The sequence below is a fragment of the Oryza brachyantha genome, chromosome 12, assembly GCF_000231095.2.
Source record: "Oryza brachyantha chromosome 12, ObraRS2, whole genome shotgun sequence".
Lineage (NCBI taxonomy): Eukaryota > Viridiplantae > Streptophyta > Magnoliopsida > Poales > Poaceae > Oryza > Oryza brachyantha.
In genome coordinates, this window is record NC_023174.2 from 8,145,008 (window position 1) to 8,217,096 (window position 72,089).

A 72,089-nucleotide genomic window follows, 5' to 3' on the forward strand; every position below is an offset into this window, starting at 1 on the left:
TCATGGGGAACTTATATTTTAGATACAAATAACAATATTGTGGTGCTAAAGAGGCAAAAGGGTGGCAATTTGTTGATAGGCTAACTCTCTAGGTGCAGAGATTTTGGCATCAAGGCCAACGCCAAAGTATGGGTCTGACATCGCTTTGCACTTTACACTACAGATATTTACCTCCTGGAAACTTAGATAATGTTTTTGCTTGTATGCACTGCTGTTTATGTTGTACTGTTTGCCTGTGCTTTGGACAACTAATTCCTCACATTACTTGATTGAAATCAAACAATGATTATGATTTGCAGTGAGTCTAAATCACTTCCTTTGCAGAATACCGAGAACGATCGGTGTAGCCATTCCAATGATGTCATGCCCGGAGTTTATCCCAAGCCTAATTCGTAAAAGAAATCCGTAAATAATAATTGACTTAATTAACTCAGGAAAAATCCCTCTAAAGAATTAATTTAATTAAATCGTGGTTCCAAATCGATTAACAGGATTTAAACTTAAAGTACAAAGTATAAAACTTTGCCCAAAAATTAATCTAAAACTCGGTAAAAGTGGGGCTTTTCTTTTTCCCTCCTTTTTCTTTCTTTTTCCCCTCCTTCCCAAATTGGGCCGGAGTCTAATTTTCCTCCTCTCTTTTTCCTTTTCTTCTTCCCACCTCCCTCTCCCGGCCCGGTCCGGCCAAGCCGGCCCGCTCCCTCCTCTCCTCCCACGCGCCTCCCCTTCCTCCCTCCTGGGCCGGCCCCAGCCGTGGCTCGGTCCAGCTCCCCGCCGCCCCGCGCGCGCCTCCCCTCCCCCTCCACCTGGGCCCGCTGACCGCCCGGCCCAGCTTGCCCGCGCTGCGCGATTCCGCACCGCCTCCCCGCCGCGTCCGAGCCGAGCTCCGCGCTGCCGCCGAGACCGCGTCGTGGCCGAGTCGGTCTCCAACGGCTATACCCACCCTAGCCGCGCCACCCACGCTATAAATCCCGCTTCCTCGCGCGCCGCCTTTTCTTCACCCACCCGAGCCGCCGCCGCGCCCGAGCCACCGCCGCCACCAATTGATCTCGTGCACCGCCGCCGCTCCCGCTCGCCGCCGGCCGTCACGCCGTGTTCCGCGACATCGCGACCCGCCGGACCCGTTCCTGGCGCCGGTAGGCCGTCGCCGTCCCTCCTCTCCCTCCTTTTCCTCACCGCGGGCCGTCACCGAGGCCGTCGTCGCCGCCGTGCACGTGCGCGCCGTGGACGTCGCCGTCACCCCTCCGCCCGCCATCTACGTCGCCTCGCCGTCGCCGTGGTGGCCCCGCCGCCGAGCCCGGCACGTCGTCGCCGCCTCCTCCCCGAGCCGGCGCCGACCTCCGTTGCCCTCCTCTTGGGGCGGTTGCCGTCTTCGTCGTCACCGCCGGTCGCACCGTTGCCGCCGTGCTCGCTCACGTCGTCGCCGCCGCCGAGCCGCGACGTCGCTGTCGCCCCGCCGCCCGCTCGTCGTCGGCGCCGTCTTTCCGCGGCTGAGGTCGCCTCCCCCTCCTCTCTCCTGGGCCGCCGACAGGCGGGCCCCATCTATCGGCCGCTCCTTTCCCCCTCTCCCTCTGCCATGCGGGCCCCAGCCATCAGCCGGCGTCGACCTCCTCTCCTCTCTCCTCCCCTCGGGCCCCACGCATCAGTCCCTCCTCCCCTCTCTCCCTCACCGACAGGTGGACACCACCTGTCGGTGCCACCTCACCCCTCTGCTGACGTCAGCAGCCCTATTAATTGCGCAATAATTGATTTAGGACTTTTCTGTTTAGTTAAAAAACCTAGAAAACTTCTAAAATTCATATCTAATTCATGTAGTCTCCGTTAAGGTCCATTCAAATTTCATTAAATTCATAAAATTGTCAAGAATCCATTAAAAATAGTTTCTTTTACTGTTTCAGTAGAGTTTGTGCCTGTTTTATTTATTTTTGTGCTTTGTCGCTTAGATTGGGACCCTACCGAAGAGCCTGTTTATTTCGAGATCGTCGCTGAAGTTCCCCAGGGGCCAGGGCAAGTCAAGTGGCACTCATCTTTGATCATATTGAACCTATTATTGTAAATTCCCCGCTTTATTTTTTCAAATATGCATTGTTTTGATTAAAGTATTTATTGTATTTATTTTTGGGTAACCCTTATTATTATGCCGTTGTTTACCCAACTTTATTCATGCTGTACCAGGGGTAACTTGATTAGAGTTAGGCCTAGGTTAATGCTTAGGCATGCTTAGAACAAGCAGCTCATGGGATCACACTTAATCATTACTAGTTCTGAATAGCTGTTAATTATGATTCATTACCCGGTTCAAGTTAATGTCAACTAAAATATTGCTAATGGTGGGCTGTGGGTGCATGGTTTTGAGAGTCGCACCCATGGCAATTAAGGACCGGTTCATGGGAAACCCTAGAAGTAAGTTAGTGCTAACCACATGCAGAATGGGTAAGATGGGAAACCTTGGAAGTAAGTTAGTGCTAACCACATGCGGAATGGGTAAGGTGGGATCTAGAGCATGGCTTTGAACTATTTGACGTACCAAGGCATGGGTAGGCGTGATGGAGTATGGACGGGCAATCGTGGTGTAACGAAAGCCTCTGCTGCTTCCTGATCTACCAAGGCATAAGAGGGGACTGCCCGACTTGGTGTAAAGGAGGGGGTGAAACCTGAAGTGCGGTGCGATTAAATAGGGAGGGTTATGTGACGGGTCCTATCACGGTCTTCTTTCCGGTATGCCATGGTGGTATATCAGCGCACGTTCAAGTATAGTGGAATCGTGCCTTGTTGTTTGATCAGTTGAAGGGAGCCAAAGTCTTCTCCAAGATCAATTTGAGATCAGGGTATCATCAGTTGAGAATTCAGGAAGAAGATATTCCCAAGACGGCATTCACTACTCGCTACGGCTTGTATGAATGTACAGTGATGTCGTTTGGACTCACTGATGCCCCGGCATTCTTCATGAATCTCATGAATAAGGTGTTCATGGAATACTTGGATAAGTTTGTGGTTGTCTTCATTGATGACATTCTGATCTACTCCAAGTCAGAAGAAGAGCATGAGCAACATTTGCGGATCGTGCTAGAGAAGCTAAGAGAGCACCAGTTGTATGTCAAGTTCAGCAAGTGTGATTTCTGGCTTCGTGAAGTGAAGTTCTTAGGTCATGTGATCAATGCTCAAGGAGTAGCAGTGGATCCCAGTAATGTGGAGTCTGACGAAGTGGACCCCGTCTAAGATGGTCTCCCAGATCAGAAGTTTTTTAGGATTTGCGGGTTATTACCGGTTCATTGAGAATTTCTCAAAGATAGCCAAGCCAATAACACAGTTGTTGAAAAAGGAAGAGAAATTCAGATGGTCTATCGAGTGCGACAAGAGTTTTGAAGAGCTCAAGCAAAGATTGGTGTCAGCACCCGTGTTGATTTTGCCAGATCAGGCAAAAGACTTCCAAGTTTACTGTGATGCCTCCAGATCAGGGCTTGGATGTGTGCTGATGCAAGAAGGAAAGGTGGTTGCTTATGCCTCTCGTTAGTTGAGACCGCATGAGGGTAACTACCCGACTCGTGATTTGGAATTAGCAGCCGTAGTGCATGCCCTAAAAATATGGCGACACTACTTAATTGGTAACAAGTGTGAAGTGTATACGGATCATAAGAGTTTAAAGTATATCTTTACACAGCCGGATTTGAACCGCCACCAGCTAAGATGGTTGGAATTGATCAAGGATTATGATCTAAGTATTCATTATCATCCAGGCAAAGCAAATGTAGTTGCAGATGCTTTGAGCCGAAAGAATTACTGCAATGCCTCAGTAGCAACGGGAAGTTTGCGAGCAGTTGCAGCAGGAGTTTGAATGACTAAATTTGGGTATAGTCGAACAAAGTTTTGTGGCAACCCTAGAGGCGCAACCAACTTTGGTGGATCAAGTTCATCAGGCCCAAGCAATTGATCCAGAAATGGCAGAACTAAAGAGGAATATGCGACATGGGAAAGCTCGAGATTTTTCAGAAGATGAACATGGAACAATCTGGATGGGAAACAGGTTGTGTGTACCGGATAACAAGGAACTAAAGGAGTTGATACTTCAAGAGGCTCATCAAACCCAGTACTCTATCCACCCCGGGAGTACAAAAATGTATCAATATCTGAAAGAAAAGTTTTGGTGGGTTAGTATGAATAGAGAAATTGCAGAATATGTCGCCTTGTACGATGTATGTCAATGAGTCAAAGCAGAACACCAAAGGCTAGCAGGACTGTTGCAGCCTCTTCAGATTCCAGAATGGAAATGGGAAGAAATCGAGATGGATTTCATCACTGGTTTACCGAGGACCACTGCCGATGACGACTCGATTTGGGTAATCGTGGATCGATTGACGAAGGTCGCCCATTTCGTACCAGTTCACACCACCGATTCAGGGAAGAGATTAGCCGATATTTACTTGGCTAGGATCATGCGTCTGTAGACGGATGGTCAGACGGAAAGGGTAAATCAAATTCTTGAAGACATGCTCAGAGCTTGTGCCCTCGACCTTAGTGGAACATGGGATAAGAATTTGCTGTACACACAGTTCACATACAACAACAGCTATCAAGCCAGTTTGCAGATGACACCTTTTGAGGCTTTGTATGGCCGTAAGTGTCGTACACCCCTTTTCTAGGATCAAACAGGAGAACGTCAAGTTTTCAGAACTGAAGTTTTGAGTCAGGCGGAAGAAAAAGTCAGAATAATCCATGAAAGGTTGAAAACATCTCAAACCAGGCAGAAGAGTTATGCAGATAACCGCCGAAGGGACTTGGTTGTCACGCCCAGAAATTCCTCACACGAATTTCTGAACTTAATTGTGTATTAAATACCTGTCCAGGACCAGCCAGGGTACACAAAAAGACAATGTTGATTACATAACCATCGTTCTTAGAAACAACTGAAAATAACACTTATTCTAGTGGAAATGCAGCGAAAAGAAAAAGGTAGACTAACTCTAGCGGGTACGGCTCCAGTCCACAGGCAAAGCTTCGACGGTAGATCAGCTCACTCCTGAGAGACACCTCCATCGGACTCAACTTCTAGCTCTAAAGGGGGAAAAAGTTGGGCAAGGCTGAGTACAAACCACCGTACTCAACAAGTGACACGGACAAGGGGGTAATAAATGATGCATAAGGGATTAACAAGGGCAGGCTAGGGTTAGTTGCAATAAAGCAGCAGTTAAACAAGTACAGAGATTAAAAAGAATAAAGGTAATTGAATACAGTAAAGGATAAGTAAATAACAGTTGTAAAATACCACAACACTGTCCAACGTTACACCACGTTGCAACAGGTCCAACCACTACTCAACGTTACACCACGTTGCAGCAGTCCCGAGTGAAAGACCAGTTTACTCAAGTTATTAGAGGTTCACTAATCACAGAGAAGCTGGGAGTTCGCCCATAACCGTGGGCACGACTATTCGAATAGATTATACTCTGATCAGAGGTGTACTACTGTACCTACAAGACACGACTCCACTACACTTGAACGTGCGCCGACATACCACCATGGTATACCGGAAAGGAGACCGTGATAGGACCCGTCACATAACCCTCCCTATTTAATCGTACCACACTTCAGGTTTCACCCCCTCCTTTACACCAAGTCGGGCAGTCTCCTCTTGTGCCTTGGTAGATCCGAAAGCAGCAGAGGCTTTCGTTACACCACGATTGCCCGTCCATACTCCATCACGTCTACCCTTGCCTCGGTATGTCAAATAGTTCGAAGTCATGCTTCAAATCCCACCTTACCCATTTCGGCGTGTGGTTAGCACTTAATTACTTCCAGGGTTTCCCGTGAACCGGTCCTTAATTGCCATGGGTGCGACTCTCAAAACCATGCACCCATAGCCCACCATTATCAATATTTTAGTTGACATTAACCCGAACCGGGTAATGAATCAATATTACAGCTATTCAGAACTAAGCATGATTTAAATATGATCCCATGAGCTACTTGTTCTAAGCACGGCTAAGCATTAACCTAGGCCTAACACTAATCAAGTTACCCCTGGTCTAGCCATGAATAAAGTTGGATAAACAATGGTATAATAATAAGGTTTACCCGAAAAATAAATACAGTAAATACTTTAATTGAAACGATGCATATTTGAATAAAGAAAGCAGGGAATTTGCAATAATGGGTTCAATATGATCAAAGATGAGTGCCACTTGCCTTGCTCTGGCCCCTGGGGAACTTCGGCAACGATCTCGAAGTAAACCGGCTCTTCGGCGGGGTCCGAATCTAAGCGACAAAGCACAAAAATAAATAAAACAGGTACAAACTCTACTGAAACAGCAAAAGAAAGTATTTTTAATGGATTCTTGACAATTTTATGGATTTAATGAAATTTGAATGGACCTAAACGGATACTAGATGAATTACTTATGAATTTTAGAAGTTTTCTGGGTTTTTTAACTAAACAGAAAAATCCTAAATCAATTATTGCGCAATTAATGGTGCTGCTGACGTCAGCGAGGAGAGAGGAGGCGCTGACGGGTGGGGGCCACCTGTCAGTGGGAGAGAGGGGAGAGGAGAGGCTGATAGGTGGGTCTCACGGGAGGAGAGAGGGAGGAGGGGCGCGGCGGCGGCTGACGGGTGGGACCCGTCGGTCAGAGGAAGAGAGAGCAAGGGAGCGGGGAGAGGTGGCTCGGCCGACGGCGGCAGCCGGCGGCGGCGGCAGCGGCGGCGCTCGGCGACAGCGCGCGGCACGGCCGCAACGGCGCGACGGCGACGACCGGCGTCCAGCGACGGCGCGCGGCGCACGACCAAGGCGACGGCACACGCGGCGCAGCCGGGCAAAGCGGTGGCGACGGACTGGCGTGGCGACGACGACCGGGCGACGAGCGTGGCGGCGGCGCGGCGCGGCTCGGATGGCGACGGCTGACGACGGCGTCGCGAAGGCGACAACAACAGCAGCGTGCGGCGGCGACGACGAGCTCCGCACACGTCCGGCGACGGCGTGCGGCTCGGTGGCGGTCGGCCGGGAAGGAAAAGAGAGAGGGGAGGAGGAAGGAGACGCTCACCAGCGGCGGCGACCGTGCGGGTGAGTCGGCGAGATCGAGGCGGAGGTGGTGACGCAGACGAGCGGCGCCTTGCGACGTGCGGTGACGAGATTGGCAGACCATCTAGAATATCGTCCTTGAATGAAATATGGAAATTCTTAGGATTGAAGTGTTATAGCAATCTTGAGATCAATTTTGACACAATTAATAATAGTAAATTTGGAAGAGGGAGGTCAATCTGTTGCGGCTGAGCAATTCAAAGCCATGGTCGTCACACCATCTAGTCAATCTCTTGACTAACGAAATGAAGCTGAACAGGATGTCCTGAAGAGAACAGCCGTACGAGAAAAAAAGGGGCGTGGCTGGGAACCACGGCCTCTAAAATCGTGGATTAACAAAGCAGAAATAGGTGCCCGTTCTGGAAACACATAATAAGATCAAAGCCCTTGAAACAACAGTCACACTTGATTCCAAATCCTCTTCCTTTCAAACTTCCCCTTCCTTCTCTGTCCACCTACGAACCTATAAACTAGTTCTACTGAGCAAGGGAGTGATATGGCCATAGATCAGGTTACTCTTAAAAATAACGGCGGCGAGGCGACGAGGCGCGGCGGTGGAGAGGATGAAGGGGCGGCGAAGGGCGCGGGCTGCCCTCCGGCGACGACGGGAGCCGGAGGAGGGTTGGTGACGCTGAGGCGGAGGCGACGGCGCGGCTGGACGGCGACGACGGTGGCAGAGGGCGCGATCGCACGTCGGCGGCGAACGGCGGGGCACAGCGGCGGCTCGGTGACGGAGGGGAAAACAGCGGCGGCGCGGCGGCGAGGAGGGGATTTATAGTGCGGGGAGGCCGGCTAGGGCGGGGCGGAGGTTGGAGACCGAGTCGGGCACGGCGAGGACTCGGCGGCGGCCATTGCGGCGGCGGCGGTTGCGGCGCGGCGACGGACTCGGACTCGGCCGGCGCGGGCTAGCGAGGGCGCGGTCACTGACAGGTGGGCCCCACCTGTCAGTGGCGCAAAGGCGGAGGGAGGCGGCACGGACTTTGCGGGCGAGTGCGGGTGAGCGAGCTGGGCCGAGGCGGCCCGGCCGGGAGGAGGCGCGCGCGCGGGAGAGGAGCGGGAGGCCGGCTCGGCTGGGCCGGCCGAGCGGGGAGAGGTGGGCCGGCTCGGCTGGGCCGGCCCGGGAAGGAGGAGAGGAAAAAGAAAAAAAAAAGAAAAAGAAAAGAAGGGAGGAAAATTAGACTTCGGCCCAATTTGAGAAGGAAGGGAAAAAAGAAAGGAAACAGGAGGGAAAAAGGAAAGCCCCACTTTTACCGAGTTTTAAATTAATTTGTTTGGCCAAATTTTATACTTCTGCAATTTGAATTTAAATCCAGTTTAGTCGATTTGCAAGCCTCGATTTAATTAAATTAATTTCTTTTAGAGAGATTTTTCCTGAGTTAATTAAGCCAATTGTTATTTACAGATTTCTTTTTACGATTTTAGGCTTAGGACAAAACTCCGGGTGTGACATTGGCCTTCGAAGCAGGAGACTACGTGTACCTCCGCGTCACACCTTTACGAGGAGTACACCGGTTTCAGACCAAAGGAAAGTTGGCACCACGGTTCGTGGGACCATACCGAATAGTGGAACGCAGGGGAGAAGTTGCATATCAGTTAGAACTCCCTGCTAACATGGCTGGAATCCATGACGTGTTCCATGTGTCGCAACTCAAAAAGTGTCTACGTGTGCCTGAAGAGCAAACCAACTCCGAGCACATCGATCTGCAAGAAGACTTGATTTATGTGGAGAAGCTAGCACGGATTCTGGAAACCAGTGAAAGGAAGACGCAGAACCGTGTGATCGGATTCTGCAGAGTTCAGTGGAGTCACCACTTAGAAGAAGAAGCGACTTGGGAAAGAGAAGATGAGCTCAAGGCCGCCCATCCGCACCTCTTCGCCAGCACCTCCGAATCTCGGGGTCGAGATTCCGTTTAAGGGGGTAGGTTTGTCACACCCGGAGTTTATCCCAAGCCTAATTCGTAAAAGAAATCCGTAAATAATAATTGGAAAACATATATACACAATTCTTAATGCATAGCTCTATTTAATTTTCATCATTACCTCCACATATTATTTTGTTTTTGTGTGAAGTGGAAAATGTAGGAATAGCATAATACCTGGTCAACTCGAACCTCACCAGAATTTCTCATTTCACATTCACCATATGCATGTGAAGTTTGTAACGAGATCATCTCATGCAATTATAATGAGATTGTCAAGCATGTCATCAACAAGATTGTCAAGTTTATAACGAGACCATTTCATGCAATTATTGAACACCCATAAATTAAAATTGTACTTAAAATAGTAAAAAGAATACCATATGTTTTAAAAGTTTTAAAATTGAAATATATGACTATCAACTGTAGTTAAAGTGAGTGTCTATATCCTTCCGAAGGTCACAGTTAGTCTACCGTACATGTATTAGTTGAGCGTAAGTATACAAACAGTGATTTCGTCCAAGTGCCGAATGGTTGCTAGTAAAGTCAAGCAATTCCATTGATGTTAAGGCAGATATCACTAAGATCAGGGTTCACGTTAGCGTGGTTACCGTTGTGGCAACCACGGTCTCTGCCAAGGGACGACTTCAGTATACCACGCTAGGGCCGTTTAAATTTTAGGAGAATTTAAAAAAATTGAGAAAAATTGGTAGAAAAATATATGTGTTAGAGATTAATTTGTAGTGAAGTTTGGTGCAAGAAATAGATGAAAAGAATAAATTTACGAATGATTAAAAATTCATTAGTGAAAAAAGGAGGGGAAAAAGAAAATTTATAATAGTTTATTAGGTAAAAATTATTTGTAGGTAAATGCTTATATGAAAAATTAGACATGAGGACGGTATTTTCGTTGAGATTGATTTGTAGACATGTATGGACATGTTTGTACGATGTCCGGTTAGGTTATTATAGAAAATGCACCTAAGCTAATTTTCCTAGTATACGAAGTCTTCACGCTCTATAGCAAACAATTCTTTATATAACTTTCAGTAACTAGTTATGTATATAAGAAAAGTATGCGTGTCAAAAGAACAATATTCATTATGAACAATTTCGTGAGGAAATGGTACCCATGACACTTGGCATCCTTGTAGACACCGAGAAAAAACAGCCAATACATCATGCAGAAACATCCACAGTTCTTTGCTGGTCTTGGTTGCTTTAATAGCTGCAAATTTACAAGATGAATAGTATAAGTACATTACTGTCTGTTATTTTAGAACTTAAGAACATTTGAAGGTTGGATGTGGATGCCACTAAAAATAAGCCAATTTCTAGCTCAAAACGGTTATGAAATTGTGTTGATATTTAGCAGCAAAGTAGTAATAATAATTGAAAGCAGAAAATAAAATGATCTTCTACGCAATTTTCAGGACCAACTCATCCATCAACCTCAATCCAAGGGTACATATGGAGTATGAGCAGGAAATGAGGATGTAACGTCTCGTCATCAAGCAATAGAGTAATACGGAGTAATTTCCTCAAAATAGATTAACTGTATGTAATACAAATTTCTAAGTTGCTAAGAGACCAGAGAAATTGTAAAGATATGCAATAAAAGTGTATTGAGAGCATAAAGGCCGAAAGAGTGCCTTTGTAGTTCACAACCTACAAAAATATCGGTTGATTCGTAGTTCAAAGAGTGGGATCGAACTAAGTATACAACATACAAAGAACTGATATTTAGTACATTAGTAGTCGTGCACGTGCAAGGAACGTTACGACCCATATGAATTGAGTGCATGCATAAAATTCTTCCGAGGTAACTGTACATTTTTTAATATATGTATGTATGTATGTATATATATATATATATATATATATATATATATATATATATATATATATATATATATATATATATATATATATATATATATCACCAAAAATGGGAGGTCCATAACTTTTCACAAAATGAATGCAACTTCATACCTTCTTCATAATCCCGATACTCGTTATCAAAACAAAAGAAGGATCTTCCGGTGGAATCAATTAATAATGCAATTACTGAAAGTAGCATAGTATCATATAACGAACATATAAGAAAGAAAAAACATTCACTCACAGGACTTATCGAGTCCTATGGTTATTTAGGATCCTGGCTCCTTCCATAAAAAGGTAAGCAAAAATTCAAAAAACAGTATAATTTGCCAAGACACCTCATCAAAGATGCTATAATCTGCTATATTCAAATTTTGTATAAACTAATTGGTGAAGCCAGTTAATTTCAAGAGAACTTAGCTAGGTTATGTTAGAATAAGGATGATGACTTTATTCTTAAGTAGCACCGATCTTTACTGTTCTTTCCCACCATCGAGCGTCCATATGAAACCATCATCAGTGCATGGACTTAACACAACAATCAAATTAGAGTTCAAGCATTCAACTACTATATAGAAAAAAATCATTTAAGAAACTCATTGTCAACCATCATCAAAACATAAGTTTGCAAAAAACATGAGGGTCTGGAGTAGCCCTTGCACCCTAGTGGAGAGATTTTGCTGGAGATTTGGGCCGTAAGACCAAAACACGATTATTGTGATTTACTAAAATAATGGTATGGCATAATAAGATGTCTAACTTGGATGTAGTGTGATAAAAACTAGCTAAGCTACCCGAGATGCATAATCAAGTCGAACCTAATTTGCTAATAGACATATTAACAATGTGATTTTTAAGTCAAATCCTACGAGCTTGAGGCTAGGGAAATCAAAAGGGTGTAGAACAAAAACCGCGTTTTAGTTGTTACTCCATGGGTTAATAGGTATACATGCATATCCCATTTTCCCCCTTTTTAAAGAAAGTTTAAGGTTTCTTTGCATTTAAGAGAGAATATAGATGTAGCTTTCTTATTTATGCATGCACCACTCTGATCATAAATACAAAGCATGGGCAACATGTTACCTCATTGACATGTCATCCTCTGATGCTATTATTTGACACCTTCTCCTTTAATCCCTATTTCATCAGCATTCAATACCATCATTATCTAGAAAAAGGAAGTAATAAAGCTACTATTCAAAACTTAATCAAAATTGAATTAGACTAAATTGAGAAAGAATTGTGTTTCTTTGTATATAAAGACCAGGTGAACCAAGGTATCAGAGATGAAAGTGAGAAAAAAAATGCTTTTGTTATTAGAGCCAAGACATATCAGTCTTTCATCAACTATGTTATTGATTTAAACACAATGAGTTTCAGATTTATTGATCCAAAGAATAGGATGCCTTTGTCTTTTAGTTGGTTGATTAGTAGAAATTACTTTGATTACCTGCAAAGAGCACATTACCTCCAACCTTAGGTGTGGCCCATTAGTGTGTTCTGTTTGACTTCAACACAAGAGCTTAAAATAGGCAGAACCAAAAAGTTTAGAAATGATGCAAAGGAAAACAAATTGAAGCGAAGGGATCAGGGAAAGGAAGTGGATAGTAACAACACATATTTTCAACCTTACTCTTAAGAGGACCTACCACCAATGGCTCTATGGCTGTCTTTGGCAACAGCATCACCGCCTAATATCTGTGGCTGCATAATCTGATTTCATTTAATTTTCAGCTAGCATGAACTGGCAGCTAAAATATTAAGAAACCTTAACTTTCTGCAAGCTCCAAAGATATTGGACAATTTTTCCATTCATAATAAAGTTACTCATCAAAACCAATCTCTGCTTACACTGAAACTTTTAAGTTCCGATGGTTCTACCATGTGCGTTCTCCTTAAAAATTATGAATTCAAGCTTTGAGAGAGCATTTTCCGTTGATCCTGCATAATCAATAATTAAATCAAGAATAACAGCCTAGTAGGACTTTAAAAAAATACATCCAATTAATATTGAAGTTAAGCAAATGACATCCAGCAAATCAGAATTAAGTCATACACCCTGCAGCACCACACCATCAAGCTATGTAGCTTGAGCAAAAATTTAACCTGCATAGAGTGGTTACATGTTCTTGACTATTAAAGAAATTTAAACCTGCACAGAGCACTTAAACATGTATACTTCTTGGTACTTTTGATATTAGTGTAGATGAAATCGTTGCGATGGCTAGGGCCAACTCTCTACTCTTTCCAAGTGAGACACATTTGTAATCATAATTTTGAACTGCTCCCATTCTATACAAAGGATGTTGTATTACACTGATCAGTTGCAACCTACATTTAAGAACAGTATGAATGAACAATAATTAGGTTGACACAGAGTCACAAATTATCAGTTCCTTTTCAATAGATATCATAGAAAGGGGTACTTACCTGCCTACCAATTTCTTTCACCATTTGTGATGCCTTTTTAATGGATAAATGGATGGAATCCAGCTCATTAACAATTCTACTCATTTGCTCTGTCTGGTTAATAAGAAATAAGCAAAGTTAAATATGCTAAATCCAGATTAGCAGCACAATATATATAATTGGCCGATTTGAGAAGAACAAAGAAATCATGTCTGTGTTTTGAGTTCAGCTGCAGTTTCTGTAGCTACATTGATTGTCTCTTGGATAGTCTCCAGAAGTTGGACTCTATACTTGCATTTTCATCCTGCTTTAGAATCAAAATACTTGTCAGAGGTTGTGCACAAGAACAGACAAAATCATACAAGTACACCAAGTCTTAATTTAAATGGTTTGCCAGATAAGTAGGCACGTTTATCCAAAATTTGCCTCTTTCTTTAATTTTACCAATCTGGTGGTTATTGTATCGCACATAATTTTTATAATAATGGGATGTCGAGGCCGGTTAAAAAAAAACAGTAGGATCAGAACTGGCAACTACATGCATTAATTCATGAGATGAAATAAAAGTCTCACTGAGTTTTTACATAGTTGGTGCTTGCACCTTCATTCAGATCTCTCCTGGACCCAACGAAATGCTGGTAGCGGTCATGTGTACCTTCCATGCTGAAAATGTAAACATGTCAGACAAGAATTTAGTTGAAATTTTCTCCAGATAGTTATATGATTTTCAACATTAAGGCTTTGGCAATAATACCAAAAGTAACTGTAAACAATGGGGACAACAAAAAAGCTTAGTTCATACCATCTTCTTCTGCAATTTACTAAGAGTTGCATTTAGGATCAAAATGCAATCTTTACAAAGATCAATCTTTTTGCATCCCTGGTTTTAACTGCATGCTTGTCCCAAAACGAAAGGCTTAAATAATGATAGTATGCATTAAATTCTATAATTGTCCACTTGTTTGGTGCCAAAGATCAAAAATCATGATATGCACTTTAAAAGGGCTCTAAACTTGTTACCTTTTTTTCGCGGGACCCTAAACTTGCTACTTGATGCTAACAGGACATTTGCTTCACCAAATCCGTCTTCAACGCTAGGGCAATTCCACATCAACTAATTTTTGTGAAAGATGAATACCTACTATTTGCACAAGTACATTGTTAATTGCTTTCAGAATTCAGAGGGTAAAATTCGAAATATTAAAATGTACAATAATTTTCTGAAGTTTGCCTTTTTCAAAGGAAAAATGCTGCAATGCTAGCAAATCATCCATCAAGTGTTCATATCTTGTGGTTGCAAAGTACGTTCGGACTATTGTTTCTATGCTTTCTGTAATGGCTACCTTAGCCTCCTGGTTAGGCGTTCTTTCCAGTCTACCACACAAATAGAACATGATGTAAAAGCATGCCCTCTTTGTAATAGTCCATTTCTAGCTTTAGTTTAAAGGAACTTTTGAATCAATTCACATTAACAAAAACAGAACAAGAGAATTTTCCATTGGCATAGCAGTCCAAGATGCTCTAAAAACATGTAAATTACTTGTGCAATCCAATCCAGCTCTTGAGCTATTCTCTTTATAGGTCCAATGAAGTCATCTTTTTTAGTACAAAAGAAATCTCTGTCTTAATTACTATGTAGTTAAACCAGAAAGGAGCAAAGGAAAGCAACAAAACAAATACCAAATACTATTTAATTCTACCATACAATGATACAAACAAGGATTGAAAGATTAAATAGCAGTTGCAGCAAATGTCAAAGAAGCTCAGGTGACAAAAGCCTATTATAGAAATAATCAATTGTCCAACCTAAAGACACGGATACTATTTGATCTTCTAAAATTCAGAGCACGTCAATCTTTATATATACTAATGGAGGCTCTCCTTTTTGCCCCCACGTTATTCCTAGAAATCAAAGCAGCTAGAAATTCGCATATTAATCAGTCAAACAGAAACGATCTCGATCATTTATTTCTACTTTGTATGTATATAAAGACCTAGGATTAATAGTAGCAATATAATAAAACAGTTTGAATCTGACCCATACATGTATGTTGATCCTTGCATCAGATCCGGATTGTGAATTTCAACAGTCCAATTCCATTGCTACTAGAATTCAACGTATATCCTAAAGGTGAACATCATACTTGCATGGTTGCATATACTATGCATGCATGCAACACAAAATTAAGGCAAATAATGGTAACCATAATTTCTACTATTATAAAAATCTTTATATATCCCAAAATAAGTGCACCCTTATAGTTAAATGCACAATTTGAACTAGAATGTTGTATTTATTTTGGAACAGGGAGAGTAGTAAATAGAAGCCCTCCAAAAGACTAAAATAGCTAGATGTACTCACATCAATCTAAAATCCATAAATTCCAACGTTAATTAAAGAAGAAGAAAAGATCCCATCCATCCTATAATTAATGGTATAGATTTATACTAAATGGGAAAGAATGATTTATATTGGACAGTTCTTACCAATTCGAATAGGATTGAAACAAACAAAAGATACACAGATAAACATGCAGACGGTCATGGTTGATTTTAACCTTCGTACGCAAATCAATTACACGTATATTTCATACAGGAGCCTGATTCAAATCATGGTTGCAGCTAGATATTTTTTATTCAATTAATATAATTTATCAGCAAGTATGCAAATCTTCATCAAAATTCAAACAATGACACCAGACCAGCAGCACCGTTATACATGTCTCCAATTAAATAATAAAAATGATTATTAGGTGGCAACAAAATGATTATTAGGCAGTGACAAGAAAGATATAAATAAGACATGCCAAATATAAATATATAGAGGCCACACATATTGAAAAACCATAAGAGATATGAATGGATGAGCGCAACCACAATGCTGAACAACCTAAAACGGTCATTAGTAAGCGGGTAGACAAGCTTTCCTACAAACTAATGATGGACATTATGCTTTCCTAAAATTAAAAAATAATAACAATACAAACAAGTAATCTTACTTTTATGATTCCCACAAGTAATAAAAGTGAAAAAAAAATATAACATTAACTAGTGAATCAAATGAAGAAAACAAATTATCACGATGGCCTTATGGGTTCAATTATGCCCTTTGCAATAAATTGTAGTATTAGTTGGGTAGAGAAAAACCAAAAACATTAGATAAATTAACTTGCAAGAGGAAAAGCAGACTAGATAGAATCCCTGTGATATTTGGTCTGTACAACCCAAATTCAAAAGAATGGCACAATTGTTGTATACATCCAAAAGACCATCCAATATTTCGCAATAACATTCGCCATCCTGAATATCCCAAATCCAATGATGACCCATTAGTGTCTTTAAAAAAGAGCGTTGGTTGGCTCCTCATTCACAAACCTCAGCAAATAAACCCAACACAACATCTGCACTTCACTGGCCATGTGACCATCAGTTCTTCCAGAATAACTTGTAAGTGCCACCTCCAATTACATTCTCAACTAGGATGCAGAAGAAAGTTGAAATACATTTATGAACCACTGCCTCCATATACATTCACAAAGTGGTATCTCTTGGCACTTGCAAGGAAAATCAAGCAACACACAAGGTAGTTGTTCTTGAATAAGAGAGACCATTGTTTCCATATGTTGTCTGGGGAAGATGATGCACGTTGTTATTAACCCCCAAAGCTTCACTAAAAAAATGTAGGGTGTCAAGCAAAAATATAGTTTCATAAGTTTTTGGCTAGAGAAATATCACCACAATGTCTGAATAGAAACACAACTAATACTGAATTGTTCTAGCGAAGGGACTACAGTAGGCCTTCCTCGGAGGCTTACAATTATATAGCTAAGAATGTCCACCAAGGATAGGATATCACCCTATTATAACCCTCACTAGTGCTTGATAACCTTGTCAAGAATCCAATTTAACATAATTTGGATCAACTAAGAAGACAATCCAAGAAACCCATGTAACCCTCAATCACACCAAACAGTGTCGAAAGCCAGTTTTCACAATAACACGATAAGAAAGTGCCATGTGACCAAGTTAAAAGCATTAGAAATATCCAATTTGAGAAGTAACCAAGGCTGATCTTATTGATGAAAATATCGGAATTAGTTGCACCAACATGATGGTATCTTGAATGGCCAGCCTTTAATAAAAAGCATTTTGATTGGAAGAAACCATCCGCTGAAGGCGATCGGCCATCAACTTGGTAATAAACTTAGCATAGCTGTGCACAGGACTCAGGCCAAAAATCGTTGACATGCCATAATTCATCCTTTTATGGTAGAAGGGCAATGCATGCCGAATTGACTAGCCAACTCCCAAATTTTTTTACTCCAATCGGCTAAAACAACCATCATAATTCCCACCGGATAATCACATCAATATCAATAGAGTTGTCTTCACTCGAACCAAGGAGATTATTACTCTTACGGTGACAAGCATCATAATTCCCACTGGATAATCACATCCTTATTCCTCTTATGGTGACAAGCATGGATATGAAATAACAATGAAAAAAGGAGAGCAGAATTATCCAAAAAACAAATAAATGTAGACATCAAAGAAAATAGGAAATAAGAAAAAGTACACATCAAAATAGAATGAGATCTACTAGAAGAACATAGAGACATTGAAATAGCTATAAGCATCATGGGATCCGACAATTGTGAACCTACACAATTTGAATTACCAAGTGTAGATCAATTTGCAAATAATAAAAGGTGAGTTATCTATACTCCATTAAAAAAAGGCAATGGTGGTGATAGTGAATCCACCACCCCACTACCCATGTTGATTTTTTTACCCCTACTACATATTACTAATATATTATTTCATCTCTAAGAATTTATATTTACCACACAAAGTTATATGTAGGGATGAAACTGTTTGAAAAATCTCACTTTCCAAACAATGCTAGTCAACTAAAAATATGAATGCTACAAAAATGACATTATAATACCCACTATTATTCCGCTATGCCAAAAGAGGATTATAATTAGGCATACCATATGAAAATAAAAAGAAAATAAAAGAATACTAAATATAGATGAACCCGATCATGATTCATTGTGAGAATGAAAAAGAATATTTGAACAGAATAACACATGCACCTAATAACCACAATGATGATAGTCAATCAATTGGCAAGTAAAAAATATTACCTTATGCTAAAGCCTACGTAGCACATTGTAGTGGCACAAACGTAAATGTATTGGTTAATGGAGTGAAAGGAACAATGTTACATTTGGGGAAAAAAGGACCAATTAACTTTGTCAAAACATTGTATTAAAGTCTGATGTTTTTGAAGTTGCAAATTAAATCTACTGTTATACAAATTATATGCAGAGAGGAACAATGGAGTACAGCTTCTAGCAATCTCATGACTCAACCCAATCAAACTAGATGATAAACAAAGTAGTCATACATGTTTCATAGCTGAATGTACATCATCCATCTGGTGTCCACTTTTTACCATAATCCCTAATAGATTGGACTAATTCACATATTCACAACATTATTTAAACAAGTAGTGTACTAACCTATCTTCCACGGAAGAATGTGCCAGAGAGGATTTGGTCCATGGGTACCTTGAAATCAATCCTAAGTGGGTGAGGACGGTTGAGGCTTGTCGCCATGGCTGTACACACATAACTTTTTGTTGCTACATAGGCCATTGGTGGATGGCAGCGTTGTTTGCGCTTGTGATCACCACACAATCTTAAGGCTATCATGACACAACAAAACTTGTATGGCACATCAAAGATGCTTTATCAAAACAATTTATGAACTTCTTGACATTTAAGAACTATGTGCAAGTCCAGTAGAAAACTGATAAAGTAAACAAAGGTGGGAATAAACCTAAGTTTAACTTTTCAAAGAATAAAGGTCACACTCCACCAGTCCACCTTGAATGAGGTGCATAAATATCAGATTACCCAAATGAAGTGGAAGTATTATCTGGGCACGTAGAGAAGCATACTGCATGGAACAACACATAACAGACTGCAAAATAAGGTATGTAAAAAAGCATTTGGAGAGCTTGTGGTCATATAGAGCAATGTATGGCAACAATTATTTTGAGATGGGAGCTACCATAAAAAATGGTCAAGTGCATATAGAGCAAAAATACTTAATAGGGTAGAGTAAAATGCAAGGTCTCGAATACATAGCACCCTTTATCACCACCTTGCTTACCTTACCTTGAGATCTGTTTGGTATCTGCTGACCGAAGTTCAGACTATAAAGCGATGTATGCATGAGTACCCACCTTTATCACCACCTTGCTTACCTTACCTTGTGTTTCTATTTGGTATCTACTGACCGAAGTTCAAACTATAAAGCGATGTATGCATGAGTACCCAACTTTATCACCACCTTGCTTACCTTACCTTGAGTTCTGTATTAAACCACCAACTATAAAGTGATATAGTTCAGATTAAGCAGCAGTAGCAGAAGGCAGTTCAGATTAAGCAGCAGTAGAAGAAGGCAAAGGCCTAAATATAAATAAGTACAAGGAAAGCCAAAAAGGCATAGAGAAGCCAAAAAACCTAACTATCTACCCCCCCAAACTCAGCGTGGATCAACAACACTGAGCAAACATTTGGATCAGTAAACATAACAACATACTTCACAAAAGGTGTGCATTCTGACCGGCAACCATACGACATTAGCGAAGGCAATGCACCTGAGTTGGTTTTCCTAGTATATGACCCTCGCAGCAAGAGGCCCTGAACGAAGTCTCCAGACTCTGTAGCAAACAATTGTACATATAATGTTCAGTAATTAGTTCTATACATAAGAAAAGGATGTGTGACAAAAGAATAATATTCATTATGAACAATTTCGTGAGGAAAAGGTATCCCATGAACTTGGCATCCTGATTAGAAATTTAGATAGGGAATGAACTTCAATAACTAAAATTCAGATATAAAATTTTCCACAGATAATGAATTTATTAATTATTTCCATTGACAAACTATAAATGAGTAGAACATTTGAAGGTACACGTAGAATTGATAATGTCACTAATGTTAGTGAATTAGAAAATTATTACCAGCAAGTCATAGTGGTGAAACAAGATATATCATATAAAATAATTATTGATGGTACAGAAATATGCAAAGAGTATGCGCCACCAGATATATTTATAATGTTTGCATCTAATCCAAAATGAAATGATATTACTAAATCAGTACAACAAAGAGAGAATGAAACTAATAGAGCACATATAATTGTATGAGTGTATAAAATGAAACTAAATGATTTACTACAGGATTTAAAAATAGCTGAAATATTTAAACCAAAAATAGCTCTATCGCATAAAATAGAATTCCACAAATAATAAGACTTACCAAATGCGCACATAATAAGGTGGTTATAAAAGGATGAGAACATATTTTTCGGTGCAGCGTTACAAGATTCAACATAGGACATATTTGAATATAACAAACAACTACTGAGAATATAACAAGCATGCACTAAAACTGTAATATATGTACAAAGTGTTTATTCTAATATGTCAAAAAGGGCCAAATACTTCTTTAGTCAATATTATTGGAAAAAAGATGAAGTAAAATAATATTTGGAGTCAGCACATCTGTGATAAACATGTGGGCCAATCGCACAACAAAAGATGGGAGTTGATTTATTTTGGGGAATATTGTTGAACTCTAGAAGTTGTTTTATTTCATTAAATAGATTTTAGATACTAGAGATGGACAAATAACAGCTTTCAAAAACAAAAATAAATTAGAAGTACCATGGATAGAGATTCTAGAAAATATAAGAAGAAAAGAAATACAAGCATTTTATACAAAGAAAAGTATCCAGATTTCAACTTAATTATTATGATAGATTATATAAAGGACAGATCTATACTATCACCAACATGTTCAGATCTTTTTACGCTCAGCTTAAAATGATAGTATTGATTTTTCCCTTGTATCCCCAGAAATGTCATTAGGAAAATAGTATAAAAAAGTAGTGTATGGGAAATTGAGGTTGTTGAGCACTAAATATAAAAGAAGCCCCTATACGAAATGGCACAAAGTATCCTTATTAGATGGAGTAATAGGACTCGACATATTTTAATACATTAAGTTAAAGGTAGAGAATATAAGAACTATGAGTAAACTCTTGGATTTCTTAGTAGACAAATTATGAAATGTCCTATCGTAATTAATCGTAAACCTTGTGAAAACAAGGGAACATTAACGCGAGATATTATTCAATTTAAAATTTATAATTCTACTATCATACAACATGTCCAAACAAATTACATGCAGCAAGGAACAGTGGAGTGCAGCTTCTAGCAAACTCAAGAGAAGAGAATAAAAGTATATTATAAACTATTAGTGATACCTTTTTCAAATTTGAATGTAGAGCATCTACCCTTCTCTCTGTATCATAATTCCCTTGAGGTGAGTTGCCAAAAATAACAAGGTAAGATTCATCAAACTCTCAAGAAAAATAGTACAGGTTGAATAACAAGACTGACTTTACTGATTCACAAAGTAACAAACATAGTAAATAGCTCATTTGCTTCTTCCTACATCAACCCATGATCTGTCACTTACATGCATGCCAAGCTACAACAAATATTTTGAGCAGAGCATGAGTATGGCATGGATTGTGTAGTTTTTGGAATTAAGAATTCTCATTGTTCTAGAATGCAATAATGTCAGATAGTTTTTTATTCATCTTGCTCCCACATTAACCCTGTAAAAGAGGAACACTAACATCATCTTTAATAATCATTTCAATTGGATCTTCATAGCATTTATTCAAAGTTTGTATACAGCAGGGTAAAAAGATTGATAAATCTTGATTCTAAGAAACTATGATCAAAATGTAGGAGTAATTAACTCCGACCTAGACAAAGTGAATTTGCATTTGGATCAGAAAACACAACTACATACTTCATAAAAGGTGTGCATTTTGACCAGCAAACATAAGACATTAGTGAAGGAAATGCACCTGAGCTGGTTTTCCTGGTATATGAACCTCGTAGCAAGAGGCCCTGGATGAAGTCTTCAGACTCTATAGCAAACAATTCTACAAATAATTTCCAGTAATTAGTTCTATACATAAGAAAAGTATCTGTGCCAAAAGAATAATATTCAATATGAACAATTTCAGGAGGAAATGGTATCCCATCACACTTGGCATCCTTGAAGACACCCAGAAAAAAACGGCCAATTCGTCATGCAAAAACATCCACGGTTCTTTGGCTGGTCTTGGTTGCTTTAATAGTTGCAAATTTACAAGACGAAAAGTATAAGTACATTAACATCCGTTATTTAAGAACTTAAGAACGTTTGAAGGTTGGATGTGGATGCCACTAAAAAAACCATGCCTTCTGCATATCCTGGAACGCCGAAACAACAGAACCAAATTAGCACATCAATAAATTAGCACCAAATACAGCAAAAGAAATGCATCATTCAAAACAAGGATTTACCTCATCAATAAATTCCCATTTTTCTTTCTTAAGCTGTAATCATTCAATGTCACCATCATCATACACAACCTGTGTGTATAAAAAATGTAGGTAGACAGATAAAACTGAGCCTCACAAAACAAACTCTACAACAGGTACTGTTTGAACGGCAAAAAGGCACATGTCAGAGTTCATTCCGAATACGCAACTTGTGCTTTTTTGAAGAAACATCAAATGATTTGACAACACCTTTATAGAACCTAAAGAGAAAGAAGCAGATTTAGAACAGACAAACAGCACACTACCAACAAACCACATGTTATAGCAAAAAAAAGTGGGAGACCAGGATAGATAAATATAGGTGTGAAATTCAATCCAGAAGGAATAATTGGCATACATATACCATTAAACAAAAGGTTGAATGAGCAACCAAAACGCAGATTCAGAAACATTGGAAGAAAGTAATGAATAATGCAGCTGAACCATTGTCTGCAATAAAATGTCCCATGTCAATCTAGATCAAGGACTTTATTTTGAAAATAAGACTCAAAAATATGAAAATATCAGCATACCAGTAAAGCAATGGTACTGAAGACAGAAGAGCCTCCAAAAACAATCTTAACAAACTCCTACATTTAAGAAACATATATAATGGTTATAGCACTTACTTTTTGTCATCAGGCCACCATACTTTGATTCTGAGCCAATAAGACTTCCATCTAGAATTGTGTTCTTCTTGGGCTGGGGAGTCTGATGAAAAGCAGGGAAAAAGCTTTACCAATTGAAACAGAAATCAGGTTGCAACACGGCTAGTCAGCAATTAAGTATGCACCTCTTCAGCTTCTTGTACATGCTTCCTTTTTGAACTCGCACTGTCACCTGGCTGACCATTGTTTTTTCCCGTCTTGATTGAAGACTTGGGGGACACGATGTCCTGCAGTATCTTATGATAAAAGTCATTGTGGCCAATCATCATCGTAGAATGCACAAATATTTCAATACAAACCCATCAGATACATACCAAATGCCAAATGTTGGACTCTCACAGTAATAAGAAAATAGTTGGTGGCAGGTTACCAAAACCAATTGGGAACTTGTAGAACTTTGTTAAACTGAAGTCATCAAACAATGTCAACATGTCATAGTTTTGAAGAACATAAAATGCTTTGAGGTTCCACTATTTCTAAATAACACTGCTCCCAGAAACCTTAGAACAGTGAGTCACACGGATATAAAACTATGACTGCATAAAGCAGAAATCCACACTTTAGCTAGTAATACTCATGCATGACCTATGTCCAAAGCAAAATCTCAAGTCATCTATTGAGGTCACAAAGAAACTACCTTTAAACTGAGAACCTCATCAGTGCCGTCATCAGGTGAGGTATCTTCCTGCGCTTTCGAATTTTCCTTCTGCTACTTCTTAGAAGATTCCCCCTCACCAGTCTTGTTTTACGAAATCCAAAAAAAATAGAGATGCAATCTTTGACCTTGTTTTGCCCATGGAAACTCAAAAAGATAGTGCAACTACAAGTGCAGGTCAAATAGTGATTCTATAGGTTACTATAAAATAAATCGATTAACTAAAGAGTTTCCATGTAAATCACAAAGAGTGAGCTAAACAGAAGTGAAACACTTATTCAGTGGCCATTAAAGAGTAACAAAATATAATATTGTTCTTGTAATTAGTCATGCAATCCAAGAGACAGTTGTTCCAACGACTCTTAAATTAGATCATCTCTAAGTTGTACTAAAGAGGGATACATTTCCTGTTGGACTTCAATATAACTCTACAGACATGGCAAATTTACCTGATGATATGTTGCAGAAATCCATTTATGCGTTCTTGCTTCATACCAGTCTCTTTGACATGCAGATTGGAAAAGTCGTAAATTAGAATGCCAGGAGGTTAATTGAAACCATGCATATATTAGGCATTTCAACTAATTAAGTATATTGCTGATAGAGAATTGAAAATTATTTTGGATCGCTCGCTGGAACTGTAATGCATTAGCAGTCGCAAATGATAGTTTACATACAGAAATGCCTACCGCGATGAGTAATAGCATAAAAAACAACCTTGGCACAGCTACCGCGATGGGTCACGGCCATCATCATAGTCATGACCGAGCCATCGCTCAACCTCCTACTCCCCTCCCATAGCCTCCCAGCCTTAGCTTGGTTGCCCCGCACACCCGATGGTCCTGTGCAGATCGGCCACAAGGTGGCATGAAGCGTTAGATGTAGAGGGAGAGGAGGGAGAGGAGGGGAGCCCAGCGATGGAAAAGGAGAGAGAAGAGGGAAATGACCGCCACATTACCACAAAACTACTACATGCCTACAATCATTGTTACAATTGCAGGATTAGAGCTGAGAAATTATTAGTACCTTCTAACAAGATCCCCAAGAAGAACTGAAACTTGGAGCCCATCTATATTTCTCCACGAAACCTCATATCATTGTTTCCCATGAACTTTTCTCTGCTTTACAATTGCAGATACAAGCCTTGGTATTGGAATCTGGAAATTAGATAATTAGACTTAGAGAAAGGTACATGGAAAATGTTTGCTTCAGACGAAGCAAAGCTTTTACATCACTCAACAAGGGCTTTATTCTTACTGCTGATGATGCAGAGAGAAGGTCTGAAAACCTCCGAAGTTATCTCAGCAATCTTGGGAAGTATATATTGATCTGGAGACATATACAAGAAAATAAGTCTGGGCATTCCGTATCTATCGCTAGAATATATGATACTACTCCCCTTCGTATTGCATAAAGCCGATCAAAATAGTTGAGGATTTCATAAATACCTATTTACCCTGGGCTCCAATCAAAATATTCGTCACATACTTGTTGAAGCTGTGGGCGAAAAAAATAGATGTTGTCCACGTACCCCAAGGAGATAGAAGAAACAAATCTTCGGCACAAAACCATCTAGCAACTGTCTATTATCATTTCCCCATGAATTAAGCAAAAGTGACAAGACAAAAAAAAGGCGAGCGTATACTGAAAAGCAAAGCATCATTTCAACAATTGGGCACATGGCTATCTGAGATAAATAAAACAAATGGTGAAGTAGTTTTCCACGAAATCTTTTACCTCTGCATATGTTCTGAATTAGGCGAGTGACATTTTGGCTCCATATATGCATTTATTTATTACATCACGAGTCTTGGGTCATCCCAACCTCTGTAAAACAAGGGCAGTACATAAATGATAATTTCTAATCCTGTCCATGACATGTTTTCAACTGAGCTAACTAAAATAATTTTAGCAAAAACCACAGGAGATTTTTTTACCAAAGGAACTTGCTTTGGGGCACATGTCATCCACCTTGTTTACAATATTCCCCCCCCCCCTACATTTTCTTGCTAGAGAGTGTTGGGCACAAATCGTACAGAGTAATTGATGGCACTTACAGAATTCCAAGCCTTCCTATCCCAGAAGCAGGAAGAGATCATATCGACTAAGAGATACATTTAATCCCACTGATGGTCCTTGTGCCACAATCAATTCGATCAAAAACACCAGGTATGAATTGATGTCCTGTTGGACAACACAAAGATGTGACATGAACAATGTCAACTGAAAAGTAAAGGATTTCATATCTTTCATGCACATCTAGAGTAAAAACCTGCAGCTTGTTAGCAAAGCGCCTCCCATATGGTGTTCTTGTAACCTGGCATTTGTTCTTCTTCACCTCATGAATGTCAGGCACCTAACAAATTTCCACAGTAGAAGTTTATAGGGAAATCACTTCTGGATTATAATTTGTTCTACATTAAAAACTGGGCAAAATATAAACTTTCACATATTTTCACAAGATATACACTAAGATGATCGAGGTAAATGAGTGCTCACCGGCAGCATGGTGGGGTCGAGCACACGGTGGATGGAAGTGGGGTCGCCACCGGAGTCGACGACGAGGTGTGCCAGCTCCTTGACTAGGGCCGGCGGCCACATCACCATCCTACCCACCTCAACCGCATCGCAGCCCTGCACAAGAACCTTCCTTGCGCCCCTCCAAGTCACTCCTTCATTGTTACTAGGAAAAAAACAATGGCAATTCATGCATATCTAATTCTACTAACCATGTGTGCATGCACTTACAAAACACCTATTAATCAGCAAGAAGGTTTCAGCACGTATAGGTCTAGGTCATCCTCAAATTCTGTGAAAGATGCATATATCACTTTATTTTCACTATAACATTGGTGAGCAAGTGAGGTCCAACTCACAGTTAGATATGCAGTGAGAAATGAAAATTACTATCATCAAATATAGATTAAACTACCTGCTACAAATAGTATTAGGCAAAGTACACAGGAACATGAAAAACATTATCATAGTGCTCACATAAATGATCATATATCTAACCTGGATTATCAATCCATGGGACCTTCCATTTTCCCTTGTAGTTAGGGGGATAAACCTTTCTTATACATCCCTACTGTTACATGCTTTTACCATAGAGAATACATAATTGTGCAAATATAGACAATAATATGACTTTGGCTGCCAATTAAGTATTATATTTCCACAAGGGGCTCCTAACAGTACCTTGCAAGTATTATAAATATCTGCTGTTAAGTCAAGGAACCAAAGTTTATACCAACCAGAGCAAAGGCCAAAACTGGTGATTTAGGAAAACAGAAAAGAAAGTTAAGAATACAATTGAGAAGAATATGAAGCCCACGTGAGACCAGCTATGTTCTTCCATGGCAATATTAAAGCCCATATAAATGAAGCTGAAAAGCAAATTCAGGAATTGTTTGTTAAGAGCAAAGAGAATGTTTTTTTTTGCATTACTCAAATAAAGCTACTGTGCTTACACAAATGTTTCCGCTAGAGATGACAGTAAGTCAAAGAAGGCAGAAATGAAGCGCTGCGAGTTGTTTGAGATATTGGAATATGTATAGTGCTTCATAACCTGAGAAAAAAAATAGTAAGTATGATTCCAAAAAACTTAGTGGTGGTGCAAATATGCTTTCTCTGTAATACACTAATTTGCAATGTTGCATATTGTGCATGTGAATAGTATAGAAACAATTCCTGACAAGCCAAGTCCTTATGCTAACATATACCTAGAATTGATACAAAACTTTTTAAGGAAAAAATACAGAAAAAGGATACTGAGAAGTATAGAAGTGTCCTCACCAGAAGCATGGGAAGAGAACAAAAAGGCAGCACTCCAAGTTTTGATGACTGAAACAGTTAAACACCCAGCAGGCTTAGCACTGGCAACATAAATCAATCATGACAAAGTTTGTCAACTGAAAACAGGTAGCATGATGTTACCTGTCAATATCCAGTCCAGCATATTTAAATAGGTATAGAGTGGTCAAAGTTTCACAAGATCTAATAGTAAAATCAATCACAGTAAAACAAGCAATGGGGAAATGGGTATATAATAGTACATAAATGTTGCAGTTAGCATTATTGAAAGAAAAAAATGATGCAATTTACACAAAGCTACTATAAGGAGGATCCAAACGACTGATGACACAACTGACATTAAAAGCCATAAGAAGGATTGCAACAAGTATTCAAAACAAACAGTTCAAAACATGACTACAAGGAGAAAAAGAATAATAGAATTCAGATTCTACCATGTTTTCTTTGTTGCTATTATCTAAGAGAACTTTTCTTGTGAAATTATTTAAAAGGAGAAAGATTATGAATCATTTTATGAAGATATGATTCAATGCACACAGATCACTACTAAGTACTAAGTCTTTCATGTTTTGCAAACAGAGTTTTCAACATAGAACCTAGGATAAGGATATAAGAGCAGAGATAAATCCAACTCCAACACCTGTAATAAGACATATGGAATGGTTACATAAGCCAACTGATTGACAATGACTTAAAAACTACTAGATCAATGCCAACTAGTAATGGAGAATATATTGCTGTCCATAAACTTTCAACCCTGAATTAGAGTAGATAATTATTTTTCGCATCTACGGTATAAAACTAAATTGAGGTATTTGATCGTCAGAATGTAGCTCCTCAAATGGGAGAACTTTTATGACTGAGCTTGCTAGAGCATTGAACCAACATGCTAATATGAAAATGATGAATATTCATGTAATGCCCAACAGTTATTATTGTACATTGCTGCACTGTTAGGTAGCATACAAATATTTACAGCATTATTCATACCAATTCTAGTCAAATAGTTCTGTTATTGCTCTGCATTATATGATGTTAATTAGCTTGTCTTATAAAGAAGGCAATGACAATGTCAAATGTCCTTTAGATTTACTTGAGAATTTTGAGCAGTGGCGTACCTGATGGCATTGAGCCAACAAAGGTCTCAAGGAACTAGGAAACCATCATAAAGAAATTCTCCCCAGATGTTGCTTCACTACTGACTGATGACATTGTCCTGAAGAAATGAATACATATAAGAAAGAAATGCATATGTTCAATGACCTCTCCACAAGTGTCATCGAAAGAGGCAGACCTATAAAGAGAAATCGCCATCTGCACTCTCAAGATAAGAAGACACACAAGTTAGTCATGTATACAAGCAAGTACTCACAACCATTGCATGCACTCGAGAAGTAAAAACCAACCACATCGTTTAAAACAAATTCTAAAATATCCAATGCGTACAAGTTAACATCGTTGCCCAGCTCCTGCGTAATAATTTCAGGAGTTGCATCATTAGTACAGATTCCCAACATCCACATGGCCACTCATCTTCCCACAATTTTTAACATGCCACATTTAAAACAAGGAACATCTTTAAATGAAAATAGATTGTCTAAGAACAACACTATCAAAGTACGTAAAAATAAATAGCAATGGGTGCATGAAATAGTTTCAGTATGTTGCATGAAATATGCAGTAACTTTATCACCACAAACAGGTAATAACGATTGGTTTCCAAGTTCAATACAAACACAACCAAAACTACGGTAGGGAGCCACTAGGAAGCAAAACAATGTTATGAGTTTAGCACATTTTTTATCAGTTACCTACACATGAGGATTTATTATCCAAGAAAGTTGAATCTTTCCAGATAAAATTTGCTTTTAGGTTAATTAAAATTCATTGAGCATTGCAACCAGGTTACCATATCAAAATTAATTCAATTACATTAACAACCATTATTCACTCTAGCAGTGGGGCTCCATGCATATTATGGTAAGCCTCACTAATAGCTACAATATAGACATCAACACTACTAAGAAATGAAGATGATGCATGTCTTTCAAGAATGAGAAAAATAATTTTAAAACCTCTTGAAGCAACAGAGACAACCTCTGCTTTATTGACTTCCTACATCCTAATTAAAATTTTCTTTTTGTAATATCATAATGCGATAGCAAAGTTCAATGGAAAATTATGTTCACAACAGTGTATTAGTTGGAAGTGAGGGCTAAGAATATTTTAAGTCTCCTTGTTAGTTAGGCATGCTTTCTTATAGATGTATTACATGTTTTAGGATTAGGATAGGTTCCCCTGATATAGAGTTTTGCTCTTATTGGTAAAGTCAATGAATACAATCCTAAAAAGTGAACATCTATGCGATTTCATTCGTAAAAGATTAAGGCATCTCATACAAAGTTCTCGGTTCCCAGTTTATGTCAATATATCCTAATCTACTTACAACCAATCAACCATGCAACGTAGTATCCAAATATGAACAATAAATATACATGCCAAAGAATGAGATATGTGGAAACACAAAACACCTGGAATATTGATAACACAGTGACAGGATCGATTGCAGATATAAGCGCACCGAACATGAGACACTCAACAAATGGAAGTTTGCACATTGGAAATGCCAGCCCACCAAGATAGTTGCAGTATGATAGATGTTGACTAGTAAGATACCATACTTCAAACAAAATTAGAACGAAAGGGATTTTGAAATTCTTACACAAGAACTCCTATTACAACAGAAGCAATAAAGGTCCCAAGGATGGCAAAAGTTACAATGGCCCCAAAATTTGCAAAGAATGGTTTCTGTAAAAAAACAAATTATTTCAAGGAAAGAAGTTTAGATAATTTAAATTATTGCCATCATGAGGTACTTACCGGGGATAAGCTGAATCCTGATTGGGTACATTGAAGTCAAGGAATCCATACTCAGATATTATGAAGCAGCATTTAAGAGAGGTAGTAAACAATCAAAGTACATAACAACATGAGGAATTATGAGTTGTGAATTAGAAAAGTAAAAGGATATAATATTATAGGAGGCAATAAAAACAAGAAGAAAAATTTGTCATGGAAGTTGAACCACATCCTGCACATTGAAGGAAATAAAATAGGATCAACGGATAACATACTCACGTCATGCATAAGATCCTGATAACTACAAACATGAAATAGATATGAAATAACTCAATCTTGCATAACATGTGCTCCATCCAGCAAAATATCATTTGACACAAACCTAGTATTGGTCTCTATATTTGAAATATTAGCAAGCCCACAACCAACTAGACCTGTGACAGAATCATAAAGTTCTGTAGTTAAAACAATGTCCACAGTGTGCATGAGCAAAATGAAGTTGGTATTATGAATCCGGTATAAAGGAAGTCATATGATTACTAAGAATATACAAAACAATTAGAGAACTCAGTTTAATTTCATGTTGAAATTTTTACTCATGTAGCTGCGCTGGATTTGCAACAGTACACCTTCTATGCAAACAAAACATGGACTGTAGTTGTTCACCTTGATCAACGGATAACTACTACTAATCAAGACATGTAAATCAAGCATGTATCCGCAAAATTGGTTTGTTATAAAGAACAACTGGTTTCATCCATATTTTATTTATGATTACAATATTGACTTTCAGAGTAACATAAACGCGAGATAAATAAGAAATTCCAACAAACTTGCATTTAAATCCATTTCTCAGACTTGAAACCTGCATGGGTCACTGAAATGCATAGGTATATGCCACATTGCCACTTCTCCATGCCATGTGGGAACAAGGTAAAACAGAAAGCATGGAACTAGTTCCTACCCCCAAATGAACTATCTAAAAAATCAAGCAAAAAAATCTTACAACACCATGTACATTTGAGGGGGAGAGGTCCTTAAATAGTAATAATAATAATATACACAGAAGCATGTGAGAAAAATTACTAGCAAATGTGGCAATCGAAAGCTAATCAGTCAATAAAACAGACCTTGTGTTTCCATCGACCCCTGTAATCTGGGTTCGGTATCATCTAGGTTTTCCATACACCGTCGTCGTCATCATTCCATGACTCAGGCTGATTTAATATATAGAAAAAGAAAATACATGCCATCCTGTGTTATTTTTATTACACATCATAGAGCCATTAAAGTCATAGTGGATTCAATGTTGCTAATAGAAGATAGGAAATGTTTCTAATGAAAAAAGCTTTAATAGGTAAGATGGAACATTTGTCTGCACTCGGTTGTTCTCATAATATAAAGAACATATGATTCCATCGAAATAATGTTAATTAATGCATTTCAATAAATTAATATGCCAGTGAAATTCTTGAATATTAGAAGTTGGATTTGTAGGACAGTTCTAAGTACAACACTTATTGTCCTTTGGATCAGGAATGTGTTTTGGAATAGAGTCATGGCCCTGGAAAATCCACATGAAAGATTACTCGACAGGTTAGGTTTATATTATCAATGTACTAGTAACTAGCTAATATGAAATTGCAGACCTCTAGTTTAACTTCATCAGGATCTTCAATATATTCCACATCCTAGTCTTTTGGCTGCAAGAAAAGGCAATTATAAGAGAAGCTTTTATTGAAATTTCTCAGGATAGCATTTCTTTGAGTTCAGCAATATGTAGGTTTAGTGGCATAGAAATGGTACCATGGATTGCATTTGGCAGTAATTTCAATCTTGATCTCTAGATTACTGATATGTAAAAGAAATCAACAGTCCAAGCTAGTATTAGGATTGTAGCTATGCGATCATTATAACAGTCAAATAGAGAATTCTGTTTAGTTCTTCCATGTAAACATATCTTGGTGACCTGCACAACTCTACCAGTTGCCGCAAGCAGTAACTGCATCCATGTCACCTCATACATCCATCGATCCTTCCATAGCTTTCATATATTAGTCTGTCCTATCTTTTTACAGTAGAAAAATAAACATAGAAGTACTGGAACAAATGGTGCCATTTTCCCTAAATAACATGTAATAGAATAGCCCAGAAAATGTGTATAAAAACAAAAAAAAAAAGAAGATGGTAACCAACCTCTTGCATGGATCCTAACTTTATATATTGAGGTGAGAAATCAACTGCAATAAGAGCTGGCTCTCAAAGTTTGATAGCAGCATGTAGAACATTCAGATGCCCCCACTTTGGCTGCCTTAATATACCTGAAAATAGCAATTCATGGATCTCAGCTAGCATGTCTTTACAATTCAAATAAACCAAAAGACGCAAATATAACCTTTAAATAGAATGTCATCCTCTGTCCATTGTGGGTTATAAAAGTGCCCATACTTCTCCATTACAATGCCATACTCTGTCCATTACAAAATATAAGCTTTTCTAGAAATTCAAATTTGTAAGAAAACTAGCATATTGCCTGCAAGAGTGCACATTGCAGCAGGTGTTTAATTAAAGAAAATTATCATTAACCTGTTATTACCACCATTTTCTACATATATTATCTCTCAATTGCTGCATATGTTTGTTACTAAACATGTGGGCCCTTTAGTCCCACATTGTCCTTTTTTTCTTCTTACAATATAAATAGTTGGTGCGGTGATTGACATCTGGGCCCACACTATCCTTTCAACTTTTCAAAAGAAAATAGAGAATGAGAAAAAGATCACCAGAACACACAAAAATCTCTCTCAATAAGAGACATTATCCAGAACACTTGTTTGATCACCCATTTTTTCAATTATGTATTGTAAAATTATTAAATATATAATTATATCGTCGAGTCTGCTATCTTTGTGGCTATTATTGTACAATTTTGTGAGCAGGGTTGGATGAGTAGAATGAGGGAAATTATTTTTTACTACCAAAAAAATACATCTTTATGTGACAAATCTAAATACTTTATGTATGCTAGTGATCGAAGTTTTACAATGTTGGCTGTATGTTCTATGAAAAGTGAAAAAAGGATTATTGATGTATGGAAACCAAAATGCAAAATGTTAGCAAAGGAATTAACCAGACATGAAAACAAAAGAAAAATATGGCTTTAAGTCATCAAGAAAAATCTTACCATATAATAATTCTGTAAGCTTCCACTTCTCCGGTAGAAACGAGCGACAACAAAAGCACTATCTTTGGCTGGCCTGTGAGGTAATGCTCCTCCCCAGTCAGCATACCTATCACCATTGGCACACTATGTTATGCTCAAAACAAAAAAAAATTGCAGAGTATGAGTGTACTTTGAGAGCTATATATTATTAAGCATATAGCAAAATAAAATCTACACAAAACAGTAAAGGGTTTGAGAATAGCAATATTTATCAGGTAATACAGCAAAACAAAAACTAAAAAAAGCATAACCTAATGGTAATTCGTACCTCCTAGAATTAGACAAACATGAGGAAGTGTTTATCTACGAGTGAATACTGTCACTATAACTAGCTTGTCATATTATCCATCATGTGGTAACGTCTAGGGATGGAATACAGAGCTTTTCAAAAGTGCACACAATGCAATGTTAATTAATCATAAATCATTAGTATGTAACTCAAACTGTTTCAAAACATCATAACAGATAATTACAATTTTTCTCCAGCGGAACTTTTTTTTTCTTGAACATGTGGGAGAGCTATGTAGTGCGTACCATTTCATTAAGCAAGAGAGAGAAAAACAGCAAGGGGGGCAGAAAACCCCCACCCCTACACATACAAGCCTTACAATTACAAAAGACTCAAAACGATCTCCTTACTCAGTAAGGGTTAGCGACCTAATAAGCAACTCATGGAGCTTTGAAACTCCAGTCAACCACCAAAGGTCACTTTCATTTACCACTGTTTCGGTTACACAGCCATCACACTAGGACTTATGCTAGTAAACATGAAAGTGTTCCTACATTTCCAAATTTCCAAGCCACGAGTACAATAAGCAAGTTGACCCTTTTTAATCCCTTTCAATGCCTTTCATTTCACAGCCTTTGACCACCAGCTAGAGAAGCAGTTTATGTCTTGGCTTCGTGATATAGGTCAGACCCAACTTTTGAAGGATTAATGACAAAACGCTTGAAGGATTAATGTTGGCCAGCATATTTTTTTACGACAAAGCCCAAAACTAATTCTCTTATTCAGATCTGCATATGGATTATGTAGACACATGTTGTAGTGTCTTTTGGTAAGTACAGATATTAGAGAATAATATTTTCTGAACGGAAAACTTGATGGGTCATAAGGTCTAACACTGGTTTAAATTCATGGAGTCAAGAATTTGCTATGTTTATCCTAATTCAGAATAAAACACCATATCATCCCCAGTTTCAAAATTTTCATAGTACAAGATGGAGTAAAACTAGATCTGATGGAATCCAGGAAGGAACCACATACCATCCATCCCAATCTTCAGTCCATATTGTTGGACTATTGTAAGAATTTGGCTTGAAACCATCACAATAAAATGCATTGCATGTATCGATCTGCCAAAAAAGGTGAATAAGTACAAACACCTACTTCATATGATTAGCAACACAATATTAATAAGAATCAAAAGATTATGAGGTCACCTACAATTTTTTCTGGAGCATCCACATTACCCAAGGAATGCCAGTGTCAAGCCCAATTGCCATCTGAGTAGCCCATAGCATATATCTCTTCCCTGCTTGCCCAAAATTTCCTAGAATATTCCCATACGTTTTCCATCTGTCAAACATTATCCACAGAAATGGACAAGATAAGTCCTATGCCCATTTTCATTTTGACTTTTGGACATCTATGGTACAATTAACAAAAGCGTAAATGATTATCAGTAGTTATATAAGAATGTCACATATACTCATCTTTTGGTTTTGGAATGCACAAATCAGGTGGTGGTTGCTTAAGTGACAAGGTAACATAGGAGACCTAAAAAAGGGGAGAAAAACAGGGTGCATATGGTATTGTGGTTCTATTATTGACCAATTGGTCATGGTGACACATGTACACTGGAGGCTAATCCCATTTTTCTTTTTGCATCAACTCGTCTACGAATCCCCCAGGCAAACCCCACATCAGATGGATAGAGGACCTTTCATGTAGAACTACATGAACTGGTGGTTTGTAGCCAACAATTGTCCCTCTAAAAATTCACTAAATAAAGACAACTTGCATGCCTTCAACAATGTATGCCACAGTTTTCCCTTCATAAGAATGGAATGAAGTATTCAAATCATGCATATCACGTAATTATATTACAAGTCTAATATCGTCCGATATTGCAGTTTTGCAATACATAGATACAAAACAGTGGCTGAGAAAATATTGTAGCATCCTGTAAAACCAGATGCTGTTGGACATAATATTTTAGCTTCTAATTACGTAACATATCTAAAAGATAATGCTTTTCTTATTCCTTAGAATTATATGATTATTAGCCAAACAGTCTACTTAACATTTATATGAGAATTGCTGCATGTCAAGGCTAGGTCTAGAGATATTTCATTGAGTACCAAACTAGTAATTTAATGTCAGTCTAACAGTCTACTTATACATTTATATGAGAATTGCTGCATGTAAGGCTAGGTCTAGAGATATTTCAGTGAGTACCAAACTAGTAATTTAATATCAGTGTAGAAATAGCATGACTGAAGTATCAAATTAATGTAGACAGAACACAAGACTACATTGTTTCCATTACCAATGAATACAATTCACTGCACCATCCAGCGTAATACATTAATTGGGTCACGAGCACTTAAGTTGACAGTTTGCCATCTGAATTCCAGCTAAAACAATATTGATTATAATCTCAAGGATTTGTCTCTTGAGAAGGTATCACCTATATTTAGCAAGGCAATATAGAGCATATTCTCTGGAAAAGGCAAAAGTAGCCAAGTTTCATATCCATGGAAAAATGTTCAACAACTGACTAACTGGGAAATAACATTTGAGAATGGATTAAAGACCTGCTGTAATATAATGGGACCACCTTGCCAAGAACAAAGTTTCTCCTCTTTCATCAAAGTGACAACTTTTGTCACAAAAGTCTGCATTTCAGCCTGTAAACATTTAGAAGATTTAGTGGTTAGAATATGGTGTTTGCACATGCCCCTTGAAAGAACATTACGTGTTATGTTTCCGTACGGAGTTTTTTTTTTTTACTGTCAGATTTGGTGTTAAAATCTTGAAGAGTTCGCAGAACATAAATTTATTATCAGATGACAGTAATATGATCTATAGAGGACATGTGTCATTGTTTTACCTTGAATGGCTCATTGTCAGTTCAGAACTCTATGCCAGGGATGTCATGTAACCAAACAGGGAAACCACTGCAGAAATGGGCAACAAAACAAAGATAGGTAAAAGAAAAAGAAAAATTATCCTGTAAGAATTCTCATAGGAGAACCATAAGTACATAGGACTGTGTAATTTTAAATTTAGAGCAAAATACAATGGAAATAAACAGAAAAGTTGAATTGTGAGAAGAGAAAACACACGTCTGAAGTAATAACGAACAGCCTAGAGTACATAATGGGAGAAATATGTGGCTCTCAAAGTGTTTGGACTAGCTTTATTCATGAGAGTGCTGGTTTTTTTATGCTGGCCTATATGAGAACAAATTAATAGAGTAAATTAGTCATAGAGCTCCTAGAATTAATCTCCTTTTCTTGAGCAGCACTATATTACAGGACAAAAATTATTAAAACATAAAATGGCCAATGAAATGTGCACGACAATATTACAGCATCCCCTCTCAAAGGTTTAAGGAAAAGACAAAAACAGAAAGTGAAAGAACGAAAGAAACATCATAATAGGTAATAATGAATGGAGCTAGACACACAAAATGAAGGTTCCTGTCAATGGCCAACCATTACTGAATGAAGTACACAGTAGTTATGGTGAAGATATGTTCAAGCTAAAAAGGCGATATTGTTATATTCTCTTTAGTTAATCCAGTGAGTACATGCACAAGCTAAAAAGGATTATCCCTGTTTAACAAGGATTGCAAGCTTTCTAATATGTGTGCATGCAACTTCTAAAGAATCGATCATTTTTTGTCTGACACAAATTTAAGGTAGAACGTGGAGTAAAATGCCAAGATATAAACAAACCCGAAGTTCCATTCTGCACAAGCATATGAGCCGATACAAAGAAAAAGAAATAGACCTTCGGCAGCAACCAGCTTCGCAAATTTCACCAGATCAAATCTTTCTTCAATGTAATACTGGGCAACATGTACGTGAACAAACATAAGTTAACACTCAAGGACCAAATGAGCCAATAGAAATGAATAACTGAATAACTATGTTACCTTACCTTTAGCTGGCTCATGCCTATTCCAAAAGACATAGGTCTCAATTACATCTGCGCCACCCTCCTTGCACTTTGCAATTACACTAGGCCACATCTGAAATAATTGACATGTCAATTAAGTGATTCCTAAAACAAGGAGTAGGATGCAGAAATCACCAACTTCTGACTAAATCTTGTAGTGAGTAAAATGGAAAAAAAAAAAGGAGGAGCAGATGCTTGAACAAAAAAAACTGCTGTAAGAAAAATATGAAAAAAAAGTCAACCAGTAGATATTTACTTAATGATAAATCGTACGCTCAAGCCCAAACAACTAGCACGCAACGTATTGCAGTATCCCGAAACCCCACGGTTTCCACACCTAAAATACGGGCCGCACAAGACGACCAACTAAAAATCTATAAAATACACATTGAAAGGAGAAATTATCAACAATTCGCACCAACAAAAGGCCTACAATTCCAAGAAGAACAAAAATCAGCCCCAGTTCCTCCAACAAGACCATTTCAATTTCCATGATCCACTGAGCGGCTACCAACTGCAGAATCCCAGTTGTCCCACAGTCCAGGAGAGCACACGCAGGTGACACTCGCATCCACCTCCACTCCACCCAACCCAGGTCGATCGCCGCCGACCATACGCACCCCCCCCCCCCCAACCACGGATTCCGGGGCACAATGCCCAAACCAACAACCAACCACAGAAGAGGCCAGGGGAGAAGAGGGGCTGAGGGGGCGTGGCATGGACGGCCTCACCTCGGGTGTGGCACGGGGTAGTGCAGCCCAGCGGAGACGAGCATCCTGCGCTTGCCCCCGATGAGCACCGCGTGGTGATCGTACGTCACGTTGAACGGCTTGAAGAAGTTCCCGCCGCCGTCACTCCTCCCCACGACCACCTGCCTGCACCCCCTCCCCCGCCGCGGCGGCGGAGCAGGAGCAGGAGCAGCCGAGAAGGAAAAGATGACATTGACGTGACCTCCACGCGCCATTGTCGCTGCAACCACAGATGTGCCAGTATTCTCCGCACCTCCTCCATGGCATATGCACGATGAGGAAGTCGAGAGGACCGGAGAGGAGGAGAGCCACGAGGGGATAGGGTTGCTTGCACGCCTTGGCTTCTTTATCCATCTCCGTCCCCAGCCGCCGCAGATCCGTGCTCTGGCCGCGCCGCCGCTCCTCCCGGCGAGGTACGCCGCCACCCGAGCTCCGCCTCGGCCGTGCCGCTGCCGGATCCCCGCCAAGAGAGAGAGGGGAGAGGAGAGAGGCAATGGGATTAGGCGATCGGATTGAGGATTAGAGAGCAGTGAATGTGCCTGGCAGGCTAGCTGTACGCTCGCGATCGCAACGGTAACTTTTCGACCTTGGGCTGCAAGGCACGTGTTGGTGGGCCTTTTTGGACAGCCCACGCTTGCACAGTATCGAATTTTTTTAATTTTTAATTTTATTTATTTAATTATTCACCATCTTAATTTTGCGAATCAAAAAATCACAGGAATAGTCTCCTCCCGCCCTCCTAGAGGACGGAATGCTGACGTGGCACACAGCGGGGCGCCGGGGAGGGACGACCATTAGTGTCGCGGCTCGAAATTTTGCACTAAACTCCCTTCCGCCCTTACGGAGGGCGGGAAGGGGGTAAGCGCAAAATTTTGGGGGCCGGCCGACGCGCCCGTGGGGGAGAGGGAAGGGGCCTGGCTATTTTGCAGGCGACCCCTTCCGCCCTCCGTAAGGTGGTTTATTCGGCGGCCTATATAAGGCCACTAGCCCCCTTTCCCCTCCTCATTTCCCCTCCCCACTTCACTCACTCAGAGTTGAGGGGAGGGCTCTGAAGCGGCGAAGCCCTGCTGAAATTTTTCGGTGGACTACAGTAAGTTTTCAAAATATTTGTTTTGTTCAATAAATGTTGTTTATTTAGCAATTGTATTATTTTGTTAGAACAAAATTCATTTAGAGTGTATAATTAAGATATTTATGTAGTACATAATTACTGTTATGAATGTATAATTTAGCAGTGGATCATTGATTTAGCGATGGTATAATTTAGTTCGTATGTAATGTATTGATACGGTATAATAAACAAATTTGTTTAGTACATAATTAATATAGTTATTGTGTAATTTGGTTAGTAAAAGTGTATTTGTAGTGTACAATTTAGAAAATTTTTTAGTGGATAATTGATTTAGCGATTGTACAACTTACTAATGGTATAACGTAGTGACTACTAGAATTATCTATACTGTAAAAAGACATAGTAAAACATAATTACGTTAAATAGAAAATAAAAGTAGTTTATGTTGTAGTTAAGGACACTGTTAAGCATATTTAAGTTAATGTAAAGCTAAAGTTTTTTGTTGTTGTTAGCATCTTCTTACTATTGCCGCTTACGTAATTAAAATACAATGATTGCTTGTTGGTACCGTACTATTGACATTAAAAGTTAAATATGATTTATCGCTTATAGGTAAAATATAATCAAACCTACAATCAAATATTGCGTGGACTTATTATTGTTAAAAATTAATGATATAGTTCGAGAGAATAGTATTTACTGCCAAGTTAATGTAAGTTAAATTTGAATTTACAAAATAAAAAATGATGTAGTTAAAAATGTAGTTATAGGTAGGATGTAATATAGTACAATATAATCCGTACGAACAATATGTATTCATAAGCACACTACAATGAGTATCGTAAAAGATGTGTTGAAAAAACAGTGCATTCCTATTGTAGGTATGGCTAATAAAGTGCAGTTTCGACTGTACTATTAAGAAGGAAATGTCATGTATAGTAGATCTTAGTCAATTCAAATGCACTATTAAGGGCATTGATAAACCTCTTGAAAGGACATTTGGTGCTATTCATAATTGGTTAATGAGGGAATTTCGATACGACCCAGAAACACAAGATATAACCTTGTTAGTGGTAATAAGCTGGGCAGAAAAAGGTAATATTTGGGAATTGATGCCGGTGACCTCGACAGAGATATGGAGATCGTATGTGCAAAATGCAATGCAACGAGGATGGCCACCCGTCATCCACATTGCACTGTTTAACAAGCTAGGAACTCAGACAATGAGTACCCAAGAGCAGGAGGTGCCAAGTCGTAGAGGAGATGAACCTGAATCAGGTAGTGAAGGTGAAGGGGAGGAAGGAGAAGACAGGAGTCTGACTGGAGCAGCGGATGAAGGGGAGGTACATCCTGAAATAGTTGAGGCCATGGAAAGGGAAGACTTTGAGAATGAGAGGGTTGATGATGAGGAATCGACAGATGAAGAATGTGTTGATGTGTACCCATTAGAATGGTCGAATGAGGATTTTTCTGGCCTCCAAATTAGAGAAGGGCATCATGTGACTTGGGAGTACAAGGATAATAAGGTCATACAAGGGGCAAGGTATCAGGATAAGAAGGATTTGACAGAGGCAGTTAAGCAGTGGACAATATCATTACAGAGAGAGTTCTGGGTGGTGAAGTTAAGCAAGTCAGTGTATGAAGTGAAGTGTGTACAGTCAGATAATGGGTGTCCATGGAGGGTACATGCTTACAAGGGTAAATGGAAGGATTATGGGATGTATCAATTGTGACCAGACACAATTGTCATGTGTCACGCCCAGAAATTCCTCACACGAATTTCTGAACTTAATTGTGTATTAATTCTCTGTCCAGGACCAGCCAGGGTACACAAAAAGACAATGTTGATTACATAACCATCGTTCTTAGAAACAACTGAAAATTACACTTATTCTAGCGGAAATGCAGCGGAAAGAAAAACAAAAGGGGTAGACTAGCTCCAGCGGGTACGGCTCCAGTCCACAGGCAACACTTCGACGGCGGAACAGCTCACTCCTGAGAGGCACCTCCATCGGACTCTGCTTCTAGCTCTGGGTTGGGAAAGTTAAGCAAGGCTGAGTACAAACCACCGTACTCAACAAGTAACACGGACAAGAGGAAAATAAATGATGCATAGGGATTAACAAGGACAGGCTAGGGTTAGTTGCAGTAAAGCGGCAGTTTAAACAAATAACAGAGATTAAAAGAACAAAGGTAATTAAGTACAGTAAAGCATAAATAAACAGCAGTTGTAAAGTACCACAACACTGTCCAACGTTACACCACGTTGCAACAGGCCCAACCACTACTCAACGTTACACCACGTTGCAGTAGTCCCGAGTGATAACCAATTTATTCAAGTTATTACGGTTCACTAATCACAGTGAAGCTGGGAGTTCGCCCGTAACCGTGGGCACGGCTATTCAAATAGTTTATACTCTGATCAGACGTGTACTACTGTACCCACAAGACACGACTCCACTACACTTGAACGTGCGCCGACATACCACCACGGCATACCGGAAAGGAGACCGTGATAGGACCCGTTACACAACCCTCCCTATTTAATCATACCACACTTCAGGTTTTACCCCCTCCTTTACACCAAGTCGGGCAGTCCCCTCTTGTGCCTTGGTAGATCCGGAAGCAGGAGAAGCTTTCGTTACACCACGATTGCCCGTCCATACTCCATCACGCCTACCCTTGCCTGGGTACGTCAAATAGTTTGAAGTCATGCTCCAAATCCCACCTTACCCATTTCGGCATGTGGTTAGCACTTAATGACTTCCAGGGTTTCCCGTGAACCGGTCCTTAATTACCATGGGTGCGACTCTCAAAACCATGCACCCACAGCCCACCATTAACAATATTTTAGTTGACATTAACCCGTACCGGGTAGTGAATCATTATCTCGGCTATTCAGAACTAAGCATAATTAAATGTGATCCGATGAGCTATTTGTTCTAAGCATGGCTAAGCATTAAGCTAGGCCTGACTCTAATCAAGTTACCCCTGGTCCAGCAATGAATGAAGTTGGATAAACAACGGCATAATAATAAGGTTTACCCGAAAATAACATAAAGTAAGTATTTTAATTAAAACAATGCATATTTGAAGTAATAAAGCGGGGAATTTGCAATAATGGGTTCAATATGATCAAGGATGAGTGTCACTTGCCTTGCTCTGGCCCTTGGGGAACTTCGGCGACGATCTCGAAGTAAACCGGCTCTTCGGCGGGGTCCGAATCTAAGCGACAAAGCACAAAAATAAATAAAACAGGCACAAACTCTACTGAAACCGCAAAAGAAACTATTTTTAATGGATTCTTGGTAATTTTATGAATTTAATGAAATTTGAATGGGCCTAAACGGAGACTAGATGAATTACTTATGAATTTTAGAAGTTTTCTGGGTTTTTTAGCTAAACAGAAAAGTCCTAAATCAATTATTGCGCAATTAATGGGGCTGCTGACGTCAGCGAGGAGAGAGGAAACTGACGGCTGACAGGTGGGGACCACCTGTCGGTGAGAGAAGGGGAGAGGGCGAGACTGACACGCGGGCCCGGGGAGGAGAGAGAGGAGGCGGGCGCGGGGAACGACTGACGGGTGGGACCCACTCGTCAGCGAGAGAGGAACAGAGAGGAGCAGAGCGCACGGGCTCGGGCGGACGGCGGGAGCGGCGGGCGACGCGGCGGCGGCGGCGCACGGCGACGGCAGCGCGACGGCGACGGCGCGACGGCGACGACCGGCGAGCGACGACGGCGCGACGGCGACGACGGCCGAGGCGGCGACGCACGGGCGCAACCCGGCAGAACAGCGGCGACGGCGACTAGCGAGCGGCGACGGCGCGGCACGCGCGGGCGCAAGCAACGGCGGCCAGACGTCGGCGACGCGGAGGCGACGACGACCACGGCGGCCGGCGGGAGCGGCGAGCTTCGGTCTCGTCCGGCGACGGCGCGCGACTCGGCGGCGGTCGGCCGGAAAGGGGGAGAAAGAGGGGAGGAGGATGCGGGTGCTCACCGGCGGCGGCGAGGGCGCGGGCGGGTCAGCGAGACCGAGGCGGAGGTGGCGACACGGGCGGGTGCGGGAGGTCGGCGGTGGCGGCGGAGATCGATTGGCGGCGGCGAGGCGACCGGGTGCGACGGCGACGACGCGACGGAGGAATGCGCGGCGCGGGGACGTTCACCGGCGACGACGAGGACGGCGACTGGTCGGCGCGGAGGTGATGACGCGGCTGGACAGCGGCGAAGGCGTCCGACGGCGAAGTTGCGCGGCGGCGGCGAGAGGCAGCAGCGCGGCGGCGACTCGAGCGGACGGCGGAAAGTGAGCGACGGCGCGCGGCGGCTCGGGATTTATAGGGTGGCGGCGCCGGCTAGGGCGGGCGGAGGTTGGAGACCGAGTCGGCGACGACACGGTCTCGGCGGCGGCCGTTGCGGCGGCGGCCGTTGCGGCGCGGCGGCGGACTCGGACTCGGCCGGCGCGGCGCGGGCGCGGGCGGGCGAAACGGTCACTGACAGGTGGGCCCCACCTGTCAGTGCCGCGTGAGAGAGGAGGGAGGCGGCGCGGACTCGCGGCGTGGGCGACGCGGCGAGCTGGGCCGAGCGGCGGCCCAGGCGGCGCGGGCGCTGGCGGGCTGAGTCGAGCGGCCGGCGCGGCTGGGCTGGCCGAGGAGGAGTGGGCCGGCTCGGCTGGGCCGGCCCGGGAAGAAAAAGAAAAAGAAAAAGAAAAGGAAAAAGAGAGAGGGAGGAAAATTGGACTCCGGCCCAATTTGAGAAGGAAGGGAAAAAGAAAAGAAAAAGGAGGGAAAAAGGAAAACCCCACTTTTGCCGAGTTTTAAATTAATTTGTTTGGCCAAATTTGAATTTAATTTGAATTTAAATCCAGTTAATCGATTTGCGAGCCACGATTTAATTGAATTAATTCCTTTTAGAGGGATTTTTCCTGAGTTAATTAAGCCAATGGTTGCTTACGAATTTCTTTTTACAATTTAGGCTTAGGACGAAACTCCGGGTGTGACAAACCTAACCCCCTTAAACGGAATCTCGACCCCGAGATTCGGAGGCACTGGCGAAGAGGTGCGGATGGGCGGCCTTGAGCTCATCTTCTCTTTCCCATGTTGCTTCTTCTTCTGAGTGGTGACTCCACTGAACTCTGCAGAATCTGATCACATGGTTCCGAGTTTTCCTCTCACTGATTTCTAGAATCCGTGCTGGCTTCTCCACATAAGTTAGATCTTCCTGCAGATCGATGTGCTCGGAGTTGGTCTGTTCTTCAGGCAAACGTAGGCACTTCTTGAGCTGCGACACATGGAACACGTCATGGATTCCAGCCATGTTAGCGGGGAGTTCCAACTGATACGCAACTTCTCCCCTGCGTTCCACTATCCGGTATGGTCCCACGAAACGTGGTGCCAATTTTCCTTTGGGCTGAAACCGGTGCACTCCTCGCAAAGGTGTGACGCGGAGGTACACATAGTCTCCTGCTTCGAAGGCTAAGTAGTCCCTTCGACGATTATCTGCATAACTCTTCTGTCTGGTTTGAGCTGTTTTCAACCTTTCACGGATTATTCTGACCTTCTCTTCGGCCTGGCTTAGAACTTCAGTTCCAAAAACTTGACGTTCTCCTGTTTGATCCCAGAAGAGGGGTGTACGACACTTTCGCCCATACAATGCTTCAAAAGGTGCCATCTGCAGACTGGCCTGATAACTGTTGTTGTATGAGAACTCTGCATATGGTAGATTCTTATCCCAAGTTCCACCAAAGTCGAGAGCGCAAGCTCTGAGCATATCTTCAAGAATCTGATTTACCCTTTCCGTCTGACCATCTGTCTGTGGATGATAGGCTGTACTGAAGTTCAGTCGGGTTCCCAATTCTTCCTGTAGCTTCTGCCAAAACTTTGAAGTAAACTGGCTTCCACGGTCAGAAACGATCTTCTTCGGTACTCCATGTAAACACATGATCCTAGCCAAGTAAATCTCGGCTAATCTTTTCCCCGAGTAGGTAGTGTGAACTGGTATGAAATGAGCGACCTTTGTCAATCGATCAACAATTACCCAAATTGAGTCATGACCAGCAGCAGTCCTTGGTAAACCAGTGATGAAATCCATCCCGATTTCTTCCCATTTCCATTCTGGAATCTGGAGAGGTTGCAACAGTCCTGCTGGCCTTTGGTGTTCTGCTTTGACTCGTTAACAAACATTGCACAAGGCGACGTATTCTGCAATTTCTCTCTTCATACTAACCCACCAAAACTTTTCTTTGAGGTCCTGATACATCTTGGTACTCCCGGGGTGAATAGAGTACTGGGTTTGATGAGCTTCTTGGAGTATCAACTCCTTCAACTCCTTGTTATCTGGTACGCATAACCTGTTTCCCATCCAGATTGTCCCATGTTCATCTTCTGAAAAATCTCGAGCTTTACCAACTCGCATATTTTTCTTTAGCTCGGCTATCTCCGGATCATTTGCTTGGGATTGGCGAACTTGATTCACCAAAGTGGGCTGCGCTTCTAGGGCTGCCACAAAGCCTTCTTCGACTAAACCCAAATTTAGTCGTTCAAACTCCTGTTGTAACTGCTCACAAACTTCTGTTGTTACCGCAGCATTGCGGTAATTCTTCCGGCTCAAAGCATCGGCAACTACATTTGCTTTGCCTGGATGGTAATGGATACTTAAATCATAGTCCTTGATCAATTCCAACCATCTTCGCTGACGGAGGTTCAAATCCGGTTGCGTAAAGATATATTTTAAACTCTTGTGATCCGTATATACCTCACACTTGTTACCGATTAAGTAGTGACGCCAAATCTTTAGGGCATGCACCACAGCTGCTAGTTCCAAATCATGAGTCGGGTAGTTACCCTCATGTGGTCTCAACTGACGAGAGGCATAAGCAACCACCTTTCCTTCTTGCATTAGCACACATCCCAGTCCTGATCTGGATGCATCACAGTAAACCTGGAAGTCTTTCATCTGATCTGGCAAAACCAACACGGGTGCGGAAACCAATTTTTGCTTGAGCTCTTCAAAACTCTTATCGCACTCACTTGACCACTTGAACTTCTCTTCCTTTCTCAACAACTGTGTCATAGGCTTGGCTATCTTTGAGAAATTCTCAATGAACCGGCGGTAATAGCCCGCAAGTCCTAAGAAACTCCTGATTTGGGAAACCGTCTTAGGCGGGGTCCACTTGATTACTGACTCCACATTACTGGGGTCTACTACTACACCTTGGGCATTGATCACATGGCCAAGGAACTTCACTTCATGCAGCCAAAAATCACACTTGCTGAACTTGGCATACAACTGGTGTTCTCTTAGCTTCTCTAGCACAATCCGTAAATGTTGCTCGTGCTCTTCTTCTGACTTGGAGTAGATAAGAATGTCGTCGATGAAGACAACCACAAACTTATCCAGGTATTCCATGAACACCTTATTCATGAGATTCATGAAGAATGCCAGGGCATTAGTAAGTCCAAACGACATTACCGTACACTCATACAAGCCATAGTGAGTAGTGAATGCCGTCTTAAGGATATCTTCTTCCCGAATTCTCAACTGGTGATACCCTGATCTCAAATCGATCTTGGAGAAAACTTTGGCTCCCTTCAACTGATCAAATAGGTCATCAATCCTTGGCAGAGGATACTTATTCTTGATAGTGACATCGTTCAAAGCACGATAGTCCACACACATTCTCTTAGTTTTGTCCTTCTTCTCAACAAAAATAACCGGGGCACCCCAAGGCGAGGTACTCGGTCGGATATAACCTTTCTGGAGCTGTTCATCCACTTGCTTCTTCACTTCGGCCATCTCATTGGCGGCCATCCTGTAGGGTCTCTTATAGATCGGTGCGGTTCCTGGTACCAAATCGATACGGAACTCGATCTCTCTTTCTGGCGGCATTGTTGTGAGATCATCTAGGAACACCTCCGGATACTCACAAACCACTGATATGTCTTCCAACCTCTTTGGGTCTTTAACTTTTTCCGAGGGTTGCTCTTCGGCTTCCATCTGATTCAAACAAGTCCTGGTTGACACTGACTCCGGCGACTGATAAGTCACCACTTCACCTCCCTCACTGGTCAAGGTGACTGTACGCTTGGCACAATCAATCACTCCTTGATGCCTGGTAAGCCAGTCCATTCCCAATATGACATCTAGGTCTTTAGATTCGAGGAGGATGAGATTGGCTAGAAAGGATGTCCCTTGGATTTCTATGGGCACATCAGGGCTATAAAGGTCCGAAAACATACTATGCCCTGGAGTATTAACCCGCATCGGGTTTCTTAACTTTTCCCTTCTTAACCCAAGCAATCCCACAAACTTTCTTGAAATAAAAGAGTGTGTAGCACCAGAATCAAAAAGTACTGTAGCAGGTACGGAGTTGACAGGAAACGTACCCAGTATTACTTCTGGCGCAGCCTGTGCTTCTTCGGCGGTGACATGATTCACGCGAGCTTGCACGAACCTTTGCCCACTGCGCGTCGGCTTCGGGCACTTGTCAGCAAAGTGACCTGGGTCGCCACAGTTGTAGCACACTCCAGGCTTTGCACCTGCATCCTTTCTGGCCGGAGGAGGTTGAGCTGTCGGTGGAGGAGCATTCTGTTGTCGGGGAGCTGGTGCAGGGGGAGCGCGTTGAGGTGGAGCACGCTGGGATGAACCACTGGAGAAGTTGTTGGGATTGTAAGGACGATGTTGGCGGACAATGAAGGTTGATTGCCCGTGCTGCTGATTCGAGGGATAGGAGCCGGTGTGGAATCGGGGCTTCTGAGGAGGCGGCTGGTTAGACCTGAACTGCGAAGCCTTCCTCTTTCTATCCGTCTGGAGGTGCTGGTCCTCCTGACGGATGGCCTTGTCTACTAGTTTCTCAAAATCAGCATAGTCGCCCGAAAGCAACTGCTTCTTCAGTTCATCATCCAAGCCTCCGAGGAACTTTTCTTGTCTTTCGGCGTCAGTGCGGACGTCCTCGGGAGCGTATCGCGCTAGGCGATTGAACTCATGAAGGTACTCAGTCACCGTCTTGGTACCTTGCTGCAAAGCGCGGAACTCACGCTTCTTCTGGGTGACTATCCCGTCGGGAATATGGGCCTTGCGGAAGTTAAGGCAGAACTCCGCCCAAGTCACTTCCGTGGTAGCGGTGCGGGTAACCAGGAAATTATCCCACCAAGCAGAGGCGGGACCCATCAATTGATGTGCGGCAAAGGAGACTTTCTCTTGGTCAGTGCACTGCAATAAGTTGAGCTTCTTCTCGATAGCATGGAGCCAATCACTTGCCTCCATGGGGTTGGTAGTGCTTGAGAAAGTTGGGGGACGGACACGGAGAAACTCTGGTAACTTGGACTGCACAGGGGGTGGTCCCTGCTGTTGCTGGTTGTTCTGGTTCTGATTTAGAAGCTGGTGGAGCACTTGTTGATGTTGCTGCTGCTGCTGTTGCATCTGCTGCATCATCCAAGAGAGCATCTGCGTCTAGCTAGCAAGAATCTGGGCAAGCGACGGGTTCTCTGGTGGAGGCGGCGGGGGCGGTCCTCCGGTGCTAGACTGGTCGGTGTCGCGGTTGCCGTGGCGGGTGTTCACCATCTGCGGGGCCGGAGGAACAGAAAGAGAAAGAAGAAAAAGAAACGACTAAGCAAACAGTGGCTTTATTTAATTAGTGAACTGTAATTGTCTTGCTTAAGAAACACGCTTAAAACCACACAACTCCTGGCGGTACAACCATAACCCCACTACTGCTATGGTTCACCACTAGCCCCAAGCGAAGCAAACCTAACACACCAAAACTAGCACACAACGACTAAAACGAAGCTAAGGGCGGCGTCTAGGGCACGGAGGGAGAGCGACGATTGACGACGGGAGACGGATCTTCTTCCTCGTCTTCAGAGCGGCTTCTCGAGTTGCTGGGGAGACCATCTTCATCTTCACCAGAAGCGGACTCGCTGCTGCTAGAGACTGAGACGACCCTGTTGCGGTTCCTTGCAGCGTTGAACGGGGAGACATCTTCCTCGGGCACTGGGGTCGGAGAGGTTGGCACCATCTGCATCAAGGGTCTTGGTTCATCCGGGGCACCAGGGTAAGACTGAACTCTTGGCGGCCCACGGGTTCGCTTTCTTGCCGTAGTGCGACACCTCGCACCTCCGGGCTCTGGGAGTCCCTTAAGCCTAGCGTTCCCCTTCTTCAAGCGGTCGACCTCATCTTGCAGGCGAACGATCTGGGTAAGCTTGGCGTCGTTCAGAGCCTTGGACGCTTCGTGGAGGTCGTGATGCATCTGGTCGAGACCCTGCAGCACCGTGCACATCCTACCGAAGGTAGGGTCTTGCTCACTTCGGGCAGACCGAAACCTACTGACCATAGAATTGGGTCCACGACCAGGGTGGTACCGGTAAGCCGAATGTCGAAACGTCAGGTCATGCCTGGCCCTGAGCGTTGTCATCAGACTGTAGGCAGCTTCCTGGCAGGCATGCTCATGCGAACCTCCAGCTCCTTCTGCTTCCAAGTTAGGGAGGAAACCGGGGATTCCATGTATCTCCAATCTGACTCGGTGGGGGAACTCGCCTTCCAGAGGATGGATCGTGGTGTACTCCGGCTCATAGGGGTATCCTGCTGTGAACGAGACTCTTGCCAACTCTGCCACGAATCCAGCCATCCCGTTTCCACGATGATACAAAGGGTGGTCAGCCATCTAAAGAACACAAGGATTTGGAATCAATAGATGCAAAATTTTATTTCAAGATAAATAAATCATAAAAGAACAAAGTAAATAAAGTTTTACCCGTAAATCGATTTACTCACACTTTTCAACCAAAGGGGTTTTGTCTTTTTAAAACACTCACGCTTTTGAAAAGCAATAACCCATTTTCAAAACACTCCCACTTTCGCAAACTATGCACAAACATGAAAAGCAGAGGGCTCTTAGGGTTTCCATTGGGCTGATCCTACGGTCAAAGGTGGCTCTGATACCAACTTGTCACGCCCAGAAATTCCTCACACGAATTTCTGAACTTAATTGTGTATTAATTCCCTGTCCAGGACCAGCCAGGGTACACAAAAAGACAATGTTGATTACATAACCATCGTTCTTAGAAACAACTGAAAATTACACTTATTCTAGCGGAAATGCAGCGGAAAGAAAAACAAAAGGGGTAGACTAGCTCCAGCGGGTACGGCTCCAGTCCACAGGCAACACTTCGACGGCGGAACAGCTCACTCCTGAGAGGCACCTCCATCGGACTCTGCTTCTAGCTCTGGGTTGGGAAAGTTAAGCAAGGCTGAGTACAAACCACCGTACTCAACAAGTAACACGGACAAGGGGAAAATAAATGATGCATAGGGATTAACAAGGACAGGCTAGGGTTAGTTGCAGTAAAGCGACAGTTTAAACAAATAACAGAGATTAAAAGAACAAAGGTAATTAAGTACAGTAAAGCATAAATAAATAGCAGTTGTAAAGTACCACAACACTGTCCAACGTTACACCACGTTGCAACAGGCCCAACCACTACTCAACGTTACACCACGTTGCAGTAGTCCCGAGTGATAACCAATTTATTCAAGTTATTACGGTTCACTAATCACAGTGAAGCTGGGAGTTCGCCCGTAACCGTGGGCACGGCTATTCGAATAGTTTATACTCTGATCAGAGGTGTACTACTGTACCCACAAGACACGACTCCACTACACTTGAACGTGCGCCGACATACCACCACGGCATACCGGAAAGGAGACCGTGATAGGACCCGTTACACAACCCTCCCTATTTAATCATACCACACTTTAGGTTTCACCCCCTCCTTTACACCAAGTCGGGCAGTCCCCTCTTGTGCCTTGGTAGATCCGGAAGCAGGAGAAGCTTTCGTTACACCACGATTGCCCGTCCATACTCCATCACGCCTACCCTTGCCTGGGTACGTCAAATAGTTCGAAGTCATGCTCCAAATCCCACCTTACCCATTTCGGCATGTGGTTAGCACTTAATGACTTCCAGGGTTTCCCGTGAACCGGTCCTTAATTACCATGGGTGCGACTCTCAAAACCATGCACCCACAGCCCACCATTAACAATATTTTAGTTGACATTAACCCGTACCGGGTAGTGAATCATTATCTCGGCTATTCAGAACTAAGCATAATTAAATGTGATCCCATGAGCTATTTGTTCTAAGCATGGCTAAGCATTAACCTAGGCCTGACTCTAATCAAGTTACCCCTGGTCCAGCAATGAATGAAGTTGGATAAACAACGGTATAATAATAAGGTTTACCCGAAAATAACATAAAGTAAGTACTTTAATTAAAACAATGCATATTTGAAGTAATAAAGCCGGGAATTTGCAATAATGGGTTCAATATGTTCAAGGATGAGTGTCAGTTGCCTTGCTCTGGCCCTTGGGGAACTTCGGCGACGATCTCGAAGTAAACCGGCTCTTCGGCGGGGTCCGAATCTAAGCGACAAAGCACAAAAATAAATAAAACAGGCACAAACTCTACTGAAACCGCAAAAGAAACTATTTTTAATGGATTCTTAATAATTTTATGAATTTAATGAAATTTGAATGGGCCTAAACGGAGACTAGATGAATTACTTATGAATTTTAGAAGTTTTCTGGGTTTTTTAGCTAAACAGAAAAGTCCTAAATCAATTATTGCGCAATTAATGGGGCTGCTGACGTCAGCGAGGAGAGAGGAAACTGACGGCTGACAGGTGGGGACCACCTGTCGGTGAGAGAAGGGGAGAGGGAGAGACTGACACGCGGGCCCGGGGAGGAGAGAGAGGAGGCGGGCGCGGGGAACGACTGACGGGTGGGACCCACTCGTCAGCGAGAGAGGAACAGAGAGGAGCAGAGCGCACGGGCTCGGGCGGACGGCGGCGACCGGCGGGAGCGGCTGGCGACGCGGCGGCGGCGGCGCACGGCGACGGCGGCGTGACGGTGACGGCGCGACGGCGACGACCGGCGAGCGGCGACGGCGCGACGGCGACGACGGCCGAGGCGGCGACGCACGGGCGCAACCCGGCAGAACAGCGGCGACGGCGACTAGCGAGCGGCGACGGCGCGGCACGCGTGGGCGCAAGCAACGGCGCCCAGACATCGGCGACGCGGAGGCGACGACGACCACTGCGACCGGCGGGAGCGGCGAGCTTCGGTCTCGTCCGGCGACGGCGCGCGACTCGGCGGTGGTCGGTCGGAAAGGGGGAGAAAGAGGGGAGGAGGATGCGGGTGCTCACCGGCGGCGGCGAGGGCGCGGGCGGGTCGGCTAGACTGAGGCGGAGGTGGCGACGCGGGCGGGTGCGGGAGGTCGGCGGTGGCGGCGGAGATCGATTGGCGGCGGTGAGGCGACCGGGCACGACGGCGACGACGCGACGGAGGAATGCATGGCGCGGGGACGTTCACCGGCGACGACGAGGACGGCGACTGGTCGGCGACAGCGGCGCGGAGGTGATGACGCGGCTGGACAGCGGCGATGGCGTCCGACGGCGAAGTTGCGCGGCGGCGGCGAGAGGCAGCAGCACGGCGGCGACTCGAGCGGACGGCGGAAAGTGAGCGACGGCGCGCGGCGGCTCGGGATTTATAGGGTGGCGGCGCCGGCTAGGGCGGGCGGAGGTTGGAGACCGAGTCGGCGACGACACGGTCTCGGCGGCAGCCGTTGCGGCGGCGGCGGTTGCGGCGCGGCGGCGGACTTGGACTCGGCCAGCGCGGCGCGGGCGCGGGCGGGCGAAACGGTCACTGACAGGTGGGCCCCACCTATCAGTGGCGCGTGAGAGAGGAGGGAGGCGGCGCGGACTCGCGGCGCGGGTGACGCGGCGAGCTGGGCCGAGCGGCGGCCCAGGCGGCGCGGGCGCTGGCGGGCTGAGTCGAGCGGCCGGCGCGGCTGGGCTGGCCGAGGAGGAGTGGGCCGGCTCAGCTGGGCTGGTCCGGGAAGAAAAAGAAAAAGAAAAAGAAAAGGAAAAAGAGAGAGGGAGGAAAATTGGACTCCGGCCCAATTTGAGAAGGAAGGGAAAAAGAAAAGAAAAAGGAGGGAAAAAGGAAAACCCCACTTTTGCCGAGTTTTATATTAATTTGTTTGGCCAAATTTTATACTTCTGCAATTTGAATTTAAATCCAGTTAATCGATTTGCGAGCCACGATTTAATTGAATTAATTTCTTTTAGAGGGATTTTTCCTGAGTTAATTAAGCCAATGGTTGCTTACGAATTTCTTTTTACAATTTAGGCTTAGGACGAAACTCCGGGTGTGACATCGTGTTCTAGGTGTTGAGAAGTATCACAGGAACATGACATCTGCATTCATTGCTGCTGAGATGTACGATGCTGTTGTGAACAACCTAGGGTATGAACCAAAGTCAATTATTCAACACATTGTTGTAAGTACCATTTCTTCTGCATATATATATTGCCGGACGTTCTACTTTATAGATTAAAATTATTCTTAATTTCACGCAGGAAGAACAAAGAAAATGTAACTTCTTGCAGTGGATAGATACAGAGAGATCTTCTGTCGCAGGTTCATCAGTTACGCAGCTAGAAACCCCCTCACAAGTCCTTCAAGCAGGGATGGAGGACGTATGACATGTACAAGCCGCTACCCTTGATTGAAGGAATAATCCATTCGGCATACCAGATTGGGTCGAACGTCCAATATGTAGTTGTGGAAATCGCTGCCAGATGACTATATCATTCGAACCACAGAGTTATGGGAGGAGATATTTCCTTTGTCCAAACATAACCGATAACCACACCGTAAGTAAACATCATCCCAATATGACATTATGCCTTCCACGTTCATGTCTTTGTTAACCTCCTTTGGGAGCATCTCCGATATTTTTAGGGGAACCAAAGAGCGTGTTGTTTTACTGTATGGATCGACGAAGTCATGCTTGAGTACTACGGCCATAAAATAACTGAAGCCGAAACATGTCATGAGTACAAACGAGAGAAGGAGTATCACGAATGATCACCAGTAGAACGATGCTCAAGGGGACAACTCCCAAGATGACCGCAATGTATTTTCAACGATTGTATCCCGATTTGAGCTTTGTTGTAATACATTGTTTCCCAAATTAAGCGATGGAATCGTACTACATTTTCACTTCTTGGTCCATTATGTTCTTTCTCTGTTTTTGTCGTTCTCATGAGCTACAATTTTTACTTTGCTATTAAGTTGTATTAACATTCAGAATATTTTTTCTTTACTTCAACATATATGTAATGACATTATTATATACGAAGCCAATTTAATACAAAGTTAGCTTAATTTAGTACTAAATTATTAACACTCGGAATATATTTTCTATATTTCCTTTTAAGTTGTATATACAAAGCCAATTTAATAAAATATTAGCTTAATTTAGTACTAAATATAACATTAAACAATATTATATAAATCTAACCCTTTACCTAACACTAATTAGGCAAACTAACCTAAATCGCCCTCTGGGAGGGCGGCAGGGGGTCGCCTGCAAAATGGCTAGCCCCCTCCATCCCCCCGGCCGCTCCAGCCCCCGGAAATTTTGCGCTTACCCCCTTCCCGCCCTCCGTAAGGGCGGAAGGGGGCTTAGTGCAAAATTGCGGGCGTCGCCGCTAACGGCCGTCCCGCCTGGACGCTGCGCCATGCGCCACGTCAGCATTCCGCCCTCCCAGAGGGCGGCAGGAGGTTAGTTTTGTGATTTTTTGAATCGCAAAATTAAAATGGTAAATAATTTAATAAATAAAATTAAAAATTAAAAATATTCCACAAGTATCATGCCTCCACACTGTAGACTTGACTCCAAGCTCCCTCTCCTCTTGGGCAAGTATCGGGCCTCCACACAGCGACGGTGGGAATGGTTTTAGAACTAATCCCTCCATTTCATATTGTAAAATCTTACATTGTGAAACGGAGAGAGTATCAGATTGTAGTTTCATTGATGGTGTTTGATAGGGCTTTGATTGGAGCATGTAATTTTGTGCTTTTTGTTTGCGCAGGTCGACAATGTTCAAGATGAGCAACACTAGTGTAATTGTCGCTGTCTATGCCCTCAAGAGGTTGTTTGCTTAATCTGATTACCGTGGTTTCTCGTGCATAAATGGTAGGTCATGTGGATGACATGTTTGATGAAATGCCCACGTGGTATTTTGTCATGCCCAGAAATTCCTCACACGAGTTTCTGAACTTAATTGTGTATTAAATCCCTATCCAGGACCAGCCAGGGTACACAAAAAGACAATGTTGATTACATAACCATCGTTCTTAGAAACAATGAAAATTACACTTATTCTAGCGGAAATGCAGCGGAAAGAAAAAAGGTAGACTAGCTCCAGCGGGTACGGCTCCAGTCCACAGGCAACGCTTCGACGGCGGAATAGCTCACTCCTGAGAGGCACCTCCATCGGACTCGACTTCTAGCTCTGGGGTGGGAAAGTTAAGCAAGTCTGAGTACAAACCACCGTACTCAACAAGTAACACGGACAAGGGGGAAATAAATGATGCATAGGAAGTAACAAGGACGGGCTAGGGTTAGTTGCAATAAGGCAGCAGTTAAACAAATAACAGAGATTAAAAGAATAAAGGTAATTGAATACAGTAGAGCATAAGTAAAAAACAGTTGTAAAGTACCACAACACTGTCCAACGTTACACCACGTTGCAACAAGCCCAACCACTACTCAACGTTACACCACGTTGCAGTAGTCCCGAGTGACAAACCAATTACTCAAGTTATTAAAGGTTCGCTAATCACAGTGAGGCTAGGAGCTCGCCCGTAACCGTGGGCACGGTTATTCGAATAGTTTATACTCTGATCAGAGGTGTACTACTGTACCCACAAGACACGACTCCACTACACTTGAACGTGCGCCGACATACCACCATGGTATACCGGAAAGGAGACCGTGATAGGACCCGTTACACAACCCTCCCTATTTAATCGTACCACACTTCAGGTTTCACCCCCTCCTTTACACCAAGTCGGGCAGTCCCCTCTTGTGCCTTGGCAGATCCGGAAGCAGCAGAGGCTTTCGTTACACCACGATTGCCCGTCCATACTCCATCACGCCTACCCTTGCCACGGTACGTCAAATAGTTCGAAGTCATGCTTCAGATCCCACCTTACCCATTTCGGCATGTGGTTAGCACTTAATTACTTCCAGGGTTTCCCGTGAACCGGTCCTTAATTACCATGGGTGTGACTCTCAAAACCATGCACCCACAGCCCACCATTATCAATATTTTAGTTGATAGTAACCCGAACCGGGTAATGAATCAATATCTCAGCTATTCAGAACTAAGCATGATTAAATGTGACCCCATGAGCTATTTGTTTTAAGCATGGCTAAGCATTAACCTAGGCCTAACTCTAATCAATTTACCCCTGGTCCAGCAGTGAATAAAGTTGGATAAACAACGGCATAATAACAAGGTTTACCCGGAAAATAACATACAGTAAATACTTTAATTAAAACAATGCATATTTGAATTAATAAAGCGGGGAATTTGCAATAATGGGTTCAATATGATCAAAGATGAGTGTCACTTGCCTTGCTCTGGCCCTTGGGGAACTTCGGCGACGATCTCGAAGTAAACCGGCTCTTCGGCGGGGTCCGAATCTAAGCGACAAAGCACAAAAATAAATAAACAGGCACAAACTCTACTGAAATAGCAAAAGAAACTATTTTTAATGGATTCTTGACAATTTTATGAATTTAATGAAATTTGAATGGACCTAAACGGAGACTAGATGAATTATTTATGAATTTTAGAAGTTTTCTAGGTTTTAAGCTAAACAGAAAAGTCCTAAATCAATTATTGCGCAATTAATGGGGCTGCTGACGTCAGCGAGGAGAGAGGAGGCTGACGGCTGACAGGTGGGGACCACCTGTCGGTGAGAGAGAGGGGGAGCGAGAGACTGACGCACGGGTCCCACGGGAGGAGAGAGGGAGGAGGGGCGCGGGGTGACTGACGGGTGGGTCCCGCTCGTCAGTGAGGGGGGAAACAGAGAGGAGGTGAGCGCGGCCGGCGGCGGGAGCTGGCGGTGGCGAGAGCGGCGACGCCTGGCAACGGTGCACGGCACGGCGACGACGGCACGACGGCGACGATGGCGACCGGCGCGGCGGACAACCAAGACGGCGGCGCACGCGGTGCAACCGAGCAAGGCGACGACAGTGGATTGGCGCGGCGATGGCGAGCGAGCGGCGGGCGCGGGCACGCATGAGCGCAGGTGACGGCGGCTAGACGACGGCGTCGCGAAGGCGACGACGACCGCAGCGGCCGACGGTGAGGACGAGCTCCGCACCCGTCCGGCGACGGTGTGCGTCTCGGCGGCGGTCGGCCGGAAAGGGGGAGAGAGAGGGGAGGAGGATGGAGACGCTCACCGGCGGCGGCGAACGCGCGGGCGGATCGGCGAGATCGAGGCGGAGGTGGCGACGCGGGTAGGAGCGGAAGATCGGCAACGGCGGCGGAGATCGACGAACGACGGCGAGGCGACGAGGCGCTGCGGCGACCGGGCGGAGAGGGAACGCGCGGCGCTGGGGATGTCCACCGGCGACGACGGGGCAGCAATCCGACGGCGACGGCGGCGCGGAGGTGGTGACGCAGCTGGACGGCGACGACCGGCGGCTGGCGGCGAGATTGAACGGTGGCGGCGAACGGCGACAGCGCGGCGGCGACTCGAGCGAAGAGGGAAAGTGGGCGACGGCGCGCGGCGGCTCGGGATTTATAGGGTGGCGGCGCCGGCTAGGGCGGGCGGAGGTTGGAGACCGAGTCGGGCATGACGCGGTCTCGGCGGCGGCCGTTGCGGCGGCGGCGCGGAGTCGGACTCGGCGCGGCGTGGCGCGGGCGCGGGCGCTGGCGGGGAGACGGTCACTGACAGGTGGGCCCCACCTGTTAGTGGCGCGAGGGAGGAGGGAGGCGGCGCGGACTCACGGGCGCGGGCGACGCGGCGAGCTGGGCCGAGCGGCGGCCCAGGCGAGGCGTGCGTGGGGCGGGGGAGAGCGGCCGGTCGGCTGGGCCGGCCGAGGGGGAGTGGGCCGGCTCGGCTGGGCCGGCCCGGGGAGGGAGAGAAAGAAAAAGAAAAAGGGAAAAAGAAAAGGGAGGGAGGAAAATTGGAATTCGGCCCAATTTGAGAAGGAAGGGAAAAAGAAGGGAAAAAGGAAAACCCCACTTTTGCCGAGTTTTAAATTAATTTGTTTGGCCAAATTTTATACTTCTGCAATTTGAATTTAAATCCAGTTAGTCGATTTGCGAGCCTCGATTTAATTGAATTAAGTTCTTTTAGGGGGATTCTTCCTGAGTTAATTAAGCCAATTATTATTTACGGATTTCTTTTTACGATTTTAGGCTTAGGACAAAACTCCGGGCGTGACATATTTAATATCCATGTCTAGTCTATCTTATACTCGGAATTAAGATGATTGACCGACTTTGCTGTGTTTTTCAGAATGCATGATAGGATGGCTTGATGTTTAATTAAGTTAAGACTTTTAAAAAAACATATAACATTTCTGAGGACTCAAAACCAATGAATTTCAATGTAAGACATGTGATATGGTTCCTCAATGAGACACTATATGGCTAAAAATGACTATCGTATATTGGAACCTTTTGCGAATGGATGCAATTGATACCTCCTGTGGTTCTCCTATTGCTTTTCTAATTTCTCTTACCCCTACCCAAAAAAAGATCATGCGCACACACCTCTTTGCTAATTATCATCTCATGAAATGTTTGTGCTTTTAGGCTTTCAGGTCCAAAACAAAGGTCAACAAGTCATCAGCAAAGAGCTTTGGCAAAGTTTTATTGTCCACACACATTCATCATCAAAACTCTTTTTGTAGGATGCATTCTTGAGAAATGTGTCTACAAGTGCGTTGTGAGTATAGGATGGCAGATTTTAGAGCTGGGGATCGAAGGAGAAAGCCAAAGGGTGTCAGGTATGTTCCAGATTGGATAGCAAAATCTGACGAAAAGTAACTCATTTGTTGATAGTAATAGGTTATCTTTTATTACTGAGATTTGATAGAAGTAATGGGCATGTGCTGCCATTTCCAAAATATCGCAAATGCCCTTTCATGTGAAAACTTGAATGTTCTAAAGACCTCCTTACTTAAATGTCACATTAGATGATTTTGGTATTTTTCAAATTTTGGTAAGGTTAATTTTGGCATCAAACTAAACGTGCCCAATATTTTTTGGTTATTTTTTATCCTGTTTCCACTAAAGTATTCTCTAATCACACTGTAAGTGTTCCCTTTTGGGGCCTCTAGCATATCAAACGTGGCAAGTAAAACAATCTTAATTTGGATTGCATAAACACTGTAAAACGTGGCAAGTAAAACAATCTTAATTTGGGGCCTCTAGCATATCAAACGTGGCAAGTAAAACAATCTTAATTTGGATTGCATAAACATGTACTGGATGTCCCATTTTACACAACTTTAGTTGTAAGCTATAGACTATTAAAGCTACAAGCATGTGACAGGCGATCGACAAAAAATTCACTTGTTATCCGGCAAACAACGGAGGCAAGCATTTTAACACATTTAATGCCACGTTCACAGGTTAGTTCCTTGGATTTAGTTACTCTTCAAGGAACTTAAATTTTCAATGATCCACAATCAATGCTTATTATTCTTGCTTACACATTGATATATTTGTCCAAGTTCTTCAAGCTGATGGTGGTGAGTGCACTTTCAGATCTTTCAAGCTCTGATCTCCACTCTATATACCTTGTGTTCGGTCCAATATTTATGCTAGAACTGTCTTTTTTTTCTTCCTTTGGCAAACAAAAGCAATGCAAAACTATCTTCTTGTCCAGAAAAGAGGCTCATTAAATCTTTGTTTTTGTCATGGTCGGCATCACATACAACAGACAACGATGCCAGGCGCCAAGAGCCCACGGCGCAGGGGCGACGTCGTGAGGAGTCCAAGTGGAATTAGATTAGGATTAGTATGTTTAGTTAGTTTTCCTTTAAATATTCAGAGTTTGTTAGCTATGCGGTTAGAAGAGTTTGTTAGCTATATGATTAGAAGTGTACGCCTATTTAAAAGGGCACTCGGCAAGTAAAGAAGCAGGAAAGAGGTGATGCAACACCCATAGATAGAGAACAGTCCGCAGTAAAACAACAATAGCGGCTGCTCCAGAACAGATAATGACATATGGTTGGATCCATTTGAAAATAGACTTGATAAGCTTTCCATGAAGTACTTGTACGCCCAAAACAGAGTTTGCATGAAGTTGTGGCGGCCGTCAGATGTTGCCGCTGTCTTGCAGTCCGAATCCACCCCACGCAAATCCTCGCCCCTTTGGATCCTCCCCATCATTCCTGAGCAAAACAATACTGCAGGTGTCTCCGGGGTATAAAGAAGAGGAACATGAACTCAAAAAAGAACTCACATAGTTGAGTTATCGTGCACGAGCGCGGGTAATAGGACCATGAAGATGTACTTGTGGGGTTGTGGATGTATCGATGGCGTTGATGTCCTCATCATCCTCCCCTTCTTGCATTTGAGTCGTCCTCGATTCAAGCTCATCTTCTTCTCCCTAATACGGCTTCAAATCTGCAACGTTAAATATGAGACTAACCCCAAAATCTTCAAGCAAATTAATCTTATATGCATTCTCATTAATCTTTGCATACTTTAAATGCTTCATCGGCTCGAGGCATCAATTTAGATTTTCTCAAATCAGGAAACCGTGTTTTTCGCAAATGCAACCAAACCAAATCTCCAGGTTCAAAACTCAGTTCCCTATGACCTTTGCCACCAGCAAACTTATACTTGGAATTCATGTGCTCTATGTTTTCTTTAGTTGTCTCATGCAGTTTTAACATCAACTGAGCATGTTGCTTACAATCAAAATTCAGTTTTTCAGAAGATGGCAAAGGCATCAAATCAATTGGAGCATGAGGCAACAAACCATACACAACCTGAAATGGGCACATTTTTCTAGTAGAATGCAAGAAATGGTTATGAGCAAATTCAATATGAGGCAAGTATTCTTCATACATCTTAATATTTTTCTTCAAAACAACCCTCAGCATATTAGACAAGGTTCTATTTCACTTCTTCAATTTGTCCATCAGTTTGGGGATGACAAGTAGTAGAAAACAAAAGCTTAGTTCTAGCCCACAAAATTATTCAGAAATGGCTAAGAAATTTAGTGTCATGATCAGAAATAATTGTGTTTGACACACCATGCAAGCGAACAATTTCTCGAAAGAACAAATCGGCGATATGAGTAGCATCATCAGTTTTATGACATGGTATGAAATGCGCCATTTTAGAAAATCTATCCACAACCACAAAAATGCTATGATGCCCCCTCTTAGTCCCAGGAAAACCCAACACAAAATCCATCGAAATATCTTCTCAAGGAACAATAGGAAGAGAGAGAGAGGCATACACAAACCATGTGGATTCAAGCGTGACTTAGCCTTTTGATAGGTAGTGCAACGAGCAACGAATCTCTCAACATCTCTTCTAATCTTTGGCCAAACGAACTGACCAGCAAGGATGTCATCTATCTTCTTTGCACCAAAATGTCCCATCAATCCACCTCCATGCGCTTCCTGCAATAACAACAAACAAACGAAGCTAGCTGGAATGCAAAGCTTGTTAGCTCTAAAAAAATCCATCATTGAAGACAAATTTGTTCCTTGTTCTTCCATCCTTGCAATGGAACAAGACGTTTTCAAAATCAACATCATGAGCATATTGGTCTTTAATTCTTTCGAGGCCAAAAATCTTGTAGTCAAGTTGTGTCAACAAAGTATATCTCCTAGACAATGCATCAACGATGATATTGTCCTTTCCCTTCTCGTGTTTGATAATAAGGAAATGATTCAATAAATTCAACCCATTTAACATGTCTATGGTTTAATTTCCCTTGACTACGAATATGCTTCAATGGTTTAATTTCCCTTGACTACGAATATGCTTCAAAAGACTCGTGATCAGAATGTATGACGAATTCCTTGGGCCATAAGTAATGATGCCATGTTTCTAAAGTGCGCACATCATAAATAGAATAATTCAGAACATGCCCACTCAACTTTTCACTAAAATATGCAACAGGTTTTCCTTCTTGTATCAAAACACCACCCAATCCAATCCCCACTAGCATCACATTCAAGTTCAAAAGTCTTATTAAAATCAGGAAGTTGGAGGAGAGGTGTATGGGTCAACTTATCTTTCAACATGTGGAATGTGTTCTCTTGTGATGTGCCCCAAGTGAAAGGCACTCCTTTCTTTGTGAACTCATTCAATGGGGTGGCAATGGTACTAAAATCCCGCACAAATCGGCGATAGAACCTCGCAAGTCCTAGAAAGGTCCATACTTGTGAGACCGTTTTAGGAGTCGGCCAACTCTGAATTGCCTCAAACTTAGCTCGATCAACCTTAATGCCCTTTGGAGTGATAACATAGCCATGAAAAGAAACTCGATCCGTGCAAAAGTTGCACTTCTCAAGGTTACCAAACAAACGTGCATCTCTCAAACCAGTGAAAACAACACGTAAATGATCAAGATGTACATCCATATTTGCTGTAGATTAATATGTCATCAAAATATACAACAACAAAATGTCAAATGAAAGCACGTAAAATCTCGTTCATCAACCGCATGAAAGTACTAGGTGTATTCATTAAACCAAAAGGCATAACTAACCACTCATATAAGCCGAACTTAGTTTTGAAAGCAGTTTTCCATTCGTCTCCCAATTTCATTCGAATCTGGTGGTACCCACCACATAAATCAACTTTGGAAAACACCACAACGCCACTCAACTCATCAAGCATATCATCTAAACGTGGTATGGAATGACGATAACGAATGGTGATATTATTAATAGCTCTACAATCGACACATTCTCCATGAACCATCTTTCTTAGGCACTAGAATAACTAAGGCACTAGAATAACTAGAACGACACAAGGACTAAGAGACTCACGCACATAACCTTTATCAAGTAGATCTTGTACTTGCCGCTAAATCTCCTTAGTTTCTTTAGGGTTCGTCCTATACGGAGCGTGATTGGGCAATGATGCATGAGGAATGAGGTCTATCTGATGTTGCTGATGTCAAAAATGTGATATGATGATGTGTCACACACGAAGGTTTAGGAGTCGTTTCTTATAATGCACCAGTGTAGGACCTAAATTCTTAGAAGGTACGTGGGCGTGAAAGTCAGTTTGATCCTGCAACTGATAAGATAAATAGTAAAACAAGCCGATCGGCTATCGAGCCAATAGGTGACTAAATATCGAGCCGATCGGATGTTGGTGTAGCAGCGCTTAGCCGATAGGATGAACGATCAGCTGTAAAAAGCTTGGATCGACTAGAAACTTGATAGAAATAGACTTGAATTAAATATTAGACCAATGTAATTCGCCAAGTTACTTATTAATCTTGGCCGATCGGACGAGCCCCTATAACCGAATGAACCAAACATACATAGATCGGACTTAACCAAGACAATATGCAGTCGAGCACGATATAATTATAGGAAACATGAAGATCGATAAGGCTAATAAATAAAACAATGAACTACTTGGAATAATTAACTCAACAATGAATGCTTTGTTGCGATCGGCTAAAACCAACTTGCGTCTCATAAGCCGATGCAACATACAGTAATTACCGATCTAAATAAATCAAGCCAATTGGTATGAAAATAATGCAGTAAGGCGATCGACTACTTTATTACTGTAAATATGAAAAGCATGTAGATCGGCAAAGATCATCGGCTATAGACGACGGACAAACAACCAAGTCTTATAAAATATCTAGCTTAGATTGCTAAGAATAATCATAGAAGATCGGACCCAACCGAGACAGTTCAAGATTACGCCTAGCAATGTCAGGCTAGATACTAAATAGATCTTGATTGCTATCAAGCCAATGAGACGATGATGGATAACTTATCGGCTGGTACTCCGATAAAACAATGAACAAAATACATTAATATGATATAAAGCATCTAATAAACGCAATCTACTAGATCGGATCGAACCAAGACAGTATTAGATTGAATATGTCAAATAGCAAATATGAAACCAACGTAGATCACTCAAAGTGGTCGACCAGATCAACTCAAGATACCGAAGTAGCTCAAGCCAAAACTGATACGATAAGTAGCAATCACACAACCATATTAGAAGATCGGACCGAACCAAGACAGTTGTAATCTAGCCAACACGATTACCTTGGCCGACGGAACGTAGGACTTACCCCTCCGCTTGAGATCAAGACAATGCAGCCCCGCGTCAGGTGCCAAGTTCCACCGGTGTTGAAACCTCGGTTAGGAGGGTGGCGATGCACCAAGGGTAATTCATCTAATTGATACGTAGATGCTTTACAATGACCCGGGCATACATATTTATACCCTCGGGTGGATGCTAGTCCGTGTTGGACACGACATACGACTCTTTATAGATAAAAAGAAATAACAAACTTCTATGTAGATTCTATCTCTAACAGACAGATTCCGATCAGACTCTAACTCTCTTAGAGATAAAGGAAAAATCTAAACTAACTCTAATTAACAAATAAAATTAAATTATACAGACTCTGATTATTCCCAAATCTATCTGTAACATTCTAGGCCTAATCGGACTCTAATTATCTAGACTCCATCGGCTGAATCCGAGTTGTATTCCGTCTGGTTTTCTATCCGATTGCCCTGTTTCCTGTCGATTCAGTCTTTAATCATAGTTTAATCTCTAGTGGAAATTATCCAAATTCTGGCGTTAACAGATGCTCAATTCCATGAAGCGGTGGAAGTCCTGCTGGCACCACACTTGGAAAAACATCCGCATACTCCTGCAAAATGTTAGTAACAGCAGGTGGCAAATCTCAATTCAACGGGTCGCTATATCCTGTCGTTGTTCTGCTAACAGTTCAGTGTTTCACGTTTCGGATCTAATTCATCATGCGAATCTCTAATTCATGCATGTTTTGGTTTTGTTATGAGAATACGTTATCTGTTCATGATTTCCTGAGCCGCGGCTCAACCCGTGCTCGAAGTCCCCCTTGCCTCCCTTGGCCCACTCCTCCTTTTCCCTCTCCTCTCGGCCGATCCACTCTCTCCGCTCGGCCTGTCTCCTCCCGCACCGGGCCAAGCTAGGCCACGGCCTAAACCCCCGCGCCCGAAGTCCTGGCCACCTCCCTCCTCCTCGGGACACCGACAGGTGGGCCTCACATGTCGGGCCCATCCCCAACCTCCAGCTGGCGCCCACGCCTAGCCGCGCACTTGCGTCTGCGGATGCCACTGCCTCTGTCGCGCATCGCCGCTGCCTCAGCACGTCTGTGCCTCACCTCTGCCTCGCACTGACACTCCTCGTTGCCCGCGCCGGCCACACCTTGCGCTCGTGCCTTGCCTACGTCGTCGTTGTGCCACCTCCCTCGTGCCGCGTAGCCGCGCCTTACCTCGCCGTCTCGCTCGCACTTACGCTGCTGACTGCCTCCTTCTCCCGCGCCGCGCCGAGCCAGTGCCGCACGCCCTGCCGGCTGCCCTCCGCTCGCGCTGGCATAACCACTCCCCCGCTTGCCCCGAGTGCCACCAACAGCCGCCAGCTCTTCCCTGTGCCACGCCCGCAACGGTCGTGCCGCCGTCCCTGTGGCACGCCCGCAACGGTCGTGCCGCCGCTAATCGCCCTGCCCTAAGCGCGCCACCAACGCGCACTCCTTACCCAGAAATCCCCCCGGCCGCCGCTCGCTCCCCCTTCGCCTCCTCGAGCTGTCGCCGCCCTGCTTCACCTCTCTTGCGCTCGCCCCCTACCGCCGCTCCGCATCGTTGTTTATCGTCGGACGCCGATCTTCGTCGGGTGCCGCTCCTCTCCGCACCGCCTAGCACGTGTCGTCGTCGTTTTCCTGACGCTGTTGCCGCCTCGGGACATCTTCAATCGCTGTGGTTCATCCTCGTCGCACCTCCCACACCATCGCGTCCGCGTCAACCGATTTCCGTCTCCTCATGCGTGTCATGACATCAAGCCGTCGGCTACATGCGACTTCGCTGTCCTCCACCGCCGCACCACCCTGGTGAGCTCGCTCTCCCCGTTCCCTCTACCTTCCCCTGTTTACACGACGCCGCCACCGTGAGTGCGCTGCGCCGTTCGCCATCGAACGCGTGCCGTCTCGCGCTGTCGTCTTCCTTCCCCTCCCCCTCGGTCGCCGTTGTCGCTGCTTCTGTGAGCGCAATCTGCATTTTCCATGCCGCTCGGCCGCTCCTCTTCCTTCGCCCGTGCGCCATCGTCGAGGCCGTCTTTTCCTCCCTTGGTCGTCGCTGCCGATAGTTGCTTAGCCGATGTCGTCGTCCGCTCCTCTCACACGTCACGCCGTTGAGCCATCGAGCGAACACCACTCCGCTCCCCCTCATCGTGCTGTGCCGCCGCAAGCTCCGTCATGTTGAGCCGCCGCTTGTCCCCGCCCCTTGCTACCGCATAGCCCCTCCTCGGCCACGACTCTTGCGTCACCGCTGCCGCCCCTCTTGTGCCGTCGCTGCGTTGCTCGTGTTGCCCCCGCCATCGATGCTCGCTGCGCGTCGCTGCTTCTAGTCATGCGCCGCTTAGCAACCGCCTCGTGTCGCCGCTCATCGGTCGGCCTTCGGCATCCGACCGCACCTCTTGCCACTCAGCGCGCATCGTCCTGCGTCGCATCACCGTCACTTGCCGCCTAGCGCTCATAGCCTAGCACCACCGGTCACCTTCGTCCATCGTCGGTCACCGCCGTCATCGGTCGCTGTCCTCCGTCGCCGTTGCAGTGCCATCGCCCACCGACAATCGCCGCCAGCTGCCCTCCATGCTGCTCGGCCGCGTCACCTCCTCCCCCTCCTCTATTCTCTCTCACTAGCTCACCGGGCCCTCACGTCACTCTCTCCCTCTCTCGTCGACACAAAACTTGTGTAGTTATCTCGAAGTTAATAGTCGAATCTTGTTTGACTTTGTATGAGTGATGAAGTTGATGATGGAATGAATCCAAGTGTACCCTTCATGGACGGGATCTACGCAACTGAAGTTGTGTTCGAGCACGAAGTGTAAACCAAGTGGATACACAATTTGTGTAGTTACCTCGAAGTTAATAGTCTAATCTTGTTCGAGTTTGTAAGAATGGTGAAGTTGATGATGGAATGAATCCAAGTGTACCCTTCATGCTCGGAAGTTTTGCGACCGAAGTTGTGTTCGAGCACGAAGTGTAAACTATGTCGATAAAGAATTTGTGTAGTTATTTCGAAGACAATAGTCGAATCTTGTTCGACTTTTTATGAATGGTGATGTTGATGATGGAATGAATCCAAGTGTACCCTTCATGTTCGGGACTTTCGTAGCCGAAGTTGTCTTCGAGTACGAAGTGCAAACAATGTGGATACACAATTTGTGTAGTTATCTTGAAGTTAATACTCGAATCTTAGTTGACATTGTATAAATGGTTAAGTGAATGATGGAAAGAATCCAACTGTACCCTTCATGCTCGTGAATTTTACAACCGAAGTTGTGTTCGAGCACGAATTGTAAACCAAGTGGATACACAATTTGCGTAGTTATCTCGACATTAATAGTTGAATCTTGGTTTACATTGTATGAATGGAGAAGTTGATGATGGAATGAATCCAAGTGTAACCTTCATGCTCGGGAGTTTTGCAACTGAAGTTGTGTTCAAGCACGAAGTGTAAACCAAGTGGATACACAATTTGGGTAGTTATCTCAAAGTTAATAGTCAAATTTTAGTTGACTTTGTATGAATGATGAAGTTGATGATGGAATGAATCGAAGTGTACCCTTCATGGTTGGGAGTTTCGCAACCGAAGTTGTGTTCGAGCACGAAGTGTAAACCAAGTGGATACACAATTTGTGTAGTTATCTCGAAGTTAATAGTTGAATCTTGGTTGACTTTGTATGAATGATGAAGTTGATGATGGAATGAATCCAAATGTACCCTTTATGCTCGGGAGTTTCGTAACCAAAAGTTGTGTTCGAGCACGAAGTGTAAATTAAGTGGATACACAATTTGTGTAGTTATTTCAAAGTTAATAGTCTAATCTTGTTCGACTTTGTATGAATGGTCAAGTTGATGACGGAATGAATCCAAATGCAGCCTTCCCGGCTGACGGGCGACGCGCGGCGGCCGATGGAGAGGCGGTCAGTGGCCAGCTCGGGGAAACAACGACGACGGCGTGGCTGGCACGGGCGTGCAACGGTGGCGGCAACACCTCGTCGGTGGCGGCGAGGAGAAGGTGGTGGTGGCAAGGCCGATGGCGCGGGCGCTGGCGCAGCGCGACACGGGGAGCAGGACCAGCGTAGTGGCGCGAGGCACGATGGGGCGGACTGCGGCCAAAGGAAGGCGACGGGCCATGGGAGCAAGGGCACGGCGCGGCTAGCGGAGCGCGACAGCCACGGCGAGGCGGCACAGCGAGACGGATGCGGGGAGGACGCGAAGGGCGGCGGTCGAGCGGCACACGGCCATGGCGGCGGCGAGATCGACGCGTGGAGCGGCTAGTGCGCGCGCGAGCAGACGGATAGAGGAGGGAGACGCCTCCGACAGGTGGGCCCCACTTGTCGGCGGCCGGGAGGGGGGCGGTGAACCGGACTCCGGGGCGCTAGTGGGCTACGGCCTCTGGGCCGGCCCAGCGGGAGGGAAGGGAGGAGAGGAGGGAGATGGGTCGAGGGAGGTGATGGGGACTTCGAGCGCTAGTTGGGCTGCGACTCGGGAGATCACGAACAACACGTCTACTTACAAAACAGAACTAAAACGTGCACGAATATAGATTCGCACAACGAATTAGATCCGAAACGCGAAACCGTACACTGTTAGCGAAACAACGACGGGAATTAACGACCCGTTAAATTGAGATTTAACGACTCGCTAAACTAGAAACTAAACGGCTTTAACGTAAAACCATTCTACGTGTACGAAATTAATGTCCGCACTATAGATCAATCTCACGTTAGCTAATAGATTGGAAAACCTAAGCAATTACACGGTAGATCAAAAATAGATTGATTCGCATGAGTAAAACGTATGCGAACCTAAGATTTGGTGGAGAGATCGACGGTGGATTGCTGCTGTTCTTCGTTGTTCGACTAGGAAACCTAAACAATTAAACGGTAGATGAATTTAGATTGATTCGCAAGAATAAAATAGATGCGAACCTGAGATTCGGGGGAAGGAAAACCAGCGGACGGCTGCGCTGCTGCTCCCTTCTGGACAGGAGGTGGCAGGAGGGGCACGAGAGAGGGAGACGGGGAGAAGAGGCAAGGGTGTGGGAGGTATTTATAGGGGGAAGCTATAGATAGATCTTGTTACCCATCTCCTGTTAACAAGGAATAGATAAGGTTTAAAAGGGATAAGAAATAGAATTCTAATTGATAGGAATTAGTTTTACCGTGAGAGAGGAGGTGGAGGCGTGCACGGTGTGGAGTGGAGGAGGAGATCGTACAGGAGAGAGGAGGAGGAGATCGGTCAGGGAGGAAAAAAGGAAAAGAGAAAAAGGGAAAAAGGGAAAAGGGAGAAGGGAAAAAGAAAAGAAAAAGGAAGGAGGAAAAAAAGAAATTGCCTCCAATTTTGCCGATTTTTATTATGTTTAGTAGAGCAAATTTTATTCTCTAAAATTCAAATATAAATCCTGTTAATAATTTAAAATGCTTTTGGGACATTTTAGAATGTCCGAAAAGCTTCCAATTAAATTAAATTAATTTACACTGCTTTTCTCCTGAACTTTAATTAAACAAATTATTTTTAGTGCATTATTTAATTATTTCTTGGCTAGGGTAAAACTCAGGGCATGACAATGGTCGGGAGTTTCGCAACCGAAGTTGTGTTCGAGCACGAAGTGTAAACAAAGTGGATACACAATTTGTGTAGTTATCTCGAAGTAAATAGTCGAATCTTGGTTGACTTTGTATGAATGGTCAAGTTGATGATGGAAAGAATCCAAGTGTACCATTCATGCTTGGGAATTTCGCAACCGAAGTTGCGTTTGAGAATAAAGTGTAAACCAAGTGGACACATAATTTCTGTAGTTATCTCGAAGTTGATAGTCGAATCTTGGTTGACTTTGTATGAATGCTGAAGATAATGATGGAATGATTGTGTGTGTACCCGTCATGCTCGGGAGTTTTGCAACTGAACTTGTGTTTGAGCACGAAGTGTAAACAAAGTGGATACAAAATTTCAGTAGTTAACTCGAAGTTAACAGTCCAATCTTGGTTGACTTTGTTCGAATGGTTAAGTTGATGATGCAAAGAATCCAAGTGTACCTTTTATGCTCGAGATTTTCGCAACCGATGTTGTGTTCGAGCACAAAGTGTAAACCAAGTGGACACACAATTTCAGTAGTTTTCTAGAAGTTAATAGTCAAATCCTTTTCGACTTTGTATGAATGGCGAAGTCGATAATGGAATGAATCCAAGTATACCATTCATGGTCAGGAGCTTTGCAACCGAAGTTGTGTTCGAGCACGAAGTGTAAACCAAGTGGATACACAATTTGTGTATTTTTCTAGAAGTTAATAGTCGAATCCATTTCGACTTTGTATGAATGGTGAAGTTGATAATCGGATGAATCCAAGTGTACCTTTCATGCTCAGGAGTTTCGCAACGGAAGTTGTGTTCGAGCACGAAGTGTAAACCAACTGGATCCACAACTTGTGTAGTTATTTCGAAGTTAATAGTCCAGTCTTGGTTGACTTTGTATGAATGGTGAAGTAGATGATGCAAAGAATCCAAGTGTACCCTTCATGCTCGTGATTTTTGCAACCGAAGTTGTGTTCAAGCACGAAGTGTAAACCAAGTGGATACACAATTTGTGTAGTTTTCTAGAAGTTAATAGTCGAATCCGTTTCGACTTTGTATGAGTGGCGAATTTGATGATGGAATGAATCCAAGTGTACCCTGCATGGTGAGAAGTTTCGCAACCGAAGTTGTGTTCGAGCACGAAGTGTAAACCAAGTGCATGCATAATTTGTGTAGTTTTCTAGAAGTTAATAGTCGAATCCTTTTCGACTTTGTATGAATGGTGAAGTTGATAATGGAATTTATTAAAGTGTACCCTTCATGCTCAGGAGTTTTGTAACAGAAGTTGTGCTCGAGCACGAAGTGTAAACCTACTAGATACACAATTTGTGTAGTTATTTCGAAATTAATAGTCGAATCATAGTTGACTTTGTATGAATGGTGAAGTTGATG

At 43.1% G+C, this 72,089-nt stretch overlaps 1 protein-coding gene and 1 long non-coding RNA gene across 3 annotated transcripts; both read right to left on the bottom strand.

The window, feature by feature from the left end:
* Positions 1–22,765: 22,765 nt before the first annotated feature.
* LOC102705301 lies at positions 22,766–24,025 on the bottom strand. The gene is made up of 4 exons (XM_015843178.2): positions 23,538–24,025; positions 23,374–23,455; positions 22,874–22,965; positions 22,766–22,795 (listed from the first exon to the last, which is right to left on the bottom strand). The coding sequence occupies exons 1-4, from the start codon at positions 23,679–23,681 to the stop codon at positions 22,766–22,768; spliced, it is 348 nt and encodes a 115-aa protein (XP_015698664.2). The 5' UTR covers positions 23,682–24,025.
* A 4,310-nt stretch (positions 24,026–28,335) lies between these two features.
* LOC102722822 lies at positions 28,336–39,389 on the bottom strand. Of its 2 annotated transcripts, none has more exons than XR_005812967.1 (18): positions 38,883–39,389; positions 38,134–38,224; positions 37,984–38,041; positions 37,079–37,145; positions 36,783–36,875; positions 35,410–35,541; positions 35,230–35,318; positions 33,924–34,029; positions 33,135–33,209; positions 32,936–33,060; positions 32,389–32,442; positions 31,870–31,956; positions 31,122–31,173; positions 30,761–30,971; positions 30,603–30,688; positions 29,175–29,194; positions 28,999–29,096; positions 28,336–28,520 (listed from the first exon to the last, which is right to left on the bottom strand). It is a non-coding gene; the product is annotated as an uncharacterized LOC102722822 (long non-coding RNA). The 2 variants fall into 2 exon arrangements; XR_005812966.1 differs by having other exon boundaries at positions 31,870–32,303.
* Between the last annotated feature and the right edge of the window lie 32,700 nt (positions 39,390–72,089).

Bases quoted from the DNA above. Each gene is read 5' to 3' on its own strand.
- LOC102705301 (XM_015843178.2), bottom strand. From the start codon at position 23,681: ATGATGATTGGCCACAATGACTTTTATCATAAGATACTGCAGGACATC. The intron at 22,966-23,373 runs GTAAGTGCTATA...CTTTCTCTTTAG, and splicing joins TGGTGGCCTGATGACAAAAA to GTTCTATAAAGGTGTTGTCA. The intron at 22,796-22,873 runs GTTCAAACAGTA...TTATACACACAG, and splicing joins CTGACATGTGCCTTTTTGCC to GTTGTGTATGATGATGGTGA.